The sequence below is a fragment of the Myotis myotis genome, unplaced genomic scaffold, assembly GCF_014108235.1.
Source record: "Myotis myotis isolate mMyoMyo1 unplaced genomic scaffold, mMyoMyo1.p scaffold_m19_p_19, whole genome shotgun sequence".
NCBI lineage: Eukaryota > Metazoa > Chordata > Mammalia > Chiroptera > Vespertilionidae > Myotis > Myotis myotis.
Genome location: NW_023416323.1, coordinates 4,274,779 through 4,335,726, shown reverse-complemented (window position 1 = coordinate 4,335,726; position 60,948 = coordinate 4,274,779). Strand labels below are relative to the sequence as shown.

Genomic DNA, 60,948 nt, shown 5'->3' with positions numbered 1-60,948 from the left:
CCCAGAGCAGGGAGCTGTCCGTTCAGCACCGGACCGGCTGCAGCACTGCTCTGCCTCCCCGGGGCCTGCCTTGGCAGAACTTGGGCAGGTCACACCCCAAGATACCTACCTGCCTATCACACAGCACCCCCAACCCCCATTCAGCCCCTTCTGTATCAGACACTTGCCCTCAAGGACAAGTGTGAGAGTGAGCTTGTGTCTCAATGGTTCTGTTGTCTCCACATGTCTCTTACAGACTCTAATCGATGTCTCTGCCCTTGGCCCATACTGTGAGTCTGTCCAGTGACTAGACTACATTTGCAGACATTTCTAGTCTCTCCCAGTCCTGGTCCCAATACCACACTGCTGATCATCTCTGGGTTCTTCCCATTTTCCAGTCTCACCCCCACCCCCATTTCTGCTCTGAGTCTCTCCAGTCTTTATCTTGGAGTGTCTCCAATTTTCTGTCTGTGTCCCTGTGTCTGTGTCACCTTCAATGAGTACTTCTGTTGCTCTGTCGCCCTCCATCCATTTTCTCATCTCTGTTTTTGTCCATCTGTATCTGCCTCTCTCTGGTCCTGGACTATGTGTCCATTTCTCCTCTTAGGTGCCCCTGTCTCTAGTGCTGAGTTCCCTTGTCGTTGTCCATCCCTGTGACCTTCCTAAGTCTTCCCCCCCAATTCCGCAGAGCACCATGCACAGTCATCAGTCTCACCAGGGTGGTGCCTGAGGAGGGAGTGCGTGTCTAGCGTGGGGTGTGGGGACCAAGGCTTCCCGAGCCCAGCTGGAGAGTAGGAGGAGAGAACTTAGAATCTCTTGGGACCCAGACACCTCCAGGCTTCTCTGTCTTTCCATCCCTTCCCCATGGTCCTGGCTCATTCCTGCAGGCCAGGGTGCCAGGAGAGGGAGGAGATATGTTGACAGGTTCTCTCTTGCTCCCCCAGGAAGGAGACAGAGTTGGGGAGAGGAGCCTGGGGTCCAAATACCTGGCTTAAAAAATGTGCCCTCCCTTCCCCAGTCTCCATGGAGACAGGCCAGGTCTGCTGGCCCAGCCTCCTTTGCTGCATATTCGGCCTCCCTGTTACCATAGCAACAAGGGACAGCAGAGAGGGAAGGGGATAGGTCAGAGTAGGGCATTGGGCTGAGGCTCTGGGTGCTGGGAGAAGCCAAGAAACTGCTTCTCTGTCTCCTACTGACACACCAGGCTCACATTGCTCCTTGCCTGTGAACACTCCCATAGGTGGAGAGGAGACCCACATTCTGAGAAAGCCACAGGGACAGGTTCTCTGCTCCTTCTGCTCTCCTCAGGGAGAGTCTGGAGCGTTCCTCATAGAGAAAAGGGGTGGGGTGGGAGGCCATGACTCCTCGGGCTCCAGTGGGTAACTGCTGGGGTGCCGGGTGTATGTGGCAGGCCTGGGGTATGGATGCCGGCTGTGTGTCTGTATGTGCATACGCATACCAACATGGATGTATGTGGCGTATGGGTGGGGACGTTGGGGTGTATTTGGAGGTGCCACAAAGGTGTACACAATAGTACCCCAATAGATGGTGTGTACAGCATGGGAGGTGTGTGGGATGGCATCGAGTGATGTTTCTGTGAATTATTGTGCTGTGTGAGTCCGTCATTAACAATTAGCAACCATAATTTGTCATTTTGGCACTTTGGGCCTTTGTTCATGCCCAGATATACTGGGGAGGAGCATATGTGATGGTGTGTGTGTGTTGTGTGACCATGCCACAGCATCCACAAAGGCTCCTGTGGTGTCTGGAGGCAGTGAGGCCTGTGGTGTGCGATGACGCTGAGTGTGGATGTGTGTTGGTTCTGTGGGCGGCGTGGTTTTGGGTCTCTATGTGAGCTGGCGCGAGGCCAGATATGGTGTAGTGTTCCGAGGGGGTGTGTTAATCTACATGGCACTTTATGACTGTGATTGTGTTGTGGTGTGATGGTGTGTGAGGTTTGTGCTATGTGCATTTCATTTCTCCGTGTTTGTGAGGCTGGCTTGAGGTTTTGTGAGGGGGCAGTGCAGTGTGTGTGAGTGAGGAGGGTACTGTGATGGTCAAGCTGAGGGGGGGTGTGATGGAGTGGTGCATGTGTGTGTCCCCAGGGTCTGGGCTACCTGGGTGACCGTGGCTGTGGTGCTGAGTGTGGCCTCTGGTTGTGATGTGCCTCCTGTGGACCTGTGCGTTGTGTCTTATTGGATGGCTCTGCCAAGGTGAGGGGCAGAAGGAATACACGCATTGAGGGGCCTCAGGTCTCCTCCCCGCTCTGTAGCACCCCCTCCTCATTGTGGGGTCTCCCTTCCCACTTGTGTCCTCTACAGCGCCCCCTCCTGAGCAGAACCCCATGCAGTCTCCAGCCGCTCCCCCCCTTCACTGCGGACAGAGGTGCTCTGCCCCGCCCCCCCCCCCCCCCCCCCCCCCCCCGCCTTGCTGCGGTGGTGTACCGGGCTTTCCCGCACCGGGTGTCCACCTCCCACAGCCCAGCCCGCCCCCTCGTGGCACACCCCACAATGAGGGGAATTCCGGGGCTCTCCCTCCCTCAGTGCCCCCTCCTCGGAGGCGCCCCCACATTGTGAGGGTCTCTAGGTTTTTCATGGCGGGGGATCTCCGGGATCCCCCTCCTGCAACGTTCTCCCTTGGCGGAGGCTGGGGGCGGGGAGGACAGCTGCAGTACCGGAGGCGGGGCCGGGGGCCGTTCGTCAGGGCGGCGGCGCCCCTGATTGGCCGGCGCCTGTCCCCCCCGCGGGCGCGGGCATATGAGACAGCGGAGGCGGCGGCCGCCGCAGACCCTGTGCGGTAGGGCTGACGGCCGACGGACGCGGACGGCGCGGGCGCTGCAGAGGCCCCCAGCCCGAGCCCGCGCCTGAGCCCACCCGAGGCCCCTTCCCCGGCCCCTTCCCCGCCTGCGGGCCCGTGACCTCTGAAGCCGCCAAGATGGGGGTAGGTGCTCGGGCGGCGGTGCGGTGCGTGTGTGCAACCTGGAGGGTCCAGTTATGCGCGCGCTGACCCGGCCCGCGCTTGCTGTGTCTCCGGGGGAATGTGTTTGGCCACCTGGGTCGGGGTCTGTGCCGCATGTCGGCTTGTCTGTGTGCGGGTCCGCGGGCACGGACCGGCCTCCGCATCCCTGCCTGCCCGATGCTGTGGCATGCCCAGTCTGTGCGTGCGTGTGCTTGTGCGCGCGTGTGAGCTCCTGGCTCTGCCAGGCCCTGGGAGCACCATCTGCCTGCGATTGTGTAGCCCGGTGTGTCTGACCCTCTGCAGCCACGTCTGGGTGTGTCTGCCGGCTGGTGTTTGTGTCTGGGGGTGTTGAAGCCCCTCTGCTTCCTTGGCCGGGTGGGGACCAGATGACCTCTCTTTCTCCTTCCAGGCCTGAGGGGGGAGGGGGTTTCTGCAGTGCGGTGCAGTGCGGCCTGGGGCTGCGGTTGTGTGCAGCCCTTATCTGGGGGAGCAAACATTGGGGTTGGGAGGAGCAGGAGAACCCTGACTGGGGATGGAGTGCCTGGCTGAAGGCAAACGTTTGCAAATGCGTGGTGGGGGGCGGTGGGAGGGGGATCCCGCATGCCTGGCTATGCCCTTGCCTCAGTGTCCGTGTGTCCTTGTCTGTCTGCGAGTCTCTCCAACAGATGCCGCCTCCTTTCCTGGCTGACCACCTGACCCCCAGCAGCCCTGGATTCCTTCCTGAGTGCCTGGGGCGCGTGGGGGGAGAGGGGGGAGGGGAGGGATGGGAGAGCGGGTGGGCTAGGCTGGGTGGGATGCAGAGAGAGGGTCTGGGTGGGAGAAGCTAAGAAAAAGAGAATATGAAGGATGGGGAGAAAGATGGCGGATGAACAGCTGATGGGCCCAGGGATGGAGGTGGGGGATGGGGTTTCAGATCTGTGGATTGAGGTGGGTGAGGGGGGATAGGGAGAAGAAATGGGTGGGGAGAGGAAGAGGGGGTGGGAGTCAGTGATGCTTCCAGGTAAGTGGGATGGAGAGAGGGGACGCCATGGCAGATGGAAGAGAGGACTGAGGCTAAAGGCCTTAGAGAAGGAACTGTGGGGGGCGGGGGTGGGGGTGGGGGGTGGGCAGGAGGGTTGGGGGAACTTAGGAAAAGAAGTGGGGACAAGAAGAGAAGTGAAGTGCTTACATGGAAAGATGGAGAAAAATGCAGGGACAAAGAGATACTCCAAAAGAGACGGAGAAAGAGACAAAGAAAGAGACACGGGCAGAGAGACCTAGTAAGCCCCAGAGAGACAAGGAGAGAAACAGGCTAGAGAGGTGACCCAAGGACACACGTGCTCTCCAGACACAACCTGAGTTAGCCGGAGTGGGAGGAGGAGACAGAAGGCAGTAGGGGAGGTGGAGGGAGAGATGCCCAAAGATGATGCCCGGATACCCTGAGTGGGGAGGGACGGGCTGGCCAGGTACCGAGACTGTGTGAGCTGAGGGCGCCAGGGAGGCGGACAGCACAGGAAATAGCAAGGAGCCCCATAGGCAGACTGCAGCAAGACGGGCGCGCCCCTGCTCTTGAAGGTGCTCCCCCCTGCAGTGCACCCCGCTGGGCCTCCTGCCTTCACTGGGAAAGCCTCAGCTCCCCTCCAACAGATGGAAGCCTGTCCCCAAGGCAGTCTGGTCATGGCAAGGGCAATCAAGAGTCAAGGTCACCCAGCCCCCACCCTCAGGCCCAGGGGTCCAGGCCCCCAAGCCCTCCTCCCTCAGACCCAGGGGTCCAGGCCCCAGTCCCTCCTCCCTCAGACCCAAGGGTCCAGGCCCCAGCCCTCCTCCCTCAGACCCAGGAGTCCAGGCCCCCAGTCCCTCCTCCCTCAGACCCAAGGGTCCAGGCCCCAGCCCCTCCTCCCTCAGTCCCAGGGGTCCAGGCCCCAGCTCCTCCTCCCTCAGATCCAGGAGTCCAGGCCCCCAACTCCTCCTCCCTCAGATCCAGGAGTCCAGGCCCCCAGCTCCTCCTCCCTCAGATCCAGGAGTCCAGGCCCCCAACTCTCCTCCCTCAAACCCAGGAGTCCAGGCCCCCAGCCCCTCCTCCCTCAGATCCAGCAGTCCAGGCCCCAGCTCCTCCTCCCTCAGATCCAGGAGTCCAGGCCCCCAACCCTCCTCCCTCAGACCCAGGAGTCCAGGCTCCCAACCCCTCCTCCCTCAGACCCACGGGTCCAGGCCCCAGCCCCTCCTCTAGTAGACCCAGGGTCCAGGTCCCACTCCTAGGCCTCACAGGGACCAGAGCATCAGCTCCCAGCCTCCCCTAAGGCTTCAGGGATGCACAGCTGGCTTTCTTCCCGACTCCAGCCAGGCCCCCATCTTTCCTCTCCTGCCTCCCCCTTCCTATCTCTACCCTGACCCCAGGAGCTTATATCTCCACATCTCTCCTCCATGGGTCTACTTCTCTGCAGAGGCTGAGACCCCTCCTGGGACTGAGGCTGAAGGAGTGTCCTCACTGTCCCCAAGCCTCTGTGCGCTATGTCAGGCGCAATGCTGCTGCAGGGCTGGCCCAGGGCCAACCCTCCCTCCCACCCCCTGTTCTGTCCTAGAAGCTCTAGGCTGCAGCCCTGCCCAGTAGCCCCCCAAGCTCAGCCTCGGGTCTGGGGGCAGACAGCAGGCAGCTCAGCCCTCTGCAAGGTCACGAGGAGATTATCGCTGAGCCTCGCTGAGCCTGGGATCCTGGCTTGGCCATGGGCCCATGGGATCTGTCAGCAGCCCTCCACCAGCACTCGGCCTCTCCCCACCCCTCCCATCACCGTCCCAGGACACTGCCTTCCCCATCTGCCCAGGCCTCCAGACTGGGACTTGGGTCACTTGCCCTCACCGCATCCAGTCAAGCCAGGCCTGGGGCTTCTGCCTCTTGCTCTTGTGCACCCCTAATCCCAGCCAGCTCCCAATCTGTCCTCCAGAGACCTGTCCAACCTGCTCACAGGAGAGTGGCAGGGACCCACAGCTTGTCAATCAAAGCCCTCAGGCTGGCTGTCTCCCAAGATGTGCTGGGTCCTCTGAGAGACACAGACTGAAACATCCGTGGGGCTGGGGAGTGAGGCCCAGGGTAAGAGACCGGAGGAGAAGACCAGGGCGAGCAACATACATGAGAGCTGGAGCTGGAGGGACAGATGCCAAGCTGGGTGCAGAGACAGACAGACACAGAGAGGAAGATTGCAGAGTGAGACAGTGAGAGACAGGGAGAAACTCACCGAGCCTCACAGAGCAGAGGCAGATTGAGAGATGAAGGCAGACACAAGACCGAGAGGGGCAGAGATAAGGATGCGGAAAGACGCGAAAACAGAAAATACTGACACTTAGAGAGGCTGAGATCCCAGGCTGGGGGCCTGGACTCCTGGGTCTGGAGAAGGAACCCAGAGGGACAGACTCAGCTGGACTCAGCAGACAGAGATGGTTGAAGAGATGGAGACAGACATTGTGTGAGAGACAGAGAGACATAAAGAGCTGGAGAGCAGAGGGAAACAAAAGTCATAGAGAGACACAGGCAGCGAGATCCAGAGACAGAGAGAGAGACCGACAGACAGCATTAAGTGAGGAGTGCGAGAGATCAGGGATAGAAATAGCCACAGAGATGCAGAGGTAGAAGGAGACAGGGGGAGACAAAACAGAACAAGATAGAGAGGCATAAACGAGACCCAGACAAATCAAGAGAAAGGCAGGAAGATACAAGACACAGACACTTGGAAGGTTGGACAGGCCTGGGGAGGGGGAGAAGGAGACAGAGGAGACACACAGAAGTAAAAAGACACATAGAGACAGAAGGGGTGACCGCAGACCTGGGCGCAGAAACAGAGACGCGCAGACACCCAGATGGAGACTCTCAGGGACAGACCCCCAGCAGCACGTGGAGCCAGAGGCGGTGGGGCCATTTGGCAGAGATGAGACTCACAAGTTTGAGAGACACCCAGAGCCAGAGGGAATCCCACCCAGAGACACAGGCTGAGAGACACAGGGCAGGGGAGAGTGGCTCGGAGGACCGGTGCCCCCGTAACCCCTTCTCGCCCGCAGTCTGGTGGCTCTGACAGCTATCGTGTCGCCACCTCGCAGGACAAGAAAGATGACAAGAGCTCGCCCAAGAAGAGCAAGGCCGCCAAGGAGCGCCGGGACATGGAGGACCTCAAGAAGGAGGTGGCCATGGTAAGCCCCGCCCTTGGCACCGCACCGGGTCCCAGACAGGCCCCACCCCAGCCCTGGGCCCCACACTCACATGCCTCCCCTCAAACCCCCGTTCCTCAGACAGAGCACAAGATGTCGGTGGAGGAGGTCTGCCGGAAGTACAACACGGACTGCGTGCAGGTGCGTGGGCTTGGGTGTGGGCTGGGCCGCAGGGGTCCTGGGGTGCGCGTGGAGTGCTGGGGTGCCGGGGCTGCTCGGGGAAGGTTCTGTGTGAGTCCTGTGCCCCCAGGGTCTGACCCACAGCAAAGCCCAGGAGATCCTGGCCCGGGACGGGCCTAATGCGCTCACGCCGCCGCCCACCACCCCCGAGTGGGTCAAGTTCTGCCGCCAGCTCTTCGGGGGCTTCTCCATCCTGCTGTGGATCGGGGCCATCCTCTGCTTCCTGGCCTACGGCATCCAGGCGGGCACCGAGGACGACCCCTCTGGGGACAACGTGAGTGCCCTCCACCCTGCTCTGCACAAGGCGCTTCTCCCTGTCCCCGTAGACTTTTCAGAGCCCACTCCCCTCCATTTCCTCCTCTGCCTTTCACAATCATCACAGGAAAGAACTGGAGAAGGGACAAGGGAAACGGCCTCAGAGAGGCCAAGTCACTTACCCAAGATCACACAGCAGGACACGTAAGCCGGGCTCTGTCCCAAGACTGTGTGATCTTGGTGGCCTCGGGGGCAGGTACCACCAGGGGCTGTGGCCTGAAAGAGCCCAAAGAGAGAGCTTGCTCATGTAGAGACCCAGGCAGACCCAACTACGGGGCTGTCAGGGCCCAGCTACCAACACAGGGACACATGACATGCCCATGAACACAGGCCCACACACTGATTACATATAGATTCTTGCCTGCACACACACGCACAGATACTTACATGCGCAGAGTCAATGCAGTCACGCTTGGGTACAGCCACGCAGCCACCTAGTTCAGGCACACGGGTACAGACAGGCTGATGGAAAGAGACACAGGAACTCGAACACACAGCGTTGCAAGCAGACAAACATGAGGATCAGGCACAAACACACAGTATTCTCAGAAATCAAAACCCAAACAGGAAGCGAGACCAACAGACAGAGACAAAGGTTCACACACAGAGACTCAAACACAGTCCCATAAATTTAAAGCCGGGCATGCAGGCAGTCAGACATACACACTGACCTGAACAGACAGACACACGGACAGACACTAGCACACCCCAGATCCTCTAACACAGACAGAAGGCAGACAGAGATGTACAAAATAGAGAGATGGACAGACCCAGACACCCAAACACTCATGCTCAGAAAGAGGGACTCACACATGATAGGCAGACAGACTCACAGACAAGAGACTGACACACAGACCTTTACATGGACACAGCCCTGGGGTCAGACACACAATTACAAACCCCCACTGACACACAGCTCCCTTCCCAGATTCCACAAACTCGGGGTGGGGCTGGGGAGCGCTCGGCCAGCCTGACCCTGCATCTCCCCGCAGCTCTACCTGGGCATCGTGCTGGCGGCCGTGGTCATCATCACCGGCTGCTTCTCCTACTACCAGGAGGCCAAGAGCTCCAAGATCATGGAGTCCTTCAAGAACATGGTTCCCCAGGTGCGGGTGCCCAGGAAAGGCCAAAGGGGAGGGGACAGGTGGTGGGCGCGCTGCCAAGTGACCGCAGGGAGAGAGGCCGGGAGGTGACTCCTTTCCATCCCTCCCCAGCAAGCCCTCGTGATCCGGGAAGGTGAGAAGATGCAGGTGAATGCTGAGGAGGTGGTGGTCGGGGACCTGGTGGAGATCAAGGGAGGAGACCGAGTCCCAGCAGACCTGCGGATTATCTCAGCCCACGGCTGCAAGGTGGGCCTGGGCCTGGGGCCCAGCTCTGCTCTTCCTGGAGTGGCCAGGAGTCCAGGTCCCCAGCCCCTCCTCCCTCAGACCCAGGAGTCCAGGCCCCCAGCCCCTGCTCCCTCAGACCCAGGAGTCCAGGCCCCCTCCTCCCTCAGACCCAGGGGTCCAGGCCCCCAGCTGCTCCTCCCTCAGACTCAGGGGTCTGGGCCCCCAGCCCCTCCTCCCTCAGACCCAGGAGTCCGGGCCCCCAACCCCTCCTCCCTCAGAACCAGGAGTCCAGGCCCCCAGCCTCTCCTCCCTCAGACCCAGGAGTCCAGGCCCCAGTCCCTCCTCCTTCAAATCTAGGAGTCTAGGCCAAGCATGTCAAATTCAAAGGCTAACATGGGCCAAATAAACAGGGTTTAAGTTTATGTGGTGCAAAAAAACAAAAGATTCAATTTTCATAGAAATGTAGGTTTATTTCGATAGAGACATGCTGAATATAAAGGGCTGAAATAAATAAGTAATCGTTAACATAAAATAATAGAACATTTTAATAAAAATTAATATTTTTTCTTGAACATGAACTTACCAGACACTGAATAACTGCACAAATTAATAAGCGTAACGCAAACGAACCTATTTTTCTTGTTCTCCGAAAGCAAAATATTTCCTGTTGCGCACACCAAACAAGTCAGTCCAAGGCTAATGACGTGGCCATCGGCTGCTAAAATATTCGCTGCTAGTATTGGTGGAGAGAAATGGTGCGCCTGCACGTAAGGCACGTAAGGGAAATGAATGCAACACGATTATAGTAATCAGTCATTAGCGAGCGTTGTAGTTCTTAATAATTATGTACAACAGGATATTGTAAAAATTAAGTTACGAAATTTTTATTAAAACGTTTCTTACAGACCATTATATTGGCTGGGCCGCAAAAATATTCGTTGTGGGCTGCATGCGGCCGGTGGGCCGTGAGTTTGACATGCTTGGTCTGGGCTCCTGTCCCCACCCCGCAGACCCATAGGTGCCTGAGACTTTGGCAGAAGCCCTGTACCCTCTCCATCCATCTGCAGGAGCCCAACCTCTGGCCTTTCAAACACCACTCACCCACCCACCCACCCAGGCTTCTAGCTGTGACCTCAAGGGACACAGACGTCAGCCCCAGTCTCCTGTGGACAAATGGCCCCTGATCCCAGGCCCCGGGCTAAGCCCTCTCTCCTCCACACCCCCCCCCCACCAGGTGGACAACTCCTCCCTGACCGGCGAGTCAGAACCCCAGACCCGCTCTCCCGACTGCACACACGACAACCCCTTGGAGACTCGGAACATCACCTTCTTTTCCACCAACTGTGTGGAAGGTGCGGTGGGGTGCGGTGGGGGCACCAGGTCGGGCAGGGCTGGTCCAGATGGGCTCAGGTCCCTCTGAACCTCATGGAGCTCCTCCCCACACCTCAGCCTAATCCCCTGTGGCCCCACAGGCACGGCTCGGGGTGTGGTGGTGGCCACAGGGGACCGCACTGTCATGGGCCGCATCGCCACCCTGGCCTCAGGGCTGGAGGTGGGCAAGACACCCATCGCCATCGAGATTGAGCACTTCATCCAGCTCATCACTGGCGTGGCCGTCTTCCTGGGCGTCTCCTTCTTCGTCCTCTCCCTCATTCTTGGATACAGCTGGCTCGAGGCTGTCATCTTCCTCATCGGCATCATCGTGGCCAATGTCCCAGAGGGCCTGCTGGCCACGGTCACTGTAAGGCCTGGACTTTACAGTGGGTTTGGGGGAGGGAGGGTTGGGGTTCCAGACCCCTGGGTCTCGGGGAGGAGGACCCTATACTACTGGGTCTGAGCGGGGAGGGGCTGGGGTGTGGATTTCAATGTTCTTGATAAGGGCAACTTGGGTATTTCAGGCTGAGCCTTCTAGATCTTGAATGAGGAGGGTCCTGGGACTCAGAAAACCTCATTAATAAAACAAACAAACAAACAAACAAAAATCTTGAGAAACACTACAAGGCATAAAGGGCTAACAATTCTATCTTTTTAAAGCTAACTCACAAATTTAAGAAGTACACCGTAGTGATAGTGGTAGAAATCTAAAAAAGACATTAAAGCCCTAGCTGGTTTGGCTCAGTGGATAGAGTGTCAGCCTGCAGACTGAAGGGTCCCAGGTTCGATTCCAGTCAAGGGCACATGCCTGGGTTTCAGGCTGGTTCCCCAGTAAAGGGTGTGCAAGAAACAGCCGACCAATGATCATCTCTCTCATCATTGAGGATTCTGTTTCTCTCCCGCTCTCTTCTTCTCTGAAATCAATAACAAATATATTTAAAAAAATAAAAAAGACATTAAAGTAGTTTAAAAATAAGATAACAGTCCCCTTTCCTCCGCCCAGCTGCCAGCCCCCTTATGGAAGTCCGCTCTCTGCGCTCCTCCCACAGACGTGGGCACATTGCAGCATGTTAGAAATTTTCACGCATGTCGAAGGGACGGTCCTAGGAAGACTTGTCTGCCTCTTGATCCTCTTAGTTAATACTAGAGGCCCGATGCAGGAAATTCATGCAAAGGGGATTGGCTCTCACAACCCCTCGAAGCCCCAGCCGGCCCTGGCAGCCTCGGCTTTGTCCAGACGGTCATTCTGCTGTTCGGTCTAATTAGCGTATTAGCTCTTTATTATACAGGATATTAGCAGGCAGAGTTTCCCACTTCACCGTATTTGAAGCTACTCTTGGCCAAAGGCTGTTCACAGACATCGAATACACACACGGGGTTCATGAGAATGTACAGACTGAGCATCAGGGAAATGGAACACTCATGTCAGCTGCACCAGCTCAAGGTCCCCAGAATCCCCTTCAAGACCTCACCCAGCTCCTGCGTCCACCCCCAGGGAAACCCCTACACGGGCCCTGCTGAGGCACAGCTTTCCTGCTTCAGGTCAATTGGAATATTCAGTGTCAATTCTTGTTTCTGGTTCTTTTTTTTTCTGAACATCCTGGTATTTTTTTAATATATTTTTATTGATTTCAGAGAGGGAGAGAGAGAGAGAGAGACATTAATGAGAGAGAATCATTGATCGGCTGCCTCCTGCACACCTCCTACTGGGGATCGAGCCTGCAACCTGGGCATATGCCCTTGACCAGAATTGAATCTGGGACCCTTCTGTCTGCAGGCTGATGCTCTATCCCAGCCGTGGGCAAACTACGGCCCGCGGGCCGGATCCGGCCCGTTTGAAATGAATAAAACTAAAAAAAAAAAAAAAAGACCGTACCCTTTTATGTAATGATGTTTACTTTGAATTTATATTAGTTCACACAAACACTCCATCCATGCTTTTGTTCCGGCCCTCCGGTCCAGTTTAAGAACCCATTGTGGCCCTCGAGTCAAAAAGTTTGCCCACCCCTGCTCTATCCACTGAGCAAAAAGGCTAGGGCTGAACATCATATTTTTGAAATTTATCCATGCAGTTGCCTGCAACAGTAGCTTGCTCTTTTTCGTTGCTGTATAATATTCCATCTTTATTTCCACAATTTTTTTGTCCTTCCTGCTGTTAGTGGGCATTGGGGTTGTTTTCATTTTGAAACTATTGTAAGTGCCGCTGCTGTGGACATTCCAGTACATGTCTTTTGAGACACATTTTTCTGTTGGTTTGTGCCTTGGGGTGGAATTGCTGGGTGACACCTTTCTCCCTGGGCGAGGCAGTCGGGTGGCTGGCGCTCGTGTTGCTGGTCCAATCCTGCGCCTGCCTCTGCCTGTACCTTGCCTGTCCCTGTGCACCCGCAGGTGTGCCTGACACTGACTGCCAAGCGCATGGCCCGGAAGAACTGCCTTGTGAAAAACCTGGAGGCTGTAGAGACCCTGGGCTCCACGTCCACCATCTGCTCGGACAAGACAGGGACCCTCACCCAGAACCGCATGACAGTTGCCCACATGTGGTTTGACAACCAGATCCACGAGGCTGACACCACGGAGGACCAGTCAGGTGAGGGTGGGGTCCAGGTGGGGACCGAGGGGGCCTGGCCCCAAACGTCCCCAGCTGTGACACGTGCCTCCTCCAGGGACCTCGTTCGACAAGAGCTCGCACACCTGGGTGGCCCTGTCCCACATCGCCGGGCTCTGCAACAGGGCCGTCTTCAAGGGCGGTCAGGACAACATCCCTGTGCTCAAGGTGGGTCCGGCTGCCCGCCTGGCTTTGGCCCCGCCCACGCCCGCCCCTGCTGCTTTGCCCTGACAGCCCTCTCTCCCCAGAGGGATGTGGCCGGCGATGCCTCGGAGTCGGCCCTGCTCAAGTGCATCGAGCTGTCGTCCGGCTCCGTGAAGCTGATGAGGGAACGGAACAAGAAAGTGGCCGAGATCCCCTTTAACTCCACCAACAAATACCAGGTACCGGCCTGGGCCTCCTTTCTCTCTGCTGCCTTAGCCGTCAGCCCTGCTGCCCTCCTGCTTTGGGCAGGTTACTCACCTTCGCAGAGCCTTGGTTTCCCCATCTGTAAAATGGGAACGATAGTGCCCACTGGCGGGGAGAGGAACAGAGCTGAGCGAGAGCGAGGTCTCTGCCGGAGCAGGAAGCAGGGGAGTAAAGATCTTCCCGCAGCAGAGCGTGGGAACCAGCCGGGGGTCTCTTTCATTCATTTACATTTTTTTTGAGCAGCCACCGCGTGTCACACACGTGGTTTAGATCCTGGGGGTAGATACCCAGTGAGTCCCTCTCATGGAACTTACTCTCTAGTGCTAGAAAACAGACAATGACAAAGGCACAAGGAAGTAGGGAATATTTCTGCCGGTCATCGTGCTGAGGGTGGGAGCCAGGAGAAGTGTCCCGGGCAGTGGGCACAGTATGTGCAAAGGCCCTGAGGCAGGAGTATGTTGACGTATTTCAACAAGAGCCAGGCAGCCAGTGTGGCAGAGCAGAAAGCCAGGGAGTGTGGTGGGAGGTGAGGGCAGTGGATGCTGGGCAGGTCCTGGCAGGCCTTCCGGGCCGTGGAGAGGACTTGGGTGTGACTCTGCTGGGGACATGAGCCACGGGAGGGCTCTGAGCAGGGGAGAGATGGAACCTGACTTACGTTCTTTGATTTAGTATTTTTTTGTTAATCCTCACCAAAGGATATCGTGTTCCTTTTTCCCGTTGATTTTTAAAGAAAACAGAAGAGAGAGAGGGAGGGGGAGAGGGGAAGAGAGAGAGAGAGAAACATTGATGTGAGAGAGCCGCATCAATTGGCTGCCTCTCACACGAGCCCCAACTGGAGCAGGGATAGAACCTGCAACCCAGGTACCTGCCCTTGACCGGAAATCAAACCCTCGACCTTTCGGTGCACAGTCCGATGCTCGAACCACTGAGCCACACCAGCGAGGGCTTGACTCACATTTTCAAACAGCTTTAGAGAGATTAATTCACATGCCATAGCTCACCCATTTAAAGTGTGTAACTCAGTACTTTCAGTATTTTCACAGTTATGTGCTGTCATCTACACAGTCAATTTTAGCACATTTATCACCTCAAAAAGAAACCCCACTTTCCTTAACTGTTGCCCTCAACCTCGCCCCCTCCCCAAGCCTTAGGCCAACATTAATCTACTTCCTGTCTCTATGGATTTGCCTGTTCTGGACTTTTCACATAAATGGCCTTTTGTATGTGGCTTCTTTCACGCAGCATAATGTTTTCAAGGTTTATCCATGTAGCAGGGATCAGTGTTTCGTTCCTTTTCATGGCCGAATAATCTTCCATTGTATGGATAGGCCACAGTGTTTGTTCCTGTCGGCTACTGTGCATAAGGCTGCTGCAAACATTCACGGTACAAGTGTTTGGGTGGGAGCAGTTTGCATGTCTCTTGGGGGTATGCTAGGGGATGGCTGGGTCACATGGTAACTCTACATTTTGGGGAGCTGCCAGACTGTTTTCCAAAGTGGCTGCACCACTTCCCGTTAACTCACATTGTTAAAGGACTTGTCTGCCGTGGGGGAGAAATGCTGTGGGGCAGGGAAGGCTGAATGGGGCTTCAGTGTGGAGGCTGCTGCGATGTCCCATGTGAGAGGTGGTGGTGGCCTGGAGGTCAGAATCTGGGTGCATTTCACAGGTGAGCCGACCAGATGTGGGGAGGCCCAGATGTGGGATAAGGAGGCGGGGGAGGCCAAGGGCAGGGAGAGAGGCATGCGTCCTGTGGACAGCTGGCATTTCTGTGGGAAACTCAGAGGGGCAGAAATGTCTACGGTAGCGACAGAAACTGGCAGGGGAGAGCAGAGCTCTCTGCAGGGTCTGAGAAACATTGATCTCAGCTAGAGGTGTAGCTAGCACCTCTGTGGGGGCTGCCTGTCCTGGCGCCCCGGCTCCGGTGGGGCTGGGGTCCTCTCCCTGCCGGTTTGGGCAGCTCCAGGTCCCGGTGAGGCTCAGGCAGTCCCACCCTCTCCCCTGTCCCCAGCTCTCCATCCATGAGACCGAGGACCCCAACGACAACCGGTACCTGCTGGTGATGAAGGGCGCCCCCGAGCGCATCCTGGACCGCTGCGCCACCATCCTGCTTCAGGGCAAGGAGCAGCCCCTGGACGAGGAGATGAAGGAAGCCTTCCAGAACGCCTACCTCGAGCTCGGAGGCCTGGGCGAGCGGGTGCTGGGTGCGCAGCATGGGTGGGGCTGAGTTGGAGCGGGAGCGAGGGCGGGGTCCTCTTTGGGGGTAAGGACGGGGTGACACTGCCCAGAGCTGGCTCAGAATAGGGCCTCCCAGAATGCACCCTGAATGAATGAATGAATGAATGAATGAATGAGAGGGGATGACAGCTTAGGGGATGACTGTTGGCTGGCTGGCTGGCCCACTGGGGATGACTGCTGGGACTGGAGGCCAGGAGCCGTGGGGCAAGAGGCCGGAGGCCCGGGGTGGGAGTCCTCATGCCCGCACCGTCTCTGCCGCCAGGTTTCTGCCATTACTACCTGCCTGAGGAGCAGTTCCCCAAGGGCTTTGCCTTCGACTGTGATGACGTGAACTTCACCACAGACAACCTGTGCTTCGTGGGCCTCATGTCCATGATCGACCCGCCCCGGGCGGCCGTCCCGGACGCAGTGGGCAAGTGCCGCAGCGCAGGCATCAAGGTGTGGCCAGGGGCAGCTGGGGGGACAGGGCTGGCGCCCCAGGGGCCAGGGCAGAGGCTGGACCATCCCCAAACAATGCCCACAGGTCATCATGGTCACGGGCGATCACCCCATCACGGCAAAGGCCATTGCCAAGGGTGTGGGCATCATCTCCGAGGGCAACGAGACTGTGGAGGACATTGCCGCCCGGCTCAACATTCCCGTCAGCCAGGTCAACCCCCGGTGAGCACCTTCTCCCCAGGGGGCGGCCGGCCCCCTTCCTGCCGGGCCTCCTCTGTGGACCCAGCGCCCTGGTCCTGTTCCTCCTCCGCCGGTGAGGACTGCAGGCTGGCGTAGCCTCACATCCCGGCTTTGCACTCACGGGCCCTGTGACCTTGACCAAATCACTCAGCCTCCCTGAGCCTCCGCTTCAGAGCAGGTCCTCTGCCTCCCCGTCTGGGCTCTGGCCTGCCGGCTCCCTGCCCATCGGCTGCTGCACCACTCCCCACACATCCTGACCACTCCCGGCTCTTCCCAGGGACGCCAAGGCCTGTGTGATCCACGGCACCGACCTCAAGGACTTCACCTCCGAGCAAATCGACGAGATCCTGCAGAACCACACGGAGATCGTCTTCGCCCGCACGTCCCCCCAGCAGAAGCTCATCATCGTGGAGGGCTGTCAGAGACAGGTGGGCTGCGCCGGGCTCCTCCGGGGGGGCCCGGGCCGGACTCCGGCAGCCTCCTCACCCTCTCTCCCTGCAGGGGGCCATCGTGGCTGTGACTGGGGACGGCGTGAACGACTCCCCCGCGCTGAAGAAGGCCGACATCGGGGTGGCCATGGGCATCGCTGGCTCTGACGTCTCCAAGCAGGCGGCGGACATGATTCTGCTGGACGACAACTTTGCCTCCATCGTCACGGGTGTGGAGGAGGGTGAGTGGCCGGCGGCCCTGGACACGGGGTCCCTGCATGAGGCTGGGGAAGGGGAAGGGGCCTAGGCCAGGGACACATGGCAAGGAGACCCCGGAACCCCACTGTGACCAAGGAGCCCGGGCTTCTCCTTTCAGTCTCCCTCTCCCCGGGGTTGGGGCTTCCTGGGGTCAGGACCGAGAGGATGCCCTCCTGGGTCCCGGCGTTGCCCAGCGCAGGCCCAGGCTGGTGAGAAGATTCAGAAGCATTTTTAAACCCTTGTAAGTGCAACCACGGGAGCAGAGGGTCCCGCAGGAGCCCTCACCCATCGGGGGTCAGGGGCCTGGAAGCCGCCCAGGACCACGTGGGCAGTGCCAGGGAGGGAGCTACAGGCAGAGGAAGCTGAGTGTGTGAGACAGGGGCCCTGGGAGCCCAGGCCACACAGCCCGGGCCCCACCTCCTGACGGGTCTTGATACAGCCACCGATGGGGCTTGTTCTCCTTTTTAAAAAATGATTTTTATAAGGAGAGGAAGGGAGAGGAAGAGAGAGGGAGAAACATCAGTGTGAGGGCAACATCGATGGGCTGCCTCCTGCACACCCCCTACTGGGGATCAAGCGGGCAAACCAGCAACCTTTCGGTGCCCGGAGGACACTCAGCCAACTGAGCCGCACAGGCCAGGCTGGGGCTTGTTCACGTTTAATTTTATTCTGAACGTCAAAGTAGCTCATGGTAATTATCTAAAATGTAGAGAAGCGTGAAGAAGGAAGTTGGAACTGCCCGGAACCTCACCACCCACAAGTAATCACTGTTCGTACTGCGGCGTCCTTTCTCCCAGCTACTCTCTCCCCATTGGAAATGTCCCCCGTGTAAAACATTATGTGCAAGAGAGAATTCAAACAGGAAAGCTGAGCCTCAAATGACACATTAAGTGCCCTTTCCCTTGTCTCCTGCCTGCCAGAGGACACCATGGCTAACCCTGTGCATCTGCGCGTATGCAATGCACACACACATGGACATGCGTGCTCACGCCTTCCAGACATTTACTAGGATCCTACTTTATGCATCACGCAGGCTGCTGGAGACACAGCTGTGAGCAGAGCAGGCTGCTCTGTGGGAGAGACAGCTTTAAGTTCACCAACAAATAAATGCATAACTGCACATTGCGATAAGTGCTAAGAAAGAAAGTAGGGTGCTATGACAGAGACTAACGGGGTTCCTTCCCCCTTAGAGAGGGAGGACAGGCCTCTCTGGAGTGACAAAAGCAGAGTTTAATTTCTGTGAGGGGACGACCCTGGTATCTCCAAAGCAGAGTGAACAGCATAGCGAACCCCGCTGTCACCGACACCCAGCTTGGACAGTTACAGCTCATGCAGATCTTGTTTCACTTCCCCTCCCCCACTACACACCCTGGATCACGTTCAAGCACATTTAAGTAATTGTTTCATCCATAAATGTCTTAGGATGAGATACCGCTAGTTTGTGGAGAGCAGTGCATGCATTAGAGCAGTGGTTCGCAACCTTGGCTGCACATGAGAATCACTGGGAATCTTTTTTTTTTTTTTAAATATATTTTATTGATTTTTTACAGAGAGGAAGGGAGAGAGATAGAGAGCTAGAAACATCGATGAGAGAGAAACATCGATCAGCTGCCTCCTGCACATCTCCTACTGGGGATATGCCCGCAACCCAGGTACGTGCCCTTGACCGGAATCGAACCTGGGACCTTTCAGTCCGCAGGCCGATGCTCTATCCACTGAGCCAAACCGGTTTCGGCGGGAATCTTTTTAAAATCCTGATTTCTGGGCCTCATCCTCCGGAAATTCTGTTTCTTTGGTATGGGGTGGGGCCACAACATTAGTAACAAAGAAACAGAATTTCCGGAGGATGAGGCCCAGAAATCAGGATTTTAAAAAGATTCCCAGGTGATTCTAATGTGCAGCCAAGGTTGTGAACCACTGCATTAGAGGGAAAGGGAATAGCAGGTGTAAACACCTAATCGTCTTATTGTTACACAAAGGTGATCAAACCATCCTTACCTGCCTGCAGCCTGCTTTCCTGTCCCTCCTTTTTTTCTTTCCTTTTCTTTTTATATATATATATTTTTTGGTTAATCCTCACCTGAGGATATTTTTCCATTGATTTTTAGGGAGAGTGGATGAGATAGGGGAACACAGAAACATCGATGTGAGAGAAACACATCGATTGGTTGCCTCCTGCACAAGCCCTGACCAGGGCCCCGGGCCAGGGAGGAGCCTACAACCAAGGTACGTGCCCTTGACTGGAATCGAATCTGGGACCCTTTGGTCTGCAGTCCGACGCTCTAGCCACTGAGCCAAACCAGCCAGGGCTCCTGTTCCTTCTTCACGACATATCTTGTTGCTCTTGTCTCTCAGCACATGAGCGATGGTGGAGTGAGGGGCTGGCTGGAGTCGTCTTTAGTTTCTTGGTACTTTGTATACACTGTACTGATTGAATTTTTTAAAATATATTTTTATTGATTTCAGAGAGGAAGGGAGAGGGAGAGAGAGAGAAAAATATCAATGATGAGAGAGAATCATTGATCGGCTGCCTCCTGCACACCTCACACTGGGGATCGAGCCTGCATGTGCCTTTGACCAGAATCGAACCTGGGACCCTTCAGTCCGCAGGCCGATGCTCTGCCCACGGAGCCAAACCAGCCAGGGCTATTGGATTATGACATGGACAGTAAGGTGGGCAGCTCAATGACTTTCACACATGTACACATCTGTGCAACCACCAGCCCCTGGAGTTTCATCAGGTCCCCTCCAGCCTTTATCCCTGCTCCCAGAAACAACCACTAGCTTGTCTTTTGGCTCTATAAATCTTTCAAATCTCATCTAAATGGAATCATGCAATATGAAAGCTTTTGTGTGTGGCTTTTTTCACTCAGTGGACCATCTGTGAGATTCATCCATGGAGTTGGGTGTGACCCAGCTTGATCCTTTTCCTGGCTGCATGGTATTCCACTGTGTGGATGGGCCGGTGTATTTATCCACTCCCCTGTCGATGGACATGGGGTCGGTTCTGGCTTTTGCTATCGTGACTAACTCTATGCTGAGCATCCACACTTGCCTTTTGGTGGACAGAAGCACCGATTTCCCTTGGGTAGAAGCCTAGAGCAGGTTGGCTGGGTCAATAGGGAAGGGGAGATTTAACCTTAGAGACTGCCAAACCGTCTCCCAAAGCGGTTGTATTTCAAGAACGGTTTGGACAGGGGTAAGATGGTTGGACGTTTGTGTGGACAGTGGGCAGGTGAGGAGATGGATTAGCAAGGACCCGTGAATTGGGCAGGGAAGGGGCAGAGGGAATAGGGTGCTATGGTGTGAGCACCTGGGGTCTGAACCTGTCCCTGCCGCAGGCCGCCTGATCTTTGACAACCTGAAGAAGTCCATTGCCTATACCCTGACCAGCAACATCCCTGAGATCACACCCTTCCTACTGTTCATCATGGCCAACATCCCACTGCCTCTGGGCACCATCACCATCCTCTGCATCGACCTGGGCACTGACATGGTGAGCCCACAGCCACGCCCAGGGCCCTGGGGGCAGGGTCCCTCACTCCCCGGCTCACCTGGCCTCTCCCGCCCAGGTCCCTGCCATCTCATTGGCATATGAGGCTGCAGAGAGTGACATCATGAAGAGACAGCCCAGGAACCCGCGCACTGACAAGCTGGTTAACGAGCGGCTCATCAGCATGGCCTACGGGCAGATTGGTGAGGATCTGGGGACCCTGTCTCGGCTACGGCTGTGGGCCCAGGACCTAGCGCAGTGCCTGGCCCACTGTGGGCACCCAGAAACCTTGTGCCGGATGAGTGGAGAACAAGTAGGACTTGGTGCTGCAGGTCTGGAAGAAGCGGCTTACAGATGGGTGGTGGTCACCACAGTGGGGGACAGGCCTGGAGGGGGGTGCACCCGGGGGGCGCATGGGACACTGAGTAGCAGAACAGGGTTGGCCCCAGGCTGCTCCCCCACCTCCGTGATGGGAAGGATGAGACAAGCCTGTGAGCTCTATGAGGGCATTTCTCTCTGCCTCCTCCTCAACCTGCTGCTAGAGGTGATGTGTGCTGAGCCTTAGAGGGGCTGAGCTCCCCGTCACTGGGATGTTCCAGGAAGCAGAGGCTTCCCGGTGGTGATCAGAAGCCTGGGGAGGTCATTCCTGCACGTGGTTAAGACTCAAGCCCAAGGGTCCTCGGGGATGTCCTGGTGTTCAGGGGGCCTCGTCAGGTGGGAGGGGGCCACCAGGTTATCCATCTGGGGAGCCCTTTCCCCGAGGCTTCTGTCCCAGGTGACCCATCTCAGGCGCTCGCCACCAGACGGGCCTCTGAGAGCCCAGCCCAGGATGCTGTTTAGCAAGAGGACAGGCGGCCCACCCTTCGCCAGGTGGGGGTCTCAAGAGGCCCCCGAGGTGCCGTGGGCTGGCTGTCGGCCCCCTGAGCCTCTCCGCGCCTCCCTCTCTCCTCCTCTCAGGGATGATCCAAGCTCTCGGAGGCTTCTTCTCCTACTTTGTGATCCTGGCAGAAAATGGTTTCTTGCCTGGCAACCTGGTGGGCATCCGGTTGAACTGGGATGACCGCACCATCAATGACCTTGAGGACAGTTACGGGCAGCAGTGGGTGAGTGGGGCTGGCCCCACAGCATGGCAGGGGCTCCCAGCCAGCGTCCCCCAGGCAAGCTGTCCTGCTTCCTACGACGGCCCTTCTGCCCCAGAGTCCAGATGCAGACCCTTGCTGGACACGCAGGGCCTCCGGAGCCCTGGGCCCGGCCTGTCAGGGCCTGGTGCCCCCGGGCCACACACTCTCTGCCCTGCCAGGCGGGACACCTTCGCTGCCTTCTTCCCATCGCTGTCTGCCCCTTCAAAGTTCACTGGTGTCTGTCCCCTCGGAGGCCCATGGGGTCCTCGACCTCCTCCCACGCCCCTCGATGCCTGGGATGGTCCCTGGTCCCCAACTGACGACTGGGGTCACCGTTAACCTCTCCTTCCTAGTACATCCTGACTTCCCATGGGGCATGAGCCTAAGAGGGGAGACCTTTCTGAGGTCCTGGGGGACCCCAGCGGGACAGTCCCTGCTTCGCCCGGGTGCAGACGGAGCCTGGGGCCGGGCCGCAGCCACACTGACTGCGTCCTGCACGCTGTCATGGCTCTTGCAGACGTACGAGCAGAGGAAAGTGGTGGAGTTCACCTGCCACACGGCCTTCTTTGTGAGCATCGTGGTCGTCCAGTGGGCCGACCTGATCATCTGCAAGACCCGCAGGAACTCGGTCTTCCAGCAGGGCATGAAGTGAGGGCTGTGCGCGGCTGCCTCCCCTCCCGCTGTTCCCGTTTTCTGCCTCTCAGTTGATCCCTCTCCCTCTCTCTGCATCTCTGTATCTCTGGGTGTGTGTGTGTGTGTGTGTGTGTGTGTGTGTGTGTGTGTGTGGTCCTGGGTCCCTCTCCAGATCTGCTTTACCTTTTCACGCACCTGCCTGCCTCCGTGTCTGTCGCGGTTTCTGCCTTCCTGTCTTTATCTTTCATTGTGGCCATCTGCCCGGATCCCTTTTTGCCTCTCTGCCTCTTTCTGTCTGTGTCCCTGTGTCTCTGTGCCGGCCTCTCTGCCTGCCTTGGGGGTGCCTCTGTCTGTGGGTGGGTTAGGGCTGCTGGTCCAGCCCTGCCTGTGCCTCCAGGAACAAGATCCTGATCTTCGGCTTGTTTGAGGAGACGGCCCTCGCTGCCTTCCTGTCCTACTGCCCCGGCATGGACGTGGCCCTTCGCATGTACCCTCTCAAGTGAGTGCCCCTCACACTCCCAGGACTTCCTGCCGCCGGGAGGACCCTACAGGAATCTCCCCAGGGGCCACCTCACAGGCCCCCTCTCTTGGTGTCTCCCAGAACCCCCTTCTCTGGGTCCCCACTGCAGCCCCTGTTCTGCAGCCACTAAACCTCCCCCCCACTGTGGGGTGTCCTCACAGTGGGTGCTCGGAAGAGCCCGGCCCGCAGCCATGGCCGAGGTACCCCTTCTTGTGGGTAGGAGGGGTCAAGGGAGAACCCCCTCAGGATGCCCCCCCCCCCCCCCCCCGTCTTCTGGGACTCTGCCCACTGCCCCATCTCGGCCCCACACTGACGCCTCCTGTTGTCCCATCTCCGCAGGCCCAGCTGGTGGTTCTGTGCCTTCCCCTACAGCTTCCTCATCTTCGTCTATGACGAAATTCGCAAACTCATCCTGCGCAGGAACCCCGGGGGTGAGGGGCTACAGGGGCAGAAGGGCGGGGCAGAGGAGTGGCTGAGGGAACAGGCAGGCACAGCGGGCGCGGGGCGGGGCGGCACCCCAGCGGCTGGTCTGGCGCTAACCTCACTCTCTGTCTCCCCACCTCCCTTCTATGTCCTCGTCTCTCCCTTCCCTTTCCAACTCTTTCCTCTCCCTGCCTCTCTGGGCCTCCTCTCTGTCCTTCCACGTGTGTCTCTCTCCTTCTTGGTTCCTTCCTGTGTGTGTGTCTCTCTCTTTTTCTCTGTCCTGGTGCTTCTTTCCATGCTTGTCTCTCTCTGTGTCTGTTTCTTTCCTCTCCAGGTTGGGTGGAGAAGGAAACCTACTACTGACCTCAACCCCACCACCTCACCCATCTCTTCCCTGCCCTCGAAGCCCAGGAGAGCCCCCTCCAGTCCCCCCAATTTTGTATTCTCTGGGGAGGGGTCCTCTCTCCCCTTGGTCCCCACCTTGGCCCCACCCCCTCAAAGTATCTCCAGCCCTTTCCCTCTGCTGGCTTCTCTCCCCACCCCTCCCTACCCCCGTCCCCGCCTCTCTCCTCTCTTTTCTGTGTCTCTGTTCCTCTCCCTCTCCTCGCCTCTACTTCCCAGCCCCCGCCCTGGGCTCTTTTTTACTCCCCCTCAGCATCCCTCACCCTGGCTGATGCCATCTCTGGTTCTGGACAATTATCAAATATATCAGTGGGGAGAGAGAAACGTGTGTTGTGCTTGCTTTCTGGGCTGGAAGAGGCGTCCCCCGTGCTGGCACACGGGGCTGGGGGTTCACACAATGCCAAGAACATGGACTGGCTCCAGCTTGGGAGGCACAGGACCTCAGGGTTACAGTGAAAGCAAGTAGCTTGGATTCGACCGGTGACAGGCGATGGGTGATGGGATTGTGGGATCAGAACAGGGGAGAGGAAGAGAATCACACTCTGGATCCTCTCATATTGGAATAGGACCCCAGGGAGGCGATGACAGTGACAACGTGATGATGTGATGGTGGTGATTCATTGAGCATCCACTCTGTGCTCTACCCTCTTCTAAGCACTCTATGTATATAAACACATTTAATCATCACAGGTATGAGGCACAGAGAGGGAAAGTGACTTGCTCAAGGTCACACAGCAGAGAGGAGACAAATCTGAGGTTTGTAGAGGCTATCCAAGCTCTAAGTCACTGTGCTATTTTTTCTCTCTTTTTAAATTGATTTGAGAGAGAGAGAGAGAGAGAGAGAGAGAGAGCAGGAAAACATCGATGTGAGAGAGAAGCATCAATTGGTTGCCTTCCGTAAGTGCCCCAACCAAAGATCAAACCCAAAACTTGGGTATGTGCCCCGATCGGGAATCGAACCTGCCACCTTTCGGTGTATGGGATGACACTCCAACCAACTAAGCCACACTGACCAGGGCTCGCTCTCTCTTTTTATTGAGATAAACTTTCATATAGTGAAGTGCACAAATCTTAAAGGCACAGCTCAGCAGTGTAAAAAATTACATCCACGCTGTACAACGGGCCGGTGTGGCTCCGTTGGTTGGAGCATCATCCCTTACGCCACATTGTCGCATGTAATCGGTGGCCCACTCTTCATTGCTGCGTGGTATTCCACGGCGTGACTGTAACAAAATGTGTCCGTCTTTCTGCTGCTGATAGACATTCGGGTTGTTTACACTTTGAGGGCTATTGTAATTGGTGCTGCTAGGAATAGGAACATTCTAGTATTGACACATTGGGTACATGCATAGCAATGAAACGACTGGTCATGGTGTAGACCAGGGGTGGGCAAACTTTTTGACTCGAGGGCCACAATGGGTTCTTAAACTGGACCGGAGGGCCGGAACAAAAGCATGGATGGAGTGTTTGTGTGAACTAATATAAATTCAAAGTAAACATCATTACATAAAAGGGTACGGTCTTTTTTTTTTTTTTTTTAGTTTTATTCATTTCAAACGGGCAGGATCCGGCGGGCCGTAGTTTGCCCACGGCTGGTGTAGACTCTGTTTAGCTTTAATTGAAACAGACCTTTCCCAAAGCTCTTGCGCCATTTTGCATTACAATCGTGCATGAAAGTTCCATTTGCTCCACATCCTTGTCAACACTTGATATAGCCAGTCTTTTGAATTTTAGCCATTCTGGTTGGGCAGGTATACCACTTCCCTGAGGCAGCCTTTCTAACACAGCCCGGAGGAGTGAGTCAGAGGAGGGGCTGGGGCCAGGATGCTGAGTTCACAAGTGTGAGTGAGTGTGTGCACATGTGCACTGCACAAACAATGCTGAAGGAGTGCCTGAATCTGAGGGGTGGGGTTGCATGAGCCTGGACCTTTCCTAGGGAGGCTGCAGAAACTACTTTGTTCATCAGGTACCAGGTAAGAAATGCTCCCAGAGATGGGGGCAGTCAGAGGCCCAGAGAGGGGAGGGACTTTCTTGAGGTCACACAGCAGGGATATAACCCAGGTTTCTGATTATCTGTACTAAGGTCTTCTCACCCTCCCAGCTCTTCTTCCTCGGAGGATCCAAGAGGCAGGAAGGAGACCTTGGGCTAGAGGCTTGTGGGGCCAAGGCCCACCTCCCACAGTCTTCTCAGGCAACCCCCTCATCTCCCACCATCCCCCTAATTCGGGGCCCCCTGCCATAGGCCCCCTCTCTCAAGGACCCGATCGCCCAGTATCCCCTTGTCTCCGGGATTCTCCCATCTTTCACAATCTCTCTCTCTGCCTTGGGGCCCCGTCTCCTACAATACCTGTTTCAGGGGTCTCCTCTTCCACACTGCCCCTGGGACAAGGCCCCATCTCCCCAAACCCTTGATTCAAAGTTTGATTCAAAGTTCCTCCCATGCTTTGCTCAGAGGCCTCACCAACAATGTCCTGGCCTCTGGACCCCACCACCGTCCATGGCCCATGTGTTCAGCACCTCAGGCCTCTGCCCATTATGTCTGCTCAGAGCAAGTGCTGGTGGGTTATGGAGTACAATCACTTTCACTGAGTTCCTGTAAGGCCACCCAACAGCTCATAACAAAAGTCAAATCCAAGTTTCCCCAGGTTGGCAAAGGGCTACTCTGGACCTCTGCCTCCAACTCTCTGCTCCCCAGTATTTATCTTCCTCTTGGGGCCTCTTTCACTGGTGACCCCTGCTGCCCCCACCGCTTTGAACTCGGGTGCTGCTGCCCCATTAACACTCTGGGCTAAGTGTGCACTCACTGTCCTCCTTTGATTTCTTGAAGCCAAGTGGGAAACCTGAGTAAGATTCGGCCCAAAGCTGGGCCTGATAAACAGTAACAGCCAATCAGGTCTTCACAGCGTGGCTCCTTCAGCTGCAGGTTCGGACCCTGCTCAGGGGCCTCCCTTCCTATTGCTCCACTAGTCCCTGAGGCAGAAGGATGTCCCCCACCTCCTGGGAGTGCCCTCCAACACCCTTCTCCCAGCTCCTCCTGGGTGAGAGCATGGGTAGAGGCCCCTTAGGGTGCAATCACTTCCTGCCTCCCCAGATCACCCTGTACCCATGCCAAATTGATCCTGTGAAGTTTGTGTCTTATTCCCCAGCTGACTGGCTCTTTGCCACTTCAAAGCCCAAACCCAAAAGGGATGTGGACCTTGGAAAACAAGAATTGGGGCTGCCGAAACCGGTTTGGCTCAGTGGATAGAGCGTCAGCCTGCGGACTGAAAGGTCCCAGGTTCGATTCCGGTCAAGGACATGTACCTGGGTTGCGGGCACATCCCCAGTAGGAGATGTGCAGGAGGCAGCTGATCGATGTTTCTCTCTCATCGATGTTTCTAGCTCTCTATCTCTCTCCCTTCCTCTCTGTAAAAAATCAATAAAATATATTAAAATAAAAAATAAAAAAAAGAATTGGGGTTAAGAGTCACCTGGATGTCCCACATGGGAATCCAGCCTTGGAAAATGAGGCCCTCAGTCTAGGCTTCCTGGCACTTCACACACATTCTGAGGCTGTTTTGTGCACCCTTTAGAATGCCAGTCATTTTCCCACAACTCACTCAGAGGCAGGGTAGGGGCAAAGACTGAGAGACACACGGATGTGGGAACTAGGGAAAAGAAAGGCCCAGGTCTCCGATTTTGGGATATCCAAGGGGTCCGCAGCCCTTAATATCTTACTGTTAAATTTGAGAAGGCTGAACTCTAGACATAATCATAACATGCATGATGCTATAGGAGCAATAACATCCCCTACCATTCACTGAAGACTCAAACACTTTACATGGACCATGTAACTGAACTATCACAACCCCGTTGGGTGCGGGTACTGTCAGGATCCTCATTGTCCAGGTGAATGCACTGAGGTTCAGGGAGCTGATGAGGTCAACACAACCTGATTTTCACCTCTCACTCAGCTCTTTTGGTTATAACAACTCCCTTTTTAAAAATTTCAACCTTTTCCCTTTCCCAACTTCCCTCTTCCTACTCACGGAGGGGGTGGTGGTGGAGGGGGTGTCCCTGTGATTCCTAGTCCTAAACCATTCATCTTTGGGAGCCCAAGGGTGGTGGGGGAAGTTTTGCTCCCCACCTCAGATACTCCTTCCAGCAACCATGGCCCTCTCACTAGTCTCTGCCTCTTGAGGAAGGAAGTAATAAGATTCCCATGAATTCTCTACAGTCTCACTGTTCAAAACGCGGTCCATGCACCAGTAACATCAGCATCACCCAAGAACTTGTAAAAATCAGATAAATGGGCCTCACCCCAGATCTGCTGAATCAGTGTTTTTATGAAGTCTCCAAGTGTTTCGTATGTCCTCTAGAGCCAGAACGACAGCATTCACGGTCCCCATTGTACATAGCACCTGCTTCTGCCTTAGAGCTCCCTTAATGGCCACTAGTGACAATCTTCCCGACGCCACACGCGCGACTTCTGGAACTACAACTCCCACAATGCCCAGAGGCGCTCGTCGTCACTTTACGCAACTACATTTCCCAAGATGTTTTGGGACCACCATCACGGCGTCCACCCTCCCCGACACCAACAGAACTACAACTCCCACAATGCTTAGCGACAGAATTCCAGTCCCGAACGGCGCCACGTAGGCTCTGCTGGGTGGGGCCCGGCTCCCGAGGGGCCGGCGGGGTCCGCAGGACCCAGGACTCGTTACAGCGGTTCTACCCTTCACGACGCAGACATGGCAGCCGAGAAGGACCAGCAGAAGGATGCCGAGGCGGAAGGACTGAGCGCCACGTGAGCAGGCCGGCTGTAGCCCCCCTGATCGAGACCCTCCCGGGCCCTCCGTCCCCCTCCTCCCTCGGGTCCCAGGAATCCAGGCCCCCAGACACTAAAGTATGGGCCTCTGGTCTCCTCTCCGAGGACTGTGGAGTCTGGGCCCTCAGCCCCCTTCCCCTAGGGTCCAGGAGCCTTGCACCCTGACCCCCCAGGACCCCGGAGTCTGGGCCTCCGCAGCCTTGGGGGGGGGCAGCGGGGGGTCCGGCCTCCAGCTCCGCTCCCACTGACCTGGCCCCGCCCACCAGGACTCTGCTGCCGAAACTGATCCCCTCCGGCGTGGGCCGCGAGTGGCTGGAGCGGCACCGCGCCGCCATCCGGCCCTGGGGCGCCTTCGTGGACCAGCGCTGCTTCTCGCGGCCCCGCAACCTGGGCGAGCTGTGCCAGCGCCTCGTACGAAACGTGGAGTACTACCAGAGCAACTATGTGTTCGTGTTCCTCGGCCTCATCGTGTACTGCGTGTGAGTGCCCTCCGCCAGGCCGCGACCGGCCCCGCCCCGCCCGCCCGGACCCTCCCGCACCGGCCAGGCCCGCCCGCACCGGCCAGGCCCGCCCCCACCGGCCAGGCCCCGCCCCCACCGGCCAGGCCCCGCCCCCACCAGGTCTTGCTGGTCGGCCCAGCCCTCAGCGGCCAGCCCATCTTCTCTCTGGCCAGGCCCAGCTCTGCCACTCTCTCACCAAAGGTCTGGTCCCTACTTCCCAATCAGCCTGTCCAGTTTGACCAAATGTGACCAGAACTTGCCAGACCTCAAGGACATAGCCGCCATCCGCGGATGTAAGGTCCGGGTCCCCCTGGTTGGGCCAGCCCCACTGCCTGACCGATGCCTCCCCGCCTCCTGCAGGGTTACGTCTCCCATGCTGCTGGTGGCCCTGGCCGTCTTCTTTGGTGCCTGTTACATCCTCTATCTGCGCACATTGCAGTCCAAGCTCGTACTCTTTGGTGAGAAATCCCCTGCAAATGGATCCCTAGAGTCTAGGGGCCTCCTGGTCTCTTGGAACAAAAGCCTGAGAACCCAAACCCAAGTCTGCCCACGCCTAGATCGACACCAGACCCCCCCAAACCCTAAAATCTCAGACGCACCAGATGCTCCACTCAGACTCAGCCACCCACATTTTTATTCCCCAAACCTAGGATGAGGTACCCGGAACCCACTCTCCACCTGCTCCTGTCCCTTAAACTTAGTCTTTGAGGAAAGCACCAGCTGTAGATACACACACTGGACACCAGGTGGCGACGTTGCGCTGCCCTAGATCTGTCCCCATCCCTGTCCAGCCTCATAGGGTGGGATCAGAAAAATCTTGAGACTTCTCAGAGAGGGAAGCTGAGGCCTTAGGAAGAAAGGGGCCTGAGTCCCTGGGTGGGGGTGCTCAAGGTTTGGAGTGGGGATAGGGAGGCGTTGGGATCCGATAAGCGGGTAGTCCTACAGGGGTCTGCAGGTTATGTGCATGACAAAGGTGGGCCGGTGGAGAGGATGGTGGGCAAGGACAGGGCATGGAGGGAGCGGCTGGAACACAGCCTCGGCCTGGTGTCATCTGCCGCCGCCCCGGGGCCTGCACATCTGTCCTAGACTGCCAAGAAACCAGAAGTCTGTGCTGTTACGTGAAGTAGTTTGGTTTCTCTGTCAGCCTCAAGTCAAATTCTTGGGGAACATTGTGTGTTTACAGGTCAGACTTGGCCCTTGGGCCACCAGTTTGAGACTCCTGGTCTGTATAAGAGCAGGTTGGAGCAGGAGAGCCCTAGTCTGGGGGGAGTGGGAGCCGGGAGCTTCCCAGAGGAAGTGGGGTTGGAGGCAGGGGGAAGGCTGAGAAAGGTGTGCTCACAGTGAAGACATTGGAGACACGGGTTGGCCTGGACTTGGAGGGCCTTGGCCTGAGGAGTTTGGGTGATCCTGAGGCTCCCACTGGACTGTTGAGGGGCATTTGGGGTTACTCTGGGAGAGAGCAGCTGCCCCAATGCTGTCTGTCCCCCAGGCCGAGAGGTGAGCCCAGCCCATCAGTATGCTATGGCTGGAGCCGTCTCCTTTCCCTTCTTCTGGCTGGCTGGTGCAGGCTCAGCCGTCTTCTGGGTTCTGGGTAAGTACAGGGTCTGGCTAGTGGGGGTGGAAGGTGGGTACCAGGAGAGGGAGCAAGGCCCTGAACTGTCCATTTTTCTGCAGGAGCCACCCTTGTGGTCATTGGCTCCCACGCCGCCTTCCACCAGATTGAGGCCGTGGATGGGGAAGAGCTGCAGATGGAGCCAGTGTGAGGGGTCTGCCAGCCTCCAGAGCCAGCTGCCCATCCCTGTCCCTGCCTGCACAGCTCTGCTACTCCAGCCAACAGCTGCCTTCCCATCATAAGCCCAGGGAACCAGCTTTGGAAATAAAGCTGTTGTAGTTGTCATTCAGCACATACCATACTCTCCCTGGATGTTTTTTTGTGGGTCTGTGTGGGGTGATGCTGGGACACCTCAGAGACTGAGGCAGAGGGGCCCTGCCGTGCGGGGAAGATAATAGGCAGGATAAGTAATTAAAATATTTGAGCATCGCCAGTGGTGGTAAGTGGAAGGAGGAGAAAAGAATTGGGAAGGGAGACTGTGCCAGGGCTCCCATGTTCGATGATTCACTGGGAAGACTTGGTACACAGCTGGGATTTATTGTGAAAAGATACAAAGCAAAATCGCAAAGGATAAAGACACATGGGGCGAAGTGGAGAGGGAACCGGGCACAAGTGTCCTGGAGTCGTCTCAGTGGAGACACAGGGTGTGCTCCTTCCCCCAGCAGTGACCTGTGACAGCGTGTGGGGAGTGTCTGCCAGGGAAACCCCTAGAGTCTCAGGGCCCAGGCTTTCCCCCGGGGCTGGCCACGGAAGTCCCCTGTCTGACATGGACCAAAATTCCAGACCCCCAGGAGGAAAGCGGGTGTTCCACATAAACAATAGCATTTCACAAACTGTTCAGCCACGTGAGCCACTCCTCAGGGAATGGTGGGAACTGTCCTGAAGTCCAAGTTCCCAGTTGCCAGCCAAGGGCCCACACGCAGGCAGGCAGCTCTAAGGACAATAGCCCCGGGCCTGCTATGTTAAGGGCATAAAGTTCTGGAGTGAAGACCCAAATAGAATGAGGGAGCAGCTGCAGATCTTTGGGAGGGAGAATGTTCTGGGCAGAGGAAGCAGGGAGTTGGTGCAAAGGCCTGGAGATGACTGTTTCTGGAGGTCTGAGGATCGGAGAGGAGGCCGGGGTGGCTGGAGCAGCTGAGCTGGGGAAATTGGGAGCCTTGCCCGAGGCGGTTTGGCTCAGTGGATAGAGTGTCGGCCTGCAGACTGAAGGGTCCTAGGTTCGATTCTGGTCAAGGGCACATGCCTGGGTTGCAGCTCCATCCCCAGTAGGGGGCGTGCAGGCGGCAGCCGATCAATGATTCTCATCATTGATGTTTCCCTCTCCCTCTCCCTCTCCCTTCCTCTCTGAAATCAATTAAAAAACAAAAACTTGGGAGCCTTGCAGGCTTCAGTGCAGGCTCTGGTTTTACTCTGAGACGAAAGGGACAGGAATTGCTTCTCATTGTCATGTGAGGACTGTCGTGTGGAAATACTGACAAAAGAGAAACACCTGGTAGGGAAAGCATTAGACAGATATGACAGCAATGTGAGGTTACAGAGAAGGCCTGGAAAGCTACTTCAGATGGGGCTGGTCCTGGAGGGCTCTCTGAGGAGGTGACTTTCGGTGAGCCCTGAGGGACACGAGCCACGGGAGGGGCTGAGGGGAAGGGTTCTAAGCAGAGGCATGGCCTCTCCAACATTGTATCTCATCACCAAAACACATGGTTCATCACTGATTCAGCAAATGTTATCAAGTGCATATGGAGGACCCAGCATCCTGTCAGTCATGAGAGCCACCAGCCACGTGTGGCTATTGAGCACTTGAAACATGGCTGGTCCAAACTGAGACATGTTGTGAGGGCAAAACAACAGATTTCAAGGACTTAGTAGGACAAGAGTGTAAAATGTCTCAATTTTTTATATTGGTTATGTGTTGGAAGGATAATACTTTAGATATACTGGTTTAAATTGTTTTCTCCTTTTACATAATTGATTAAGTAGCATATGTAAAGCTACACTTGTGGCTCGGATTCTGTTCCTACTGGACTCGCTGGCTAAGATGCTGGGGAAACGTCAGGGTGGCAAATGGACAAGGCCCTGCTCGCTCAGAACTCACATTCAGTGGGAAGGTGCAATACCCGGGCCAGACAACCAGCAGCGGGGAAGTCTCAGTCGTACGCAGACTGAAGCCAGTAAAACGGGGTTGGGTGAGACTAGAGAGCAGTTGAGGAAGGGCAGGGCCTCGCTGGGCAGTGAAAAGGAGATTGCCTCTTGGAGGTCTGGGGGAAGAGTATTCCAGCCAGAAGGACCAGCAAGTGCAAAGGCCCTGAGGTTGGCCGTGCTCATGAGTGAGGGGACAGCCTTAGGAGACGATGTTGGGGACCAGATCACACAGGACCTGCAAGCCATGGAAGAGCTTTGAGGAGCAGGGAAGGGATAGGGTTAAGTGTGAGTATTAGAAATACCCCTTCGGGGTGATGTGGGGATGGGCTGGAGGGAGGGAGACCAGGGAGGATGAGCCAAGCTGGGGAAGATGAGGCAGGTACGTGGAATGTAGAGGAGAGACAGAGAAGGTGGATTCAGGAGGAACAGAGTGAGGACTTGGTGACTGACCTGCGTGGGAGCAGAGTGGAAAGGGTCATCCCACATTTCAGACTTCCAGCAGGATGCAAACACCAGGAGGCCTGGGTGTCTGGGTTCATACTGGTCCTACCAGGGACGCGCTTCCAGTGGCAGCCACCAGAGGGCGGAACGTGCTTCTTCCAGAATCCAGACCTCCAAGGAGGGAGCCAGAAATGGATGTGTCCTGCAGAGGAGACCCTGGGTGCCTGAGGCCCAGAGTCAGGCACCTGGGTTACTGCGAGACCAGCATCCCCAACCCCATCTGGGGGTAACAGGGAGCATTTTGTCTGTTGATTCACATACCAGTGTTCCTGGGGAAGACCAGGTCTTTACACTCACGGGGGGCGGGGGGGGGGGGGGGGGGCGGGCGGGTGGTCACTGCATCCGGTTTAGGCTGCTGGGTCTGGAGTGAGTATGGTCAGGTGCCTGGTTGGAGGTGACTGGGGGCCCAGGGCCCTGGAGCTGAGGTCACTGAGGCAAGTGGTCAGCAGCCTGGGGCCAGGGGCCAGTGGGAGGCTGAGACTCAGTCCAGAAGCTTAATCTGGGGGTGACTGACTACAGGCCCCTGATTCTGATGTTGAGTTATTGAGATGCTGAGACCGGAAGATTCCATGCAGGGTTGTCAAGGCCTAGGGACCATTTCCCATCCATCCCTGCCTGAGTGACGCCGGGGTTCAGAGGTTTGTTTTGGGGGCCTGGTGTCTCATCAAGGAGACAGACCAAAAGTCTGGTTGTCAGTTCTGGTGATGGAGGCTGATTGGGAGTGACAGATTAGGGATCTGGCTGTCAACTTCATGATTAAAGAGCCTGTGGGCCCTGGTTTGGTGTGACAAGGACAAGGGATCCAGTTGTCCAGTATGGCGTGTCAGAGCCAGGGAGTGCCTGCACCTCCTTTTGGCAGTCAGACGGGACATCTGGTTGTCTTGTTTGGGCTGAGAATCCAGTTTCTGGTTCGGGGTAATAGAAATAGGGAATCTATTGCCAACTTTGAGATGACAGACTGGTGGTCATTTATCTAGCTTGGGGTGACAGAGAAGGGGGTTCTTGAGGCCTGGGTGTCTAGGTGGCAAATTGGGAGTGATGATGCTAGGAGTCCGGGCCCTCGTTTGGGATGACATGGTAGGGTGTCCCCTTGGCTGGAGGCAACCTGATTGGGATCTGGAGGCACCAACACTGTCTAGTTGGTGGTGACAAAGCCCAGGGGTCCTGTTGTATAATTTGGAACAACGGATATTGGGAGTCTCATTGCCTAGTGTGAGGTGACAGTGACTGGGAGGATTGTGTTGTTTAGTTTGGGGAATATCTGCTTGTCTAGTTTGGTCTGAAAAACACAGTGGGTCTAGTTCTCAGTTTAAGTGACAGATTAGGGACTCTTTTTCTGGTTGGGAATGACAGGGACGGAGTTGTTAGAGGTGTCAGAGACTACAATTCTTGTCAAGGTTGAGGTGACAGGGGATGGAATTCTAAGGTCTAGTTTGGGGTGACAGGCTGAGGGTCTGATGGTCTAGTTTGGGGTAACCAAAAGTCGAGCTTCTTTAGGGATATCAGAATTGGGGCCTAGTCTCTTTTGGGGTGACAGAATGGTAGTCTAGTTGCTGAATGAGACACCAAAATTTTAAGGTTGAGATGCCAGACTGAGCATTCAATTACTAGTTTGTAGTGACAGAAATTGGGGGTCTGGTGGGCTCTATGGGGATGTCTAAGACTTGTAGTCTCATTTTGGATGCCAGAGACACAAGGCCAATTGTCTTGCGTGGGGTTATAGAGACCAAGGGACTAGTTATCTAGCTTGGGATGATGCATGACAGTGGGGTTCAGAGCTTTGGTTTGGGATGAGAGACAGTGGGTGATCACCGGGCTAGGTTGAGGTGACAGACACTCCAGGTCTGTTTCCTAGTTGAGGTGACAGACCTACTAAGTCCTACTGTTGGGCTTGGGAGCAGAGATTACCGATGTGGTTGTGATTGAGATTTCAGAGGACGATGGGTTTCTTTGTTTAGTGTGGAGTCCCAGAAGCTGGGTGTCCAGATGGCTAATTTGGGACATCAGAAGTGGGGAGTTGCCCTAGCCCATTTGGCTCAGTGATTAGAGTATCGACCTGTGGACTGAAGGGTCCCAGGTTCGATTCCAGTAAAGGGCACATACTTTAGTTGAAGGATCAATCCCCAACCCCAGTCAGGGCTTATGCAATAGGCAACTAATCGATGTGTCTCTCTCACATTGATGTTTCTCTCTCTGTGTCTCTCTCCCTCCCTTCCACTCTCTAAAAATCAATGGAAAAATATTCTCCTCAGGTGAGGATTTTTTAAAAAATGGGGTTTATTTGTCTAGATTGGGGTGGCAGAGACTAGGGGTTCTGGGATCCCAGGACTTGGCTTGTGCTGACAAAGACTCGGAAGTTGAGTTTGGGGTGACAGACCAGGAGATCGTTGTCTACTTTGTGATGGCAGAGATGAAGGATCGGTTGTCCAGTTTGAGAAGAAATGACTGGGGTCACAGGGTCTAGTTTTAGGTGACTTAGAATGGGAGTTTGCTTGCCTGCTTTGGAATGAATGGGACCAGAAGATGAAGGTTAGTGGGGCTGTGGGTCCAGGTCTCTAGTTTGAGGTGACATGTTATGCATCTATTGCTCACTGTGGAGTGACAGAGCCTAGAGGTACCATTGTCTTGTTTGGGTAGCAGAGTCTGGGGCCTGGGTTGTCTAGTATTACGGGACAGAGACTGGGTGCTGGACATATTTGGGGTGACAGACTGGGACCTGGTTGTTAAGTGTTGAGTAACAAACTATGGGTAGCAAGGAGGACTTGGGCAAAGAGATTGGAGATTTGGCTATCTAGTTTTATAGGACAGAGACTGGGGTCCCAGGCTGTGTTTGAGGTGACAGACTCGGGTCTTGTTGTCTAGTTTGAGGGGATAGAGGCTGGGGTATCAGAGATTATGGGTCTAGTTTGCTAGGATAATGACTGAGATCTTAGAGTGTGTTCAGGGTGGCAGAGATTAAGGTCTGATTGTCTAGTTTTGTGGGACAGAGACTGGCATCCCAGGACATTTGGGGGGGGGGGTGGCAGAGTGGTTGAGACTGGAGGTTTGGTTGTGGAGTCTGGGTGAGGGACTGGGTGCTCAGCTTGCTAACTTGTGGAGACCGTTTGAGTTCTGGTTGTCTAGTTTGATGTGGCAGAGTTTAGTCATCCATTGTCATGTTTGCGGTGGCAGGCTGTAGGTCTAGTTGTCTAGATGGTGTGACAGAAACTGTTAGTCTTGTTTTCTAGTTTTGGTGACATGACTGGGCCCTTTTGTCCTATTTGAGAAGACAGAGACTGGGATCAGATGGTGAGACCAGATGTCAAAGGCCCTGCTTTGGGGTGACATAGTGGGGGATATAGTCTTTCAGTTTTAGATGGCACTGACTGCTTGTCTCTGGGTCTGGGGCCAATTTATTTGAATAATAATTCAGTTTAAGTTTAGAAACTATGGGGCAAGTCATGTAGCTTGGGATGACAGAATTGGGATCTCATTATCTATTTGTGGGTGATGAGGTAACAAAGATTGGGGACTCTGGTGGGTTTGAAGGAAATGAGATGGGGACTGGTCTGTGTCCTGTGGGTACCTTGGTGGGTTCTCAGAGACTGGGGTCCTGGTAGTCTATTTTGGGGTGACAGCCTAGCTCAGTTGTCTAGTTTGGGGAAGCACAAACTGGGGGCCCAGTGGCTCAATGTGAGATGACATGATGTTGTGGAGACCGCTTATGTTTTCATACTGAGGGTCTGATGCTCTGTTTGGGATGGTGTGACTGGGGCTGTGGAAGCCTAACTTCATATGACAGAGATTATGGTACAGGGTCTAGTTTGGGGCATTAGGCCAGGAATCTGTGTAGTGTGTGGCAACATGGCGGCCAGTTGTCTAATTCAGGGCACAGAGCCTGGGGGTGTGGCTATGCAGCTGGAGGCCATGGGACTGAGGAGCGCCTTTTTTAGTTTGAGGCGGTCAGAGCTGTCATTCCAGTCCCCTAGTTTGGGGTGCAGAGCCCAGGGACTCAGTGTCTTCCAAATGCAGCTGAGTCTGAGACAGCTGTCACATGACTGAGTCAGGGAGTTCCCACTCCCCAGTATGGGGGACCTGAATGAATGTGGACTTCTGAGCAATTGTGGCCTGGGGTAGGGGTTACTGAAGCAGGGAGTCAGGAGGTCAGGACCCCAGGGCCCAGGGCCCACTCGAGGAGCTTGGGGATGCCTAGGACATGAAGACCAATGGCTCTCAAGGCTGGGCATCTCCATATGTGAGTGTGGAGGCCACAGACGCTGGGGTAGAGATACCAGAGGTGGGGAGGATTGAGGCTGGGGCACAACAAATGAGCTGGGGGGGCCTTCTGGCCCTGCAGGAGTTGGGGGGCTCAGATGCCTTTATCGGATACAATAGGATTACGAGTCAGTCTATTTCAGGGGCAAATGGTTATGGTGGTAAAATGCGCTGTTGCAGATGATAAAACTGGGAACCCAGATGCCTACTGTGGGGAGATGGGCTGCATTTCATTTCATTTATCTATCTGTCTGTCTGTTTATTTATTTATTTATAATCCTTACCCAATGATATTTTTTCCATTGATCTTTATTTTTTTTTTCTCAAATAGAAAAATATTATGAGTTTGTCAGTACTTTTAAAAATTTTCAAATGGTGCCAAGAAAAATCTAATGAAGAAACTCATCAGAAAAAACTTCCTACACAGATCATTAAATCTGTGCAGTTCTGTCTTGTTTATTTTTTTTTAATTGGAAATGAACTAAACAAGGAGAACTAAATATTGTTAGGTGTTATCTAAGACAGCATTGCTGGTTTACTTGTAACCTTCACCCGGGCCACAGTTTTGAGAGAAGACATGATTGTTGGATCACCATCCTATGTTTTTAATTAGGCTCTTGCCGAATATGCACCACAACTTTCTCTTCAGCTATTCTGGCAAGGACATAGAAGCATAAATCAACACATGACACCATTTGCTTACATGCTAAAGATGTCAAGTATTCTTTCTAGTTTTATGCCTTATTGAGCCATCACATGGCTCCCGTCCTAGTCATGAGAATGGAGGCTTCTTCTTCTGATAGGGAAACTAATCTTCAGACAAAAGTCACATCTAAATACCTGTGTATGTCCAAGTTGCTTATAGTCTCAAGATGCCAAATAATCATGTATCTCCTCCCAATTGCTTCTATTGTCATTGACAGTTGGAGACCCTTCACTTCATTCATCTGCCAAGACCCTTTCCAATAAAGCCCCGGCTTAGAACATGGGCTTTTAGGGGTTACCATCAACACACTACAGGGGCGTTTGAGGCAGGCACCCTAAATTCTGAGATTGAGTCTGATTGTGGGGTTCTGAGAGTTTGGCTTAGGATGGCTGACCTTGGGGGTCAGCTCCTGATGCCCGATGTGGGGGCTCTTCACTTGATTTGCCCACTTTGAGGGGGGTAACAGCCTATGAGGTCCTAATGGTTAGTGTGTGGGTAACTAAAGCTTGGGGACCAGAGTGTAGTTTGGGTATCATTAAGCTTCAGGGTCACTTATTGGGGAGTTTGAGTCTTATTGACAGGATGACTGAGGGGGGCGGAGCTCAGATATGTATTTTAAGGGCAGCTGATGCTGGGGTTCCTGATGCAAGGTTTGGGGGTGATGGCAGAGACCTAGATGACTAATGTCAGAGTAGCTGCTGCTGTGGGGGTGGAGGGAGTTCTGATCTTGGTTTAGTGCAGCGGTTCTCAACCTGCGGGTCGGGACCCCTTTGGCGGTCGAACGACCCTTTCACAGGGGTCGCCTAAGACCATCCTGCATATCAGATATTTACATGACGATTCATAACAGTAGCAATATTACAGTTATGAAGTAGCAACGAAAATAATTTTATGGTTGGGTCACAACATGAGGAACTGTATTTAAAGGGCCAGAAGATTGAGATCCACTAGTGGAAACTTAGTCTGGGGAACCAGATGTCTAGTTTGGGGATCTTAAGCTGGTGGGGCCCAGATTCTAAGTTTAGCTTGACTGGGTCTGGAGATCAAGATTGGGGTTGCCTAGTTGAGGGGTAACTGAGTTTCAGTTCCACTTCCTGGTTTCTATTGAGAATGGAGGTCACATGCTGAGTGGGGTTACAGAAGCTGAGAGCCCATTTGACTAGGTCACAGGTGATTTATCTTGGGGTCCTGATGTTTGTTTAGGATTCAATGAGGAAGGTCCAGTTTAGGTGCTTAATTTGGGGGTGACTTGTGGAATTACTGGCACTTATGTCGGGGTGACTGAGCCCATCTCCCTTATCCTATCAGTGTCTTGGGCTGGAGCTTTGAGGCAAATGGTGGCAGGGCCTAAAGTCCTCATTTTGGGGTGTCTTGGGCTGGGTTGCGGGTACATCCCTGATGTTTCTGAGTCTGGGTTATATTCTGATGGTCTGGGGTGACCCAGCTCACGGTAAAGGTCAGATCCTAGGTTCTCCTGTGGGCTTGGGGGTTTCTGAGGAGGGGTGGGGGTTCGCATGCCTGTTTTGTGGGTATTAGATGCCTTCTTTAGGGGAATCTGAGCTGGGCCCAGAAGTGCTAAATCAGCCCCAATGCCGTCCCCAAGGCTTGGCCTCTGCCCCGACAGTCCGTTCCGTGGGGACAGATTTGGGGATCACGGGCCTGGAACACGTGGTTCCGGCGGGCTCTGAGGGGGCAGGCGGGGGGCGAGCGGGGGCGCGGCGGCGCAGAGCCGGCTGCACCCCCGGGGCGGCGGTGGCGGTGGCGGGGTTCCCGCGGGAAGCAGAGCGCGGCGGGGCCGCCGGCGGCGGGAGGGCGAGCGCCGGAGTGACAGGAGAGGAAGAAAAATGGGCCGAGAAATCAGAGTGGACGCGCGGGGGGCGCGAGTCCGGGAGCGGGCGGCGGCGGCGGCGGGCGGGGGCCGCGCTTCTGCCTCGAGGGACGCCGCCCGCGCCTCCCGGGCCCCCGCCCCCGGCGCCGACCGACCTTCTCCCTAATTCCAGCCCGCACCGCCCTCGCGGCCCCCGCCCCCCGCCCCCGCCGGGAGCGCTACTTTCCCCGGGCGCGCTCCTCCCCCGCCGCCCGCTTTCCACTCTCGGCGCCCGCGTTCTAAACTCGGCCCCCTCCTCTCCCAGCTCAGCCCCGGCACCCCACTCCGTCCTCCTCAAATGCCCCCAGGACACCCCACCCCCCGCACCCCTCTCAAAGGTCTGAAGCGGAAACGGGGCGCTGCGGCGGGGCGGGGCGGGGCGGGGTGGCGGCCAATGGAGCGGGAAGCAGGACAAATGAGGCCCGGCCCGCGCGGCCGACAGGCCCCTCCATCTTCCCATTAGCGCCTAATGGCCCCCCCGCCGCCTCCTGATGAAGATTTATCGGCCCCGGAACTCCCGCCCCCTCCTCCCCCTCCGCCCCCTCCGCCCCCTCCGCCCCGGGGCCTCCCCCGCCCCGCCCGCCCCGCCCCCGCCCCGGACACCTGATGAAGCCGTCAGCGCGGCGGGAGGGGCGGGGGAGGCCGACCCGGGACGGCGGCGCGGGACTGAGTCGCTGCCACACCCCAGGGAACGTCCCGGGGCGCGGGGTCAGACCTGGGAGGGATTTGAGGGGCGCTGGGAGGCGAGGCCCAGGAGCCCCCAACGGTGATGGGAAGGCGGGGGGGCTCCGGCCACCGCGGGAGCGAGCCAGGCCTCCCACTCCCTGCGGGGTCCAGAGACCGGGGTCTGAGCGAGCAGTGGACTCGGGACCCGAACTCTGGGTCCTGAGGGCGGAGAAGATCGGGGCCGGGACCCTGGGGTCCGGGAGGCAGCGGGGGCTGGGCGCCTGGCATGGGGGGCTGGGTTGGGAGCCCCCTGATTGATTTCTGTTTACGGCTGTCCCCGCGGGCGGAAGAGCGAATCGCGCCCCATCCATCAACAGGCTCGCAGCCTCCCTAATAAAAACATTTTACTCCTAAATGATCTCGAACTAATTAACTCAAAGTGTTAATTAAAGTTTGCGCAGACAGCATTGTCATCAGGGAGGGCGGTGGATCCATCTTCCTGAGAGAGAGAGACAGGGTTTGGGGGGGCAACTGGAGAAGGGAGTGCGCCCCTCCCCCTCCCACGCCGGTCCCTGCCCGGCCGGCCGACGCCCTGCAACCTCCCGGCCTCTCTCTGCATCTGTCTCTCCTCTGAGTTTTTCTCTGTTGCTCTTTTCCTGCCTGTGTTCCTCCCATCCCCGTCACTACGTGGGTCTCTCTCTTACTATCTCCTCCGGGAACACTGTTTCCCCAAGTTGCTCCCCCCTCCCCCTAATGTGCAGCTTTATCCCTGTGTCTGTGTGCCCCGGGTTATGTGTGTGGACACATGTGTGTGTCAGGGTTTGTGTGTGCACATACGTGTGTGGATCCAGGGGCATGTCTGTGGATACGTGTCTGGGTTTGTGTGCACACAGCTATGCGCGAGCGCAGGGGGATGTGTGTGAGCACTGTGTGACCAGTGCCAACAGACAGGCTGTGGGACCCTAGCAGGGTGTCCCTGAGGCAGGGAGGACCTCTGAGGGTCCCTGCGGACAGGGCCTGGGGTCCCCTTCCCATCTCCCCCTGGCAGGGGCAGGCAGGAGCCGAATGCAGGCACACCAGGTGGGTGAGTGACCAAGTGTGATTTCACCTGTGAACTCCCAAACGCCTGCACAGGAGCATGTGCAGCCCCTCCCTCTGCCTCTCACAGGCGCCTCCTCCCCAGCCCCGCTCAGCTCAGCTCAGCGCCCCCTTGCTCCTCTTCCTCTGTCCCGGGCTGCCTGTGGGGCAAGGGAGCTGGGGCCAGGACAGGCCACCAGGCCATGGGCATCTGTGGGGTGGCTGGCTGGGCCGCCCGGTGTGAGCTCATACATCAGGGCTGACAGGCTCCGAAAGCCCCGGAATTAAAACCTAAATCGAATATTGATCACCCGCTCCGGCTCTGGCCGTGGCGCCCACTACTGCCCCCCACCCCCCCAGCTCCTGCTCACGCTCCCTGCTCCCCTGCTCTCAGGCATCACCACTGTCCTGTCTTACTCTCTCTTTCACTTCTCCTGGTGACTTGCCTCTGGCCCCCGCAGGTGCCCTCTCAGTCAGGGACAGAGAAATAGACACCCAGAGACAGAGAGATCGACACAGACACAGACACGGGGCTGCACAAAACAGACCCAGACACAGAACAGCTACACGCACGCCCCAGTCAGACCCAGAGCAAGCAACACGGGCACAACCCAGGCAGACAAACAGCGCACAGGCACACACAGACGAACACACAGGAAGTCACACAGTCACACCCTGAAAGACACACAGATAGTACACACAGATGTACATAGAGAAAGTTACACTCGGACACACGGGCAGACAGACAGATATGCACAGGCCCATGGAGTTACAGCCACACGCAGGTCACAGAGGCACAGAGAGGCAGGCACAGTCACAGCAAGTTACAGCGCAGGCAGCGTGAGAGAGAGACAGAAAGTACAGCCACCCATGCAAGACAGACACACTGAGCTCTGGAGTGGCAGAGAACACACACACCCCTGCCCCCCATTTCCACTCGTCCGTCCTGACATCATGACCACCTCCCGCTGGCTCGCCCCCCAAATACCACCCCCACCGCTGGATCCAGACACCAAGGAGACGCCCTGCACAGGGAGGATGCTCTCAGACCTCCCTTTCCCCACCCCAAATCCACTGAGCAGTCCCCTCCATGCCCCAAGGTCTTGGGCTCCAAGGAAGGGAGCTGGAGATGTGGCCCCAGAGGGGGCAAAAAGGGACCCCCACCTCAGAGGGGCAGGGGCAGGGACAATGTCATGCTGCCCAGGCTGGTCCAGGAATATGGGGTCCCAGTTTCTGAGTCCACCTCCACAGGTGGGATGGAGGCCAGACAGCAGGAAGAACTTCCTTGGGCCACGAGGGCTGGGGCCCCTCCCCACCCCCACCCCATGGCTTCCAGGCTGGGGTGGGTGGCGGAGGAGGCGGGCGGTGGCGGCTGCCTGGGAGAAGATGAATCTTTCATGAGTGATTTGCGGCCGCCTCTTCTCGTCCCGTGTTGTTTAATGTTTCAATTTGGGCGAAAGCAAAACATTCAATCAGGCGGATTAAGTGCGTAATGCGTCTCATCGCTCAATCTGTCGCCTCCGCCGGGCAGCCCGCCGTGTGGGGGGACGGGCGGGGGTGGCGGGTAGAGACCCAGTCGGGGGAGCCTGTGTCCCAGCTTCACTCCTAAGCTGCACCTCTGGGACACCCTCAGCCCTCGACCGGCCAGGCCACAGTCTCCCCGTCCTGGGAATTCCACTCGCCTGCTGGGGCCCTGGCTTCTCTGCCCACCTGTCTCCTCTCCCCTGTGCTTCCTCTGCAGTATGTCTCCCCCTTCTCCCCTCTCCCTTCTTCAGATCTGTCGGCCACCCCTCTGTCACACTGTCCTGTCCACATGGTTCCTGGCTCTCGGTCTACCTTTTCACCAGCCCAGACCCTCTCTCTCCTACCACGGTCTCCCTGTCACCCCTCTTCTCTGCCCACTGTCTGCAGGCACCTCCCTCTGCTCCCCATCTTTCCCTGTCCCTCTCTGATTTGGCCCTCGCCATGTCCTCTCCCTCTCTCCCCCACTCTCTTTCAACCAGGGTCTCAATCCTCTGTCTGCCTACTTCTCTGTCCCCTATTCATCTCTGTCCCTGAATGCGTCCCCCTGTCTCTCTGTCCCTGAATGCGTCCACCTGTCTCTCTGTCCCTGTATGTGTCCACCTGTCTCTCTGTCCATATCTCTCTGTCTCTGTCTCTGCTCGCATTTGGGTCTGTCCCTCTGCCCTGCCTTCCCTTCTCTGGGTCCCTTGCCTGGCCCAATCTCCGCGTCCACCAGGGGGCAGCACGTACAGGCTTTTCAGGTGGGGAGGCCGAGGAGCTCCAGCCCCGGCCTGAAGACCGTCCTGTTCAGGAGTGTCCCTGCCAACCAGCTCCCTCCTCCCTCAGACCCAGGCGTCCATGCCCCCCAGCGCCCTCCTCCGTCAGACTAGAAGCCCAGCCCCCCAACCTCCTCCTTCCTCAGACCAAGGACTCAGGGTCCCCAACCACCTTCTCTCTTAGAACCCAGGGGTCCTGTCCTCCGGCCCCCTCCGTCCTCTCTTCCAGGCCGACTGACCTGCTCTGGGGGATAAATAGAGATTTTAGCTGGGAACTGACAGGCACTAACCAGAAGCACTGTCACCACTGCCTGCTGCTGCGGCCCATGGGGCTGCAAGGCCAGGGACCCACCGTGTGGTGTGTGCAGACACAGGAACAGGGACACACAGATGGACTTAAGGACTCAACCTGCAAGAACACACACAGACAACAGCAACCACCACCACCCCCCCCCCTACCCTGAACACAGCCCATCACCCTGGGTCAGACTCCTCGCCCCCTGAGAGGCTCAAAGACAAACTCACACTCACACTCCGCCTCCACCAGGCCTGCAGCTCAGGCCTGGACACACACTTCCCCCCTTCAGAGGGCCTTTGGGGGTAGCACAGGCAGGGCAGGGGGTTCTCTCCAAGCCCCCACCTCTGTCTGTGCCCTCAGCCCAGGGCCCCCAAACCTGGGCCCTTGCCTGCCCTTCCCCCTCCCCTCTGCCCCTGCCTCTTCTCTCCTTCCCATATTCTCTCTCTTGCTCAGATCCCCAGGGGACTCCCTACGCGTCTCCTTCTCCCTCCGTCTCTCACTTTTAGTGCCTCTTCCATCTGAGAGTTTCTCCTGCCTCTTCCTCCATCCTCCTCTTCCTCTGGATTTGTCTTGTCCATTTCTTTGCACCCACTGGCAGGTCTCTAACCTCTGGGTTTCTCTGTGAAACACGTTCAGTTTCTCTCTCTCTCTCTCTCAATGTCTGAGCCCCCATCTTGTCTCTCTGTCTCTGAGTGTCTCTCGGAATGTCTCTGTCTCTTTGTAACTCTAGGCTTTAGCACCCTAAGTCTCTCTCTTGGTCTCCCCGCTCTGCATATCTCTGTCTCCCCTGACCCCATCTCCCTGGGCCTCCCTCTCACGGTCTGTCCCTCTCTCTGTCTCTCTGTCCATCCATCTCTCTCTCCTCCCAGCCCCTCCCGCCCCCCTCTCTCCCTCTCTGTCTCACTCTTCGCCTCTCTCTTTTCTCTCTCAAGTGTTTTCAATTTTATTCTGAGTGGAATTAACTACCCCTGATGTCAAATTGCCGCCGAAATCGATAATAATATCTTTACAAAAGAGGATATTCTTCTCTCGGAGAACGGCCTCTGAAAAATGGAAAATTTAGTCGAAATTGATTCATTACTTGACACTTTATAGAACGGCTGCGTATTGATCGCACCTGTCATGTCCCATCTCCCCTAATCGAAGCTGAAGGCCGGCTCCGATGCCTGCTATTTTTCATAATTCCACCGCAGCCGACAGCTCCACAAACAGCGCCGCCGCCTCCCGCTCCGGCCGCCGCCACGCGCCCTCGGCCTGGCCCCGGCCTCGCGGGCCGCCTGCACCGCCGGCCCGGCGTCCATCTGTCCGCCAATTCCCTGACCGTCCTCTGTCTGTTCTCCCTCACGCATAACCACGCTCCCCTGCAGTCCGTCTGTCCTCTCTGCCCCAACTCGAGTCTGTCCACCCTTTTCATGCCCCCCCAACACCCCCGCCCTTGTCCCTCTGTCTCCCCGCCACACACACACACACACACACACACACACACACATACACACACACACACACACACACACACACACACACACACACGTATGCCCAGCAGGCAGGTTGCTTCCCTGAGCTTTGTGTCTGTCCCTGTGGCTGTCGGTTTGTCCTCCCTGCCAGGGGCCAACCTTCCCCCTTCTTCTCCCTTCCATTACCTCCCAGGGGTGGGGGATGGTGGGGTGGGGGAGGGGTGGGAATGCTGTCTGCTCCCCCACCTCCTGCCACCTCCCTGGGAAGCTGGGGCCCTGAACCCCTCTCTACTGCTCCTTCCCTCCACCCTCCCTGCTCTCTTTGCCGTCCTCCCGCTCCCTCCCGCCCTGGCCCTCTCCAGGCCCCAGAGTGCCCTGTTCTGCCCTCAGTGAAGACCCCGACCAGCCAGACACAGGCCCTGCCCTCAAGGAGCCGTGAGCCAGGGACTCCCCCTCCCCCTCCCATCCCCACAGGATGTCAGACTTGCCAGAGGAGGTGCAGAGAGCCTGGGGGTAGGATGGACTCTGCTTGGTGGGGGTTCAGTCTCAGGGGGCAGCCGAGTCTAATGTGAGGGGTGTGGGGGACCATACAGCAGGGCAGTGGGAACAGAGCCCCGCCCCAGGACCAGCGGCCTTGGCTCAGGTGCCACTTCCAACACCACCTAGCTGTGTGGAGTGGACAGTGGCTTCTGGGCCTCAGTTTCCTCGTGGGTAAAATGGGCGTAACACTGATAGCACCTGCCTCAGGGCTGTGGTCCTGAGCACGAGACCAGTCAGTCTGTGTACAGAGTTTGGGCCAGTGTCTGGTCCCAAGTAAATCCCATTGAAATGCTCATCGTCATGGTTGTTCTAATGGTGCCTGGAAACTGTTCAGCCCCACCCCCCTCTCCCACTCGGGAGGTCCGGCGGTCAGGGAGGGCATGGAGGGAGTGGGTTAGGGGGCCGGATTCTGGGGTAAGGGGTCAGCTCACACCATCCTGGCTTCACTCTCTGGTGTTAAAAGCAATCAAAGGGGGTTATGAAGAGCCTATGGAGGCTACAGAGCCCAGGGGGTAATACATCTAGTCCCTTGGGTGTTAAAGGCTGGTGAGTGTGTCCTTCCCTCCTCTCTCCCCCTCTCTCTCCCCCTCCCTCCCTCTCTCCCTGGAGGCATTAAACATCCTGAGGGCGTTCTCTCCCAGGGGGGTCTTAACTACAGTCGCCTGCTATTGCAGCCTCCCTGGGGACATTAACTACAGCTTAATGGTCCCCCTCCTGTGAGACGCTTCCTTCAGTCAAGTAGGTGTTGGCGATACTGCTAATGAGTGAATGTGCGGCCTCAGTGGGTGGCACCCCCTCCTCAGGAAACACCGTACACACACACACCCTCCCTTTTATTGAGCACCTTCTATGTGTGGACAGGGCATGGCACACTCTACCATCCACCTTCTCACGAATCCTCCCAATGCCCTGGGGCTCAGAGAGGGAACTGAGATGGCCCCAAAATGCACAGCCCAAAGGGTGTTACAGAGATCAGGAAGGTGTCTTTTGGGGTGTTTTCCACCTGTCTTGGCCTGTCGTCTAGCCTGCCAGGTCCTGGCTACGGAGGCATGGGAGCTCTCCCCGGAGGCTGGCATAGCCCGTGGGGACTGGAAGCCGCCAGCCTCTCACAGGTGCTGCCTGCAGTCTAACAAGTGTTTCTGACCCTCCGGGGTGGCTTCATCCCCCCCCCCCCCCCAGCGGTGGGCTTAGCGAGAGTGTGAGAGCCCTCCTTGCTGGGCTGTCTTATGGGTGTCACTAACATTCCTGGGATGTTCCGCTTTCCGGAAAGGTGTTGTGTTCAGTGTAATAAGTGGTATTTCCCAGAGAGTGTGCTTACTGAAGGCTGTTACATACAGCCGATCGGGCTCTTTCTGCTCAGGTGGTCTCTCTCTCTTCCCAGGTGTCCTTTTGCTCATTTAATGGGCATCAGATACATTCGGGTTGGTGTTCTAGCTCTCTTCATGGGTGTCATAGCCACCTGCAGGGCGTTTTCTCTCTCCCAAGGGGCGGCGGGGGCAGGTGAGGAGTCCTACCCCCCAGAACCCCCTCCTTGGCATTCAGGGCCACTCACTGCGAAGGTGCTAGCACAGGGTTCTTCACAGTCCGGTGGGCATCACAGACACCCAAGGGGTATGAATGTTAGAGACTGTCCAGCTGGTGAGCTACCCTCCAGGATGCTGTGTGCAGTCAGGGTCACTAGATACCAGAGGGTCCTGGCTGCCCCGTGGGACTCAGGTACCACCTAACGAAGGGGCAGAGACGCCCAGTGCGGGACTTCTTGTTGGCTCCTTGAAAGAGTGTTGTTCCATGTGGAGACAGTGAGGGAATGCTCATGTTCTAGCATTGGTATTTTTAATATGATTAAGTTGAAGTAGTAGTGCTCAGAGCGAGTGTGTGTTGATTTGATGCTTGGAACGAGGCCAAGTGCACACCCTTCTCCTGCTATTTATCCATCCCGACAACTTTAGGAGGAAGTCCTCATTGTTGCTCCATTTTACAGATGGAGAAACTAAGGCTGGGGATGCTTAGGCACTTACCCAAGTGAGTGGTGAGCGGTGGGAGAGCTGGAGCCTGTGTGAAGTCTCCTTCACGCCTTCAGTGCCCAGCAGAGCTGTCCTGACCGTGGCCTATCCACTTGGGGACTGTTGTCTTGCCCCAGACTCTTTCCCCTCCTGAGGCAGGTGACTTTAGGGGTGGCCCCTGAGAATGTGGCTGTGGGACTTGGGGGAAGCCTGACTTGGGAATGGGAGGGTAAGTGGGGGAGGGAAGTGGCGAGGGGAGAGGGAGAAGAGGGAAAGGGAAGGCGCTCGGCAGGGACAGGAGGGTGAATGATGAGGGTGGCGGTCAGCCTGGGCCAGGGAGCCGGGAGTGGAGCTCAAGTCCAGGGCTAGAGGCCTGGGGGTGTTTACTTGTCATTTCAGTGGGAGCAGATCTGCTGGGCCCTTCCCTGTCGCTGCGGGTGTGCACCATGCTCCTGTGGTTGCCTGGGCATTTGAAGGGGAGCATCAGTGTGTCTGTCTACGCGCCCAGGGCTCATGTGTCAGCGAGGGTTTTCGGTGGCCAAGGATAGAGCGCACCTGTATGTCATCATGGGTGTTGTGTGCCCATGTGTCCAGTTTGTGGGTCAGGGTAGGTCAGTGTGTCCTGGCTGCCTGTCCATCTCTGTGTGCATGCTTCTCTGTGTGTGTTCCTGCGGGTAGGGTGTCCATGTGCCCACTAAGCTGTCCTGTGTGAGTGAGTGCACTGTGTTACTGTGTCCGTGTGTCCTTAGGGCCATGCGCCTGCTATCCAGGCCGTGTGTGTGTGTTTGTGTGTGTGTGTGTGTGTGTGTGTGTGTGTGTGTGTCCGCCAGGGGTTCTGGCCTCCACCTCACGCCTGGTTCGTGGGTCCAAGGGCGTCCTCTTCGGGAGGGAGGGGAGCGGCAGGGAGGCAAGGGGGTCTCCCCACCTCTCCACCCACCCCGCCCCCACCCCTACTCTCTCAGTCCCGGGATCGAACCTTATTTAGAGTCGCGATTCGACATCTGTTTTCAAATTTGATCAGCTCTGAACTTTATTTTCCGAGTTTGAGGAAAATTATATTCCATCGATCGCGCTCCCGCCCCCTCCCCCGCACCGCCCGCCGCAGCCGCCGCCACCTCCATATATCTGCGCACCGAGCCGGGCCGGGCGGCCGCAAGGGCGGGAGGCTCGCGCGCGTGGAGGAGCCCGGGGAGGAGGAGGAGGAAAAGGAGGAAGAGGAGGTGGAGGAGGGGGAGGAGGAGGAGGTGGAGGAGGCCCCGCGCCCCGATCACCGCGCCGCCACCCGCCCAGAGCTCGGTCCCCAGCTTCCCGCGTCTGGGTCTCTCTCTGCGCGTCTCTGTTTGGCGTCTCTCTGCGCCTCCCTGTCTCTGCGCAGCCCCGTCTCTGGCTGCCTCCCGGTGTTGAGTCTCCCTCAATCCCGGTCTCTCAAGTGACTCTCGCTTTCTGCCCGCGCCCCCTCTTGCTGCACTCCCACCCCCGCCCCCGGGCCCCGGGCGCCTCCCTCGCCCCGTCTCCACCCCGGCGCCCCCTCCCCAGGACGCCGCGGGGCATGGCTGTGGGACCCGAACTTTAAACACTCCTCTCCGGACCGGGGCGGACGCGCAAACCCAGCAAGTGAGTGAGAGGCCGGCTGCACAGGGGCGGGGATGGGGGGCGGGGATTCCTGTCCCGGGCCGGGGCGGGCGCCGGGAGTGCTCCCGGGAGACCTGCGGAGGGGGGCGGGAGGGGGGCTGCGGGAGCCCGAGGCGGGAGGCGGGGGAGGGGGGGTCGCCGCCCGGGCAGTGTGTGTGGGGGGGTTGCACCATCCCTGGGGGGGTGGGAGCGGGAGGGGGTGGGAAGGCTGGCGGTGCGCCCTCGGGCCAGGGGGCCGGGAAATGCGGGAGAGTGCGGGAGCGTGGGGCTGGGAGCGACTGGGGTCTGAATATTTGGGAATGGGGCTGGCGGGCGACCTGAGAGCGCGTCTGGGCATTTGGCAAGAGCCCTGGTGGGTTTAGAGGGCCCCGAGGGCTGGAAATTTGGGACCTGGGGGCGCAGAGCCAGGAGACTGGGTGTTCGCAGTTGAGAGCTGGGGATCAGGACGGGTGTGTGGATATTTGGGGCTGGGTCAGTATGGGGGCTGGATTTGGGGTGCTGGGAAGTCTGTATTTGGAACTCGAGTTCAAGGCTGAGGGTCTTTAAATTGGGGTCTGGATATTGGTGTGAGGTGTCAAAAGGGCTATGGGAAGGACATTTGGGCCAATTTTGGGGTCTGCACAACTTGGGGTACAGAGTGCAGGCCCAACCCTGACTTTCCAGGCGTGTCCTTCGGGGACAGGCGGACACTGTGCCTGGCTGCCTGCTCCTCACTGTGTCTGTCCCTTCCAGCGGCTGTGTCCACCCGCCCCGCCCAGGATCCATCCCTCTCGCTCTTTATCTCGCCTCTTGCAGCATCTCTATCTCTTTGGGCCCAACTCTCAGAATCGCCTTGCCTGTCTCCCTCTGCGTCTGTCTCAGCGTCTCTCTGTCTCTCCGTCTCTCTGTCTCTCACTATCTCTCGGTCTCTGTCTCCCCAGCATCTCTCTCTCTGTCTCCCCCTCGCTGGTTTCCGCTCAGATTAAGCCGGGGACCTAATTCCAGGCCCAGGATCGAATTTTCTGGCAACAAAGGGAAATAGCGAATCGATCGGTCGCTCCGGAGATTAAGAGACAAGCGGCGCGCGGATCTATCACGGCTAAACGCCCCCTCCCCCGCCCGTCCCCCGCCCCGCCGGCCGCGGAGGCCCGACGCGCTCCGAATGGCCAAGCAGCCTCAGGAGCTCGGGCCGCCGGGCGCTGACAGCCAGGCCTGGCCGAGCCCAGAACTGTCCTAACTGTGTGCCCGGCTGAGGATGCGGCCGCCGGCGGGATGGGAGAGCCGGGCCTGACCCGGGGGAGACCGGAGAGGGGAGTGGGTGAAACCCAGGCAGCAGCCCACCCGGAAGGCTCATGCTGAACACACCTGTGGCCTCAGGTAACACCTCTTACAGTGTCCACTCCTGTCACATCAGGGTTCCTCCTTCAGTCCCCACATCCGGACCTGCAGGTAACATTTCTCTCCTTATACCTGCCCCCTGCTGGTAGCACCTGTCCTCTGCACCTGTTCCCCTCTTCCGCCTCAGTGGATACCACCTACTTCCTCTCACCTGCCCCCTCCAGGTAACACTTGTGGCCTTTACACCTGCTCCAAAGACACCTATGGTCTCTCAGACCTGAGCATGGGCTCCTCTTACCTGCCCGCCAGGTAATACCTAGTCTCCAAAAGCTGCCCTTTCCACCTGAAGGCCGCGTCTGTATCATTTCATAGCACGTTGCCCCCTTCCTACCTGCGCCTACACCTCCCACCTGTCCCCAAAACTGCGCGCACATACTTGTTTCTCACACATTCATGTTTCTTCACACCTGCCTCCCCTCAAGCAGGAGCTGTTTGCCATATATTCACACACTCTCACACACACACACACACACCTTCCTTTGCACATAGTATTCACACGTGCATCCTCCCTCCGGCATGTTCTCCAGTAGCAGTTGTCCTCTCCCCCTTCCTGGCTCTCACCGGACCGCTCCCTGGCAATGCCAATGCGTCTGCCCTCTCACCTGTCCTTCCAGAAGCACTTCCCACACGTGTCACCAAGAACACACCTGCTTCACACCACCCTCTCTGCCTGTGCCTCGCTTCCTCACACTCCCATTGTTTTACACAAACACACACACTTCCAGAGGATTCCTGGCCCTGTCTTTACCACTTGTCTTTTCAGGTGACTCATCCCAGATAACACCTGCACCAATCCGGTGTCTCTCTCCTGCCGTGGTCTCTCACAGCCCTTGTCCTCTGAAAATCACCCCTGTCCACCTGCACACTGGCCGCTCGCCTTGTGTCTGACTCCTCACTGTTTCTGTCTCGCTGTCTTTCACAGCACAACACCACTTCCCACACACACAGTTTGGGGCAGGAAATCTGCCCTTGGACACAGGTATCGGCCTCACCTGTATACCTGTTTCCCCATCTCTGCCCCTCAGGTGCTGCCTGCCTACTTCTTTCCCCACGTACCTCATAGCTCATGTTGCTCACTTCCTCTCTCCTGCTGCACAAGGTCACACCAGCGTCTCCACACACCTGCCTCTTCCTCACCTGTCTCCCTCAGGCACCATCACCTGCTCGGGTACCACGCTCACTCGTTTCCTCAGCAGATGGGTACTGAGCAGTCCACACTGCCCTCCATAACCTCTCCGCTTTGCATGTCTTCACCTGGTCTCTGCCCAAACCCTGGCCTCCCATCCTGTCCCCACAGAGAACAGCTGCTCCTGGTCACACTTCTGCCCCACAGACAGGCACCTGACTCCCGACACCGGGTCCCCCTCTGTCCTCCTCCCCCACATCCGTATAACCCTTGTCCCTTCATAGCTTTTTCAAACCTTGTGTACCCATAAGCACCTTGTCTCAGCTATGCTGACCTTCACTACCTGCTCATGCAACCTGTCACTCCCACACCGTAGGAGACCAACCTCCGGATCCCTCACACCTGTCTCCAGCCTGCTCCCCTCTGCAAACACATGTCTCTTTTCACAGAGCGTGTCCCCAGCCATCTTCTCCTCAAGGAGCACCTTTTCGGTGAGCATAAGCGACACCTGCAGCATTTGTTACACCTGCTACCCCTGTTCCCAGCCGCCCACACACCTGCCCGCTGCATCGCGCAGAATCCCTTGCGTCCGAGGTTCTCAGACCTCCGCGTGTCAGAAACACGGAGGGCTTGTTGCAGCACAGAGGCTGGCCTCCCCAGAGGTTCTGGTGCAGCTGGTCTGGGTGCAGCCCGAGACCCTGCATTCCTAACACCCTCCCTGCTGCTGCTGCTGCTGCCGCTGCCGCCACATGGACCACTCCTAGAGGAGCACCTACTCACGGCACCTTGCCAGCTGCCACTTCGTTACACCTGTCTCTGCGACAGGCGCTGTTCTCAGTTCTTCACATCCATTGTCTCATTTCCTCCTCACAGGACCCTTACGAGGTGGTGCTTACTCTTCTCCCCATTTTAGAGAAGGAAACTGAGCCCAGAGCAATGGGGTCATTTCTTTGACGCCTCAGAAACTGGTAGATAGTGGAGATTTGAGTCAAACTGAGGCCATCTGACTTCAGTCATCCAGGTGTGCTTGCCTCCCACACCTGCCTAGCTGCTGACCTTCCTCCAAAGACTCTGTCCACCTAGACACGGGGGCCACGCTTGCGTCTCCATCGCCTGCCAGCTCTCCAACACCTCAGCCTTACACCCTCCCTCCCTCCTGCCCTGGGACACGCCTCACCTCCCTGCTGTCACACCTGCCGCTGTCCCACACTGACTCCAGGAAGCTTGTCATGCGAATTCTCACTCCCCCCTGCTCCCCGCCCCGGCCTCATGGGGCCAACACAGCCACCTGCCACCACGCACCTGTCTCCCAGACACACCCTGGTCTCCGGAACTACCCACCTCTTTACCCGCTTGTGCTTCCCATGTGTCCATCTGCCTTTATCCCCTTCCTCTGTCTCCCTCTGTCCATCTCTGAATCTGAGTCTCGTTTTCTGTGTCTCTGTCTCTCTTCCTCTGGCTCTCTTCCTCGCTCCCAGTCTCCCTGTCTCTTCGCTGTCTGTCTCTTTTTCCCTGTCTCTGTATCTCTTCCTATCTCTTTATAGCCCTCTGACTCTCCTTCCTGCACTCTCTGTCTGTCTCCTTCCTCTTCTCTGTCCCCTGCTGTCTTCTCTGACGTTGCAAATATCGGGGGACTTGAAGCTGTACTGAGCCCTATTTGAGTCCAGGTGTCAACATTCACCCCTGTGAAACTTTGGCCAAGTTACTTGCCCTGTCTGAGCCTCAGTTTCCACATCTGTGAAATGGGCATCAGGACAGTTGCTACCTCCCAGGTCGTGGTGAGGATGAGGTGCTGAGGGCAGTGAGAGGACCCAGGCTAGATAGGGGTTGGTCTCCCTTCTGTGGGTCCCTCTCTGTTCCTATCTCTTTCCAAGGGCTGTAGCCCCCACCCTGGCTGTCAGTGGGAGTGTGTGGTGGGGGGGAATGGAGAGAGAGGTGGGCAGAGGCATCCCGGCCGCCGAGGCCTGGGCATGGGACCAGTGTGGGGCTGGGGACAGGGATCGATCCACTCGGCGGCAGTGCGCGGGCCAGGATTGCATCTTGTCACAATAATTTATTGCTCTCATCCCGTCTGATCGATGGCGCTGAATTAGCACCATGCGATGCCCCTGGAGCCCCAAGCCTCCCCAAGCCCCCTGGACCCGGCCCTTCTCTGGCCCCGTGGGATCCCCACAGCCAAGGCACCCAGTTCCAGCCGGCCCAGACCCACACCTGGGCCTGGTGGGTGCTCGGCCCTGCCCTCGGTCTGCTGTTTCCCTGTCCCCCTGTCTCTTCCCCTTCTCACTGCCCCACTTTTTGCCCCTCATGTTTGCCTTCCTGGGCCCTTGACCCCATGGATCTATTCCTCATTTTCTCTCAGTCACCCACTCCTCCCTCATTTTCAAGCCCATGTCTTCATCCATTTAATTCCCTGTTCCTCTCTGCTTCTGTGTCCATCTCCCATCTGCCTGTCCCCTGGTTCTCTGATCCATTCCTATCTGCCCGTCCCTGTCTCTCTGCTCCCTTGTCCCAAGTCTTGCTGCCCCACCTCCATTTCTGTCCCCTATTCCCTGGCTTTCTGGTCCCTCTGACTCACCATCCCTCTCTTTCTGTTTCCCGGCCTTGCTCCATTTCGTCTGAATTCCATTTAAACAATTTTCCTGAACACATACTTGGCACCAAGCCCCGTGAGCAGGACACACAGCGCCGTACCTTGGCCATCCCAGCCCGTGCTCAGCTGCTGTCTCCGATGGACGGCGGAAGGCGTGGGCTCAGAAGGTCCAGCCGGGGCAGCCTGGTGGGCCTGGGGCTGGGGATGAGGAGGGGAGAGAGCTGGGATTGAGGGAGAACTTGTGTTGGGGAGAGGTGAGGGTTCAGGATGAGGCAGGTTTGGGTGTGGGAATGGGACCATGTGGAGGTGAGGAGGGGGGAGGGGGCTTGGAGTTGGGGTGGTAGCCCTGAGCTGACACCCCCCCAGGACTGCTGAAGGGCCCTGAACCCACCCTGAGATCAGCCCGCCTGCCCTCTCAGGCCTTTCCCACCCTCCCGCCTGCCCCCTGCAGCTGCGGCTCTGCCTCATCCCCTCCTTCTCCTTGGCCCTAATCCCTCAATTTTCCGCATCTCTGTCCCCTCCTCTTCTTCCCCCCTGACCCCGGGTCTCTCCAGCAGCTCTCTCCCGTCACCTCCGGCGCTTTAATTCACTTTGTCAAGCCTCTCTGACTCAATGCCTCTTCCAGGGGCCCCTGACTTGGGTCTCCCGCCTCTGTCTCTGCCTCTGCCCCTCTGTCCCTCTCCCTCCATCGCTCTCTCTCCCTCTCTGTCTCTCTCCCTCTCTGTTTCTCTGCCTCTCTCTCTCTCTCTCTCTCTCTCTCTCTCTGTGTCTCTCTCCCTTTCTGTGTCTCTGCCTCTCTCTCTCCCTCTCTGTGTCTCTCTCCCTCTCTGTGTCTCTCTCCCTCTCTGTGTCTCTGGCCCTCCCTGGGTGTCTCTCCCTCTCTGTGTCTCTGGTCCTCCCTGGGTGTCTCTCCCTCTCTGTGTCTCTCCCTCTCTGTGTCTCTGGCCCTCCCTGGGTGTCTCTCCCTCTCTGTGTCTCTGGCCCTCCCTGGGTGTCTCTCCCTCTCTGTGTCTCTGGCCCGCCCTGGGTGTCTCTCCCTCTCTGTGTCTCTGGCCCGCCCTGGGTGTCTCTCCTGTCTCCCCCTCGCTCCCGGCACGTCCTCCCTCCCTGGGCCTCTGGAGGGAGGGCAGGGCTCCCCATGCAGAGGTTGGAGGAGCAGCCTGGGTCCGCATAGCCGCTTCCTTCGCTCGCCCCCCTCTCGCCTCTCCCAGCCGCCTCTCCCAGCGCTGTTTGGTAGGCGGGGTGCGTGGCACTGCGGCTCCCACCTCCCTGGGGACGCTCTCTCACCACCCCCACTGACACCGCTCTGCGTGCTGGCCACAGCCCCAGGGACATCCGTGCAGAGCTTGGGACTCAGGGAGACCCACCGCCCAGACAGATGCCTGCTAGAAGGAGAGGCTGGGAGTGGGTGGGCATGAGGCCCCCATCCCTGCCCTGGTTTGGTGCCTCCTAACCACCCTAAACCCGTGCCACAGACTCGCCCTCTGGCTGGGAGCCTGTGCCTCGCCATCTGTCTCACTGTCCCTCAGTCTGTCCTGCACGACGCAGCCTTGGCAGAGGTTCCCGTGTACGTGCGTGTGTGTTGCGTGTGTAAGCTATGGCGATTGTCTCTGTGTGTGTCTGTGATGTGTGACGCTACATATGCGTGCGGGTGGGTCTCGGCTGTCTCTTCGTGTGACTGTGACTTGTGGAGACGTGTGTGTTCCTGGGTGATCTGGGTGACTGGCCTGTGTGCCTCGTAAAGCCATGCGTGTCGTGTTTGTGAGCGCGTGTGTGACAGTGTGAGTGCCTGGTGTGACGTTCCCCAGTCAGGTGGCCAGGCCGGGCAGCCCATGGCCTGAGGGCCAGGAGTCGGGCTTTGTCGGGGAGCCGAGGAAGGCCTGAGTGCTGCCGCCCCAATGGGACCCCAGAAGCCCGGCTGGGGTGGGTGTGAGGAACCCAGTGGGGAACTGCCCTGAGAAAAGGCCACAAAAATCCCCCCAAATCTGTGACCCGAGACTGGCGTGTGAGCTCGTGTGGCAGTGTTTGTGACAAGGCGTTGCTGTTGTGTCTCTGAGCCTGCGGGCATGTGTCTGAGTCTCGGATCAGACGTGCACGTGTGCGTGTGCGTGCGCGTGTGCGTGTGTGTAGTCATTTTGGGGAGCGGAATGTCACAGGCTTGGGAGGGAGGGCCAGCTCCTGAGACCCGAGTGAATGATGCTGTGTGACCAGCCAAAGACTGGAGGCCGTGTGGGTGGTTGTGTATGTGTGTGTGTGGCTGTTGGCGGGTGCACGTGTGTGCTCCGTGTGTGAGCTGATGCCTGTGATGTGTGGGGCTGAGTTTCTGTGCTGACATGTGTGTGGTGCCTCTGTGTGTGTTCTGTGTGCCTGGGTGCGGATGAGCCAGCTCTCAAATGAACCAGCCTGTTGTGGGGAGCGGGGGGAGACAGGGTGTGGCCTGGAGAGAAGTAGTGAGAGGTGTGTGTGTGTGTGTGTCTGCGCGTGAGCGCGTGTGTACGCGCGCCTATCCCAGGCACCCTCCCCCAGGGTTGGGCCAGAGCATTTGGTTGAGCAGGAGTAGGAGTGGGGGTGCCTTCAGGGGGTGTGGTTGTGTAAGTCCTGGCAGGAAAGCCCCCGTCACCTTCCTGACCCTGTCCTCCCCTGTGATGGTCTGGGTTTGTGTACCCATGGATATGGCCGTAATCTATACGGACTGGCGTGCGTGTGAGTGTGCACACGTAGGGAGTGTGACAGCAGGCAGCCAGGCCGCACGTGGTGTGGGAAGTGTGCCCACTGGTGGGTGTCCGGAGAGAGTGTGTGCAGGGGGCTCCACTGTGTGTCTCTACTGTGTGCACGGCATGTCCTGCAGGGTGTCTGGCGTAGGGAGGGGTGTGCCCCCCAGGTGGGTACAGGCCGCGTGTCAGGCTGTATGTGTGTGTGTCCAGGCGTAATGTGTGTGCCTGTTGGTGTGTGTGTACGTGTGGGGGCGGCGGAGGGAGAAGGGTCTTGGGCCGCATCTCTCTCCTCTTTAGACAGAGCCCTGGAGAAGATATGAAATTTAAAAAAAAAATCAATTTTCATTCCACTTGTGCAGATTGTGTTAAGGGGAGCTGGGGGCTGGGTGAGGGATGAAGGGGCTGGGGAGGGGGTGAGGCCCGAGGCGGCTCCCGAGGCGGCCGGAGCAGCTTAGAGAAATCAAAACAACTGGTTAAACCCCAGCCCGGGGCCCCAGTGATGGGAGGCGTAGAGAGACACGGAGAGACAGAGAAGGACAGAGAGAGACGGAGACGCCCAGAGACAGAGACAAGGAACAGAGACACTGGGAACAGGCATCCATCTGGAGAAGCGGCAGCCAGAGCGATGGAGCCGCAGGACCATCGGTGAGAGACGCCGATACCTTGTGGGGTCTGAGGGGCCAAGAGACCTGTCTCTGGAGAGACAGCACCAGAAGCAGGCCTGAGACAGGGCACAGCTCACATGCGTGGGCACACATGCGGAGACGTGCACACCTCACACACATACGCACACAGAGACTACACACCTTACATGCCTGTGCGTGCACGCAGAGGCTGCACACCTTACATGCCTGTGCGTGCACGCAGAGGCTGCACACCTTACATGCATGTGCGTGCACGCAGAGGCTGCACACCTTACATGCCTGTGTGTGCATGCAGAGACTGCACACCGTACATGCCTGTGTGTGCATGCAGAGACTGCACACCTTACATGCCTGTGCACGCACAGAGACCACACACCTTACATGCCTGTGCGCATGCACAGAGACCACAAACCTTACATGCCTGTGTGCGTGCACAGAGCCTGCACAACTTACATGTATGTGTGCATATGCAGAGACTGCACACATGTGTGCACACAGAGAGACATGCTGGAGAAGGGTGGGATAGATGGATGGACAGGCAGACAGCTGGGCCAATGGCAGCAGGAGCAACGGGATCCCAGGTGGGGTTCCCTCTGAGTGTCCACCCCATCCCAATGCAGCCCCTCACCAGACAGCCAGTGGGGGTGAGTGCCACTGTGCAGACAGTCCGTGTGTGTGGTGTGTGCATGTGCATCTCGTCTTCATGTGATGCAGCACATGTGCATGCAGGGTCTCTAGTGCTTGCCTGTGTGACTGTGTGCTTGCATGTCACTGTGTGACTGGCTGTGCTGGTGCGTGCCCGGGGCCTGGGTATGTCTGTTTCCGTGTGGCGTTGTGTCACTTAGGTCTGTGTGTTTGCACTGCATGTGGACCTTGGTGTGCAGTTATGTCTGTCAGTGTGTGTCTGTCTGTGACTTGGGATTGTGGGTCTTTGTTTCTGTGTGAATGTCTGTGATCATGATGTGTGACTATTTTGACAATCATGTCTGTGAGTTGTGTTCGACATAAGGCACGTGTGCCTGAGTTGCTGTGTGGGTCTAAGTGATGCGTGTTGGTTGTAACAGTCTTTGTGCATATGATTTTGTTGACTCGTGCATCACACATCTGAGTGGTGTGTTGTGTGACATTGTGGTGTGTGCTGCTTTGCTGACCCGTGTCTGTGTGTTGTGTTGTGTTGTGTGACGTTGTGTGACGTTGTGGTGTGTGCTGCTTTACTGACCTGTGTCTGTGTGTTGTGTTGTGTGACGTTGTGGTGTGTGCTGCTTTACTGACTTGTGTCTGTGTGTTGTGTTGTGTGACGTTGTGGTGTGTGCTGCTTTAACTGACCTGTGTCTGTGTGTTGTGTTGTGTGACGTTGTGGTGTGTGCTGCTTTACTGACCTGTGTCTGTGTGTTGTGTTGTGTGACATTGTGGTGTGTGCTGCTTTGCTGACCCGTGTCTGTGTGTTGTGTTGTGTTGTGTGACGTTGTGTGACATTGTGGTGTGTGCTGCTTTGCTGACCCGTGTCTGTGTGTTGTGTTGTGTGACGTTGTGTGACGTTGTGGTGTGTGCTGCTTTACTGACCTGTGTCTGTGTGTTGTGTTGTGTGACGTTGTGGTGTGTGCTGCTTTACTGACCTGTGTCTGTGTTGTGTTGTGTGACGTTGTGGTGTGTGCTGCTTTGCTGACCCGTGTCTGTGTTGTGCTGTGTGACGTTGTGGTGTGTGTGCCTGGGTTGGTGTGTGGGTCTGTGATCTGCTTGGCAGGGAGAGGAGGAAGGCAGCTGTAGCCTGCCCAGCCCCTCTCTAACTGCTGTGTGCACACGCACACGCACACGCACACGCACACACACATTCGGTGCCGTGGCTGCGGGCGGTGGAGATGGGGGTGGGGGGTGGAGGAAGCAAAATAAAATTAAAAATTAAAGCTTGCCCGGAGTCCCCATCCGCACAGCGGCCGTGGGGAGCCGCAGGGGGAGCAGCTCCCTCTCCACAGCCACCCTGGCTGGGGCTGTCTGTCTGTCTGTCTGTCCGTGTAGCTGTCCTACTGGACCCCTGCCCGGCCCCACAGCCCCGGCCCGAAGGCCCCACTCTCTCCATCGGTCGGTCGATCAGTGATCAATGGGGCCAGGAGGGCGCCAGGGGCAGGGCGAGATCAAAGGGGCCCCAAGAGATGGACACGGGGACGGAAACAGAGACACGGAGACAGACAGAGTCGTGGAGACAGACAGAGACAGGAGATGGGATGGGGATGGAGAGACGTGGAGACCAGAGACATGAAGGCAGAGCGACGTGGAGACACAGCTGGGGGGGAGGTATGATCCAGGGACCGAGGCACGGGGATCCGGAGACTCAGGACTGCAAACCCGGACAGTCCGGCAAAAACGAAGGGAAGGGGGCAGGATGGGAGGAGGCAGGGACCGGTCCGGTGGGCGACAGGGCAGAGGCGGGAGACAGAGACCAGAGAAGTGGCAGGCAGAGACCACGAGATGGCAGAGACATGTGAGAGAGACAGCGGCGGGGGGTGGGGGGAGCGTGGGAGCAGGGCCTGGAGCGCCGATCCCACGGCTCCTCGTTATAACGTGTCCGGAGGAGGCGGCGGGGAGTTGAAAGCATCGGGAAGAGAAATCAAAACCAACACGGAAATGAGAGGGGCCAATGGGGG

At 57.1% G+C, this 60,948-nt stretch overlaps 2 protein-coding genes across 3 annotated transcripts; both read left to right on the top strand.

The window, feature by feature from the left end:
- Nucleotides 1-2,738: 2,738 nt before the first annotated feature.
- On the top strand, nt 2,739-23,838 carry ATP1A3 (ATPase Na+/K+ transporting subunit alpha 3). Of its 2 annotated transcripts, none has more exons than XM_036346661.1 (23): nt 2,739-2,919; nt 6,967-7,095; nt 7,195-7,254; nt 7,364-7,567; nt 8,601-8,714; nt 8,823-8,957; nt 10,171-10,288; nt 10,409-10,677; nt 12,699-12,897; nt 12,974-13,083; nt 13,164-13,298; nt 15,332-15,524; nt 15,821-15,996; nt 16,082-16,218; nt 16,514-16,664; nt 16,738-16,906; nt 20,264-20,418; nt 20,495-20,618; nt 21,373-21,518; nt 22,054-22,184; nt 22,567-22,668; nt 23,029-23,120; nt 23,447-23,838. In XM_036346661.1, the coding sequence occupies exons 1-23, from the start codon at nt 2,914-2,916 to the stop codon at nt 23,473-23,475; spliced, it is 3,084 nt and encodes a 1,027-aa protein (XP_036202554.1). In that variant the 5' UTR covers nt 2,739-2,913; the 3' UTR covers nt 23,476-23,838. The 2 variants fall into 2 exon arrangements, with proteins under 2 accessions (XP_036202554.1, XP_036202555.1); XM_036346662.1 differs by having other exon boundaries at nt 2,740-2,919; nt 7,006-7,095.
- A 4,282-nt stretch (nt 23,839-28,120) lies between these two features.
- On the top strand, nt 28,121-30,732 carry RABAC1 (Rab acceptor 1). The gene is made up of 5 exons (XM_036346623.1): nt 28,121-28,303; nt 28,591-28,803; nt 29,185-29,282; nt 30,314-30,415; nt 30,499-30,732. The coding sequence occupies exons 1-5, from the start codon at nt 28,248-28,250 to the stop codon at nt 30,585-30,587; spliced, it is 558 nt and encodes a 185-aa protein (XP_036202516.1). The 5' UTR covers nt 28,121-28,247; the 3' UTR covers nt 30,588-30,732.
- The last annotated feature ends 30,216 nt before the right edge of the window (nt 30,733-60,948 follow it).

What these genes read in the sequence shown, in the direction of transcription:
- ATP1A3 (XM_036346661.1), top strand. An exon ending in TCAAGAAGGAGGTGGCCATG is followed by an intron (nt 7,096 to 7,194) that starts GTAAGCCCCGCC and finishes CCCGTTCCTCAG; the next exon opens with ACAGAGCACAAGATGTCGGT. An exon ending in GCCGCAGCGCAGGCATCAAG is followed by an intron (nt 15,997 to 16,081) that starts GTGTGGCCAGGG and finishes CAATGCCCACAG; the next exon opens with GTCATCATGGTCACGGGCGA.
- RABAC1 (XM_036346623.1), top strand. Translation starts at nt 28,248, where the DNA reads ATGGCAGCCGAGAAGGACCAGCAGAAGGATGCCGAGGCGGAAGGACTG. An exon ending in GCGGAAGGACTGAGCGCCAC is followed by an intron (nt 28,304 to 28,590) that starts GTGAGCAGGCCG and finishes CCCGCCCACCAG; the next exon opens with GACTCTGCTGCCGAAACTGA. An exon ending in GTCCAAGCTCGTACTCTTTG is followed by an intron (nt 29,283 to 30,313) that starts GTGAGAAATCCC and finishes TCTGTCCCCCAG; the next exon opens with GCCGAGAGGTGAGCCCAGCC.